General features: G+C 40.0%; 3 protein-coding genes across 6 annotated transcripts; 2 read left to right on the top strand and 1 right to left on the bottom strand.

Moving 5' to 3' along the window:
* Window positions 1-8566: 8566 nt before the first annotated feature.
* Window positions 8567-18659, top strand: LOC103710709 (vesicle-associated protein 1-2-like). Of its 2 annotated transcripts, XR_003386386.3 has the most exons (9): window positions 8601-8793; window positions 8934-9004; window positions 9159-9240; window positions 9372-9487; window positions 9607-9774; window positions 9883-9924; window positions 10172-10267; window positions 17344-17421; window positions 18297-18659. XR_003386386.3 is itself a non-coding variant. In XM_008796582.5 (8 exons), the coding sequence occupies exons 1-8, from the start codon at window positions 8742-8744 to the stop codon at window positions 18399-18401; spliced, it is 714 nt and encodes a 237-aa protein (XP_008794804.1). In that variant the 5' UTR covers window positions 8567-8741; the 3' UTR covers window positions 18402-18659. The 2 variants fall into 2 exon arrangements, 1 of the variants encoding a protein (XP_008794804.1); XM_008796582.5 differs by lacking the exon at window positions 10172-10267 and having other exon boundaries at window positions 8567-8793.
* A 2232-nt stretch (window positions 18660-20891) lies between these two features.
* On the top strand, window positions 20892-35924 carry LOC103710742 (phosphatidate cytidylyltransferase 5, chloroplastic-like). 3 transcript variants are annotated; one of them, XM_008796621.6, is made up of 7 exons: window positions 20892-21335; window positions 21421-21704; window positions 23096-23286; window positions 24159-24283; window positions 25160-25293; window positions 26131-26246; window positions 33704-34331. In XM_008796621.6, the coding sequence occupies exons 1-7, from the start codon at window positions 21075-21077 to the stop codon at window positions 33793-33795; spliced, it is 1203 nt and encodes a 400-aa protein (XP_008794843.3). In that variant the 5' UTR covers window positions 20892-21074; the 3' UTR covers window positions 33796-34331. The 3 variants fall into 3 exon arrangements, with proteins under 3 accessions (XP_008794843.3, XP_088561809.1, XP_088561810.1); XM_088705683.2 differs by lacking the exon at window positions 33704-34331 and adding an exon at window positions 34666-35924 and having other exon boundaries at window positions 20926-21335; XM_088705684.1 differs by lacking the exon at window positions 26131-26246 and having other exon boundaries at window positions 20926-21335.
* Window positions 35925-45821: 9897 nt separating this feature from the next.
* On the bottom strand, window positions 45822-48962 carry LOC103710711 (uncharacterized). Its single transcript, XM_026806097.4, has one exon. It carries the CDS (start codon window positions 48468-48470, stop codon window positions 46170-46172), a length of 2301 nt encoding a protein of 766 aa, XP_026661898.4. The 5' UTR covers window positions 48471-48962; the 3' UTR covers window positions 45822-46169.
* Window positions 48963-65800: the final 16838 nt, after the last annotated feature.

Raw genomic sequence — 65800 nt, 5'->3', positions numbered from 1 at the left:
CAATTTTTCTCCTACTGCCTCTATCAAGGATAAACTATTTTCCATGAAGATAGCATGTCGGCTCACAAACACTTTGTGATTCTCTAGGACGTAAAATTGTATCCAAATAACTCTTTAGGATATTCTATAAAACGAGCACTAATTGTCCTATCCTCTAACTTGTCCGCCTGTTGTCATTTGACTTGGGCCGGACATCCCCAAATCTTGAAATAACCAAGACTCAGCTTCTTACCATGTCATATCTCATATAGTATGGTAGGAACAGACTTAGAGGAAACACTATTCAATATGTAAATAGCTGAAAATAGGGCATCTCCCTAAAGAAACAAGGGTTGATCAGTGAAGCTCATCATGGACCTGACAATATCCAATAGGATCTGATTCCTCCTCTCCGACACTCCGTTAAGCTGAGGTGTACCAGGAGGGATCCATTATGAAACTATACCATTCTCCTTGAGATAATCACGGAACTCTCCACTAAGGTATTCACCTCCTCGATCTGATCGAAGAACCTTAATGAGTTTTTCTGTTTGTTTTTCTACTTCATATCTGAACTCTTTGAACCTTTCAAAAATTTCAGATCTGTGTCTCATACACATATCCATACCGTGAGTAATCATCGGTAAATGAAGTAAAAATTACAACCCCTAGCCTGCACATCGAATGGGCCACACACATAAGTGTGTACTAGGGTAAGTATCGCAGTGGACCTCTCCCATGTCCTAAAAAGGATAATTTGGTCATCTTTCCTTGAAGGCAGAATTCACAAATCGGATATGACTCAAAAGTCAATGAGCTCAGAAGCCCATATTTCTTCAATTTGTTTATTCTGTCTTCTCCTATATGACCAATCCTGAGGTGCCACAAATACTTTAGATTTATCTCATCTCTAGATCCTTTTGGATCCTATGGTACTCACTGTTTGCTCAGATACATTCACAGGTACATCCAAATGTAAGTGATAGAGACGGTCAATTATAAAACCATATGCATCCAATTTATTTCTCAAACAAATTGAACAATAGTCTTATAAAAATCTTTCTGTGCTAAACAAGATACAGAAATCAAATTTCTGTTTGCAACAGGTAACAGTCCCTAAGTATCCTTTTAATAATGAGCATATCTGGCATACCTTCTGAAGGTCTGTCACCCTTCTTACTCTTTATGCTTTCCATGTATGTAGGACAGTTCCTCTTCCAATGGCCGTCTTATGATGCAATGGAAACACTTTTCCTTGCAATCGGCCTTTTTCTTGAAACTTCCTTACTTGGCCTTTTCTCGGTCTTCTGCCTTTTCACAGGTTTCTTCTTCTTCCAAGTAGACTCTCTCTTGGAAGTAGAAACCAACTCGACAGCGAGAACGATGCCCCTTGAACTCTTCAAGGTCCCTAAGGTAGTTACCAATTTATTTAACAATTCTATTTTGGTGCATACAATCTTGTTCATATGGTAATTTACTATAAACTGTTCATATGAAGCTAGAAGGGATTGCGGGATCAAATCCGTTTGCAATTCCTTGTGCATGGTCATGCCGAGCTTCTCAAGCTCCTCTAAGTCCTTTATCATGGTCAAACCATGATCATGGACAGACTGCCCATCACGAATCTTGGCCTTGAAGAGCCTCTTGGACACTTCAAAACATGCTGCGTGACTTTGTTCACCATACAACTCTTGTAGGTGATATAATATATCCCTGGCAATCTTCATGTTCTCATGCTGGCATTAAAATTCATTGGACATGGATGCCTTTGTGCAGCACCTAACTTTATTGTCATTGTTCGTCCACTTAGCATGCGTCTTACGCTGATCAGTGATCGGACAGATTGGTAACACGGGGATTCCATGGTCTAGCACATACCCGAATTTCTCACAATTCAAAACTATTTTAAAAATTTGCTGAGCCAGTCTTTATAATTGGGTTTGGTCAAACGGTTGTTCTATAGGATATGAGTTAAGAGTCTAGAAGCTGAATTTCTAATCCTCAGAGAGTAAAGATTCTAATTAGAATTTTGTACTTGATCTTTATTTATTTTAGGGCCTTTTAAAACAAATATACCTCCCACTATTTCCTCGAATCTCTCACACTCCTCTAGTAGAGAAACGGAAACCTTGCGACTCTAGGTTTCAAGTGGGGTGCTACGGTCCCACCAATTTACATACCACCTCACCTAACAGTTATTGGTGACAAATAAACGATGAGTGTACAACTCTTGTACAATGCTTCTCAAGCAAGTTGCAGCGCTATCCGGTCTCTAAGTAATGAAGACCTCACCTAACAGTTATTGGCCCCATTCCTTAGTTAAGTCGGACCCACCGTATAACCGCAGAAGCAAAGCTGTCATTGGGTCCCTCACCTAACAGTTATTGGGCCCAACCCCATCTTTACCCCTACAACATCTCATGCCTAATAGAGAGGTCCAGTCCCCCGATGCAACTTGCCCACTGTATCCAGCCGAGACAAATCAACGCCGGAAAGACCTTAGCAGCTCTACTACGGTGGAAGACCTATGGACTTAATATTTTTCGAGGAGATTTAATTTAGGTCTCTTTTATTTAATTATCTACATCTCATGCAAATAATTATCTAACCGCTATGCATAAACATAAACATAAACATAAACATCCAGGCATAATAACAAAAATTAAACTGGTGATGATCATGGATCCAGGATGGGGTCATAGTACAAGCACATGCACGTCAATTGGTTAGATCGTCTTCAACTCTTGACTCGATCTTGAGCACCCTTGGTCCAATTGCGATCAACTCCTTGATCCATCTCCAATCAACCCTTGATCTCGATCCGCGCAAATCGTGCTTGTAGAGGCATGCACCGATCAACCATTGACATGCAAACACATCACAGATTACATCCCAGATAACTTTAAAAATAAATAAAATTAAATAATAGTTACAACCCTTTTTCATGAGACACGCAGGTCTCTAATACATCAATATAAGATGCACGCAGGCATCTGAAAATCTGATTTACATGCATCACATAACATCACAGAACATCTCAGACATTGCAGAACATTTCAGCACAATTAAAGGGTCCATCCATGATCATCACCATACGCATCTCATGCATTAAATAAAATTTACAGATCTGAATATTTAACAGATTATGTCATCTTATGAGTTGCTGATCATGCAAGATATGATTCTAAATATTTTTAATCTCATTAATAAATCAATAGAATCATTAATCTAATCGCATAGAAAATCAGCATGCAGAAAAATCAGCAAGCTGAAAATTCTGCATGCAGAAAAAATTCAGCAAGCATAATCTTTAAATTTTCAGATCTATTATGCCTTAATCATTTAATCCTAATCTTAATCTACGCAACCTGGCTCTGATACCACTGTTGGAATCCCTCGCACGCCGCAGAAAATTTCAGAAAAATTCTGCGCGCAGCGGAAGACATGCGCGATGAACGGAATCTCGCGCATGTCTTCCGCTGCGCGCAGAATTTTTCTGAAATTTTCTGCGGCGTGCGAGGGATTCCAACAGTGGTATCAGAGCCAACGCCTCCTCCCTTTTTTTTTTTTTTTGTTGGCGGCTGAAACCCTCAGAAAGGAGGGTGCTGTTCACGGCTCAAAGGAAGAGGAGAGAATCCCACGTTTTTCCAAAGGAGGGGTTGTGCAAGGGGCCCGCATGCCCTCCTTTTGAAATATCTAAGCGTGAGCTCCTAACTTTTAGGAGCTCATGTTTATCCTTTTTTTCTTTTTCTTTCTTTGCATTGCGGCTGAAAAAACCCAAAAGAGGGAGAGGGGTTCACGGCACCAAAAGAAAAAAAAAAAAAAAAAAAAAAAAAACTCTTAAGGTGGCAGCCCCTATCCTTCTTTAATTTGGGTGTGGAGCTCCTAAAATTTAGGAGCTCCAACCTTATCCTATAAGGCAAGAGGAAGGGTGTAGCCCCTCCCTCTTTTTCTTCACGTAATCAGCCTAGGGAGGGGTACGCCCCTCCCTCTTCTCCCTATCACACACACGCCTCACTTAATCCAATTAAGTGGGGCATGGGGGCCATTTACAAGGTGGGTCTAATTCTCTTCCAAAGAGGATTGAGTGAACCCAATCTTTCTTTCCCTTTAAATCCTAATCTAATTAGGATTTCAATTAAACCATGACTCAATTGAACTCTTGAATCCTAATCCAATTAGAAGTCATCTTAATCTATTAGATTAAAATTAATTAGAACTTAAGAACTCCTAATCCAATTAGGACTTATTCAATTTCAGTCATAATCTAATTAGGACTTTAGAAATCCTACTCCAAGTAGGACTTTAATTTAATTTGAAATCCTAATCCAATTAGGACTCTAAGAATCCTACTCCAAGTAGAACTCGTAATTAAGTCCAATTAATTAAATCCAATTAATTAAATTAAATTTCAATCCAATTGCAATTATTTCTTCTTCAACTCACTAACTCTTAGCGGGTTAACCAATTATCAATTAAATTGATTATTTGTTATTCCTAATCACAATTCAACCATCGGATCGGTCAATACCTCTAATGTGTGTGACCCCATAGGTTCTATTCTGTCTGGTAGTGAGATATATTGCGATCTCTATCACAATATCATTGAAAACTCCTTTCAATGGGTTGGAACAATTCCAACTCAACTCACCAGGGACCATCGATCATCAAGATAGTCCCTGTGAGTCTCACCATCCACCAGTGACACCTAGCAGCATGTAGTGGCAACCCAGCAGAATGGAATGATGAACCTCTAGGTGCAGTTATCATATGATACGGTCCTTCTATCGTGGATCCCTACAGAACGGAGGTCATGGATAACTCGTCAAACCCCATCGTCTGTCATATGTCAAGATTTATTCGACTTAAGTTCGAGAATGGAAAACTTCTTTTCCACTGTACATACTACCCCGGCCGAGGATTTACGAACTCAGTCTCATAAATCACATAGGATCTCTCTTAACCTATCAAGATCGATAGATTCCATCTAGATGCACCCCTACTCCTACAATGAACCTATTGCAGCCAATCTGCACCACAAGAACCCAATTGGCTAGGGCTCATGTTTATGTGCTCGTCAAACTACAGCAACCTCACTGTGAATAGCCGAGGCATCGCAGGTCAAAGGACCAGTCATACAACTGCAGCATCAAGTAAGTCACTGACGAGTGGATAGACATCCAAGTGACTACTTGCTATGGTCACGCTCAGTACCCTTGTTCTCTAACAAGCACTTGCACAATTGCTCCAGTGTCGCCACACTGTGGACTCAAGACTCGTCCATCAAAGAAAGCGATATGTGCACTAATCTCAGCGGATCGATCACCGTCCTCGTCATGATCCATCGATCAGGAGCAATTCAGAAATTAATCACCAATGACACATGCCTCAAATTCTCAACTCTTGAGAATATGCGTCATCATCTTATTAATTTCTTGGACGATTCATGGACACATAAGAACATGAATGAAAAGAATGCCCATTCTAATAAATTCATTATTAGGTCAAGTACAAATTTATGTCCCAGAATAAAATAATGCGTTAGCCAAATTGGCTTCTAGGGCATACTTCTAACATATTGGCGGTCTCCGTTCCCGCCCGCTCGCCGCCCTACATCGCCCTAGCCAGAAATCTGTTAATCCCTTCTTTCTCTACGTCGCCATGGCCCTCTTCCTCAGCCCACCGGAATGCCCCAAACCCACAGCGACGCCGACTGGATCCTATTCCAGTCCGCTTGGCCCAAAGCTGGTGGGGCAATCCCCAGCTCGTCGCCCTCTTCACCTCCGCCTTGACCCCCGTTAAGGTCTCCAGTGTCGACTGAGAGATGAGACAAGATCCTCACTCAGCCTTCTAATTCTTCATCTGGGCCGACAAGAAGATCAGCCTCTACCACACTGTTGAGTCATGCTGCTTTGCCACCCATGTCTTTTTTTTTTGGTACAATGGCGGCTCATACCCGATGGGCGTGGATGCGGCCAACAAAATTAGAAAACAAGATACTACATAAGGACTCCGGCACTGAGCCGCAATCTGACCGAATGAAACCTCTAGCATAGTGAGCTGCATAGGAAGCAACTCAATCGGCAGCATTGTTTGCCTCCCTGTAGACATGCATGGCCTGATGGGAGCCGCACTCATCTAGGAATCTATATATGGCATGGAGCAGCGGTCGCTTCTCTCCTATGCATCCTCAACTGTGGATCAACTCGATGACCGTGGCCAAATCTTCCTCCAAAAGAATGTAATCCGCACTCAAAATCCGCCTAGCATAGGATATACCCTCCCATGCTACTCTAAGCTCGGCGCATACCATCGACGAATCAAAAATCCGTCGACCCCCTGCTGCTACTAGGCTGGCGCCATGATCCCTGATGACGAAGCCTATATCTCCGCATCTTCCATCCTTAGTCATACTGTCGTCGAAATTCACCTTAAAGAAGCCAGGGGTAGGGACAACCTATGTCCGCCAGATGCAAACGGTGAGTTCGATGCTCTTTTTGGAGTTTTGATGGATTTGGGCTTGCTCCAGGAAGCCAGCGATTGCTTTCATAGGATGAGAACTTTCCGGATGCTTCCCAAGATGCGATCTTTCACCAATTTGCTGCAAAAGCTGGCAAAATCAGGGAAGCGGGAGCTCTCAAGAAGGGTTTTTGATGATATATTCAGCTCAAATATGTCTCCTACCACCTACCGTGTTTATATTCAGTACTGTGATTGATTTGTTTTGCAAGGAGGGGGGCTTGAAAGCAGCTAAGGCGGTTGTTTTTGAGGATGAACGAGTTGGGCTATTCACCAGATGTGGTCACGTATAACCCTCTCATTCATGGGCACGGGAATCCATGGAGAGTTGGAAGAAGCGGAACGCTTTTTGGGAAGATGGAAGTGACCGGTTGTAAGCCGGATGTGGTGACGTATAAACTGCCCTTGGAAGCTGGGAAAGCTACCAAGGGCATTTGGATGCCTTGGTGAGATGAGGCAGAATGATGTGAAGCTCAGTGTGGTCAGATCAGCACATTAATTGATGCTTTCTGCAAACAAGGCAGGGTGCAGGTGGCTGCTAAGTTTTTATTTTATTATTTAACCGATGATCCGTATAATTTTAATATGAATAGATAAAAAAGATAAAAAAAACAATAAGTACAGTGGACAATCCTTCCATTTCGAACTCAAAAAATATTTTTATAATAATTGGCTGCATATGAAGCCACTCAGTTAGTAACTATATTAGTCTCTTTGTAGATGTGCTTAGCTTGAAAAGCCACATCACCACAAATTATAGTCCTGATGGCTCGAATCAAGAGATGGTACTCATCCATGCCGTCAAGACTTCATTAGACCAAGTCAATAATCCTAGTCGAATCACAAGGCTGTCAAAGTTCTTCATGAACATGAGGGTGAGAGGGCTTATACATGGGAATTGTAAGGCCGGAATCTTAAACCTCGGTGCTGGCTGATCAAATGGTGGAGGAAGGGATGGAGTCCAACGTTGTGACTTGCACCGCTTTGGTGGATTGCCTTTGTCGAACCAGAAGAGGTTTTCGGAGCTATGGAAAGAAACTAGGGTTGCGACCAACCGTTGGTGCACACTGCCCTGATTCATCGGCATTTCTTGAATAGGATCATGGAGAAGGCAATCAATTTACTAATTGAAATGGAGGGAAAGAGGATTCGGTACCGACCATGTTCAGATTCTCAAAATAAACAATAATTTTTTTATCTCCAAAATAGATGACATAATAGCTCTCCAACATTGTACCATTTTAGAAGATGCAAAATATATACCCTTGAGGATCCAAACTAATACGACTCCAATAAACCTCAAAAAAAACTCTAAGTGAGAAACTATTGGTTCAGTAGTACAAGCTGATGCCATACTTGCTTGGCTTTTTCATTAATAGTCTCCACCCAAAGTTCATCCTGGTCATCCTCTCAAATGGTGCATCAGACTGAGCTATGTCATTGGTCTAAGCTATTTTTCTATGCAAACCACCATCAAAGCCTCATTGTTTCCCCACTACATAACCGGCACTTCTCATCTATTTTGTTGATGCAAAGCATCATCAGGTCTCATGACATCCGGCTCTAGTAAAACCTTGAGAGAAGTGTACCTGCTAAGGGTGCACATATTTGTAAAGATTCAAAAAAGTCGGAGCCTTGGTATAGATTGACTCTGTAAGGATTTATGCGGATGTGTGTTTAGTCCCACATCAATTATTTGTTAAGCATATCCATATAGAGCTATCCGAGCGTGGGGCATACGGTCTTCTGATTTAATCGACACCCGCGCATTTCGAACTCGGGATAACTCAGATAGAGTTCAAGCTTTTTTAGCACTAGACTACCATCTTGGTGGCAGCTGGAAACTTTTAGAACTGCCCTATCATGAGCTGAAACTTCCCAAAAATTTTCATTTTGGGATGGCAACAAATCTATGGCAGCTTTGCTGTAACTTGCATCATCGTCACCTGAAACATGACACAAATTCCAAGATACTTTTTCGCGCGCGCGCGATACACGTGACCTTTGCCATCTGGAGACCCGATCTAAAGATAGCAAATAAAAATGGGAGGGGAAAACTCTTGGCGTCGGATTCCATATTTCACCCCCACGGTCCCAGAAAATCCCCACTTCTGCTGTAAACGCGGATTCCCACGTCCCTCCGCTCCTCTTTTCCTCCTGATTCCTTCGCCTTCCTCTCTCTCTCTCTCTCTCTGCCCCTCTGCGGCGCCGAAAACCCAAAGCCAGCGATCGATCTCGAGATCATGAGCGCGGGCGAGCTGCTTGGCGTCGAGCCACTCGAGCTAAAATTCCCATGTAATATCTCTTCTCCTCTTCCCTTACTTATCGATTCATTCTCCAGAATTCTCGTCGATCCAAATATTTTCTAGGGTTTCGGTTATTTCTATGCTTTTTCTTGATTCTTTCGTGTGGTTGGTTTCGTTTGGTTCGGGCAGTCGAATTAAAGAAGCAGATCTCGTGCTCTCTTCAGCTATCCAACAAGACCGATGACTACGTCGCCTTTAAAGTATTCATCTCCAATCTCTGTCCTTGCAATCTATGAGAAATTTTGTAATCTTGAAGGCGGATTTTCCTGAAGCCCTAAAAAAAGGGAAAAAAGTTTCCTTTTGCCTTTTTTCTTTTCTTTTTGTACTTTTTGGGAAATGCTGTTCTTGTTTTAGGTCAAGACTACGAGCCCGAAGAAGTATTGTGTGCGACCGAACACTGGAATAGTCTTTCCTCGACAAACATGCGATGTCATCGGTATAGATTTCATTCAAAATTTGCTAAATTATCTTTTTTCTTGGAGAATTTTCAGTTTTATATATTTAATTGATTGTTGTCATCGTCATCCTTATCATTACTATTATTATTACTTTTTTTTTTTGCTTCAGTTACTATGCAAGCACAGAGGGAGGCTCCTCCTGACATGCAATGTAAGGACAAGTTTCTTGTTCAGAGCGTTGTTGCAAGCCCTGGTGCTGCTGTGAAGGACATTACACCAGAAATGGTGCCCTCTCTCTCTCCTTGTTGTGCACTCTCTGAGACTAATTAATTAGAGACTAGAAATTGTGTGGTTTTTCTGGAATCCAATCTGGTTGTTGATGCATGGAATTTGGTGTTGTTTAGTTCTCTAAAGAGTCTGGTAATATGGTGGACGAGGTCAAATTGCGAGTCGTATACGTGTCACCACCTCAGCCGCCTTCACCAGTCCCTGAGGAATCCGAGGAGGGTTCATCACCTAGGCCTTCCGTATCAGACAATGCTAATATGACAACCAGAGAATATGTTTTTGCCGTGAGTTTTTGGAATCTTTGGGTTATAATTACATTTTGCTTGTTAAAAATTTTGTGCTTGTCTTCATAAAGAAGGGCAGTAATTCACTTGATTGTGTAATGGTTACAGGAATCAAGGGAGCAGATTGAGCCTCAAGAAAAATCTTCAGAGGTAAGATTTTGTAGAGCTTATTCTTAAAATACATATAAATCCATGGGTTTTTTGTTGGATTTTGAATCCTATAGGCCTGTTGGAACTTAGAAATTACTGCTTGTATTGAAACTTTGGACACAAACAAAGCAGGGATAGTTTTGGTCTTATTTGTTGGATTCCATCTGTTAATGTATGTTCTTGTTTTTGTTCTCTTTGGTTCTACTTGCATCCAGTTTAATCTGCATCTTCTTATTGCAACATACAGCTGCAAGGTTTAGAGCTTACGCTTTATCTCACAAACTATTATATGGCTATATGAAAAGATGAATGGAGTTCAATCAATTCATATGAGATAGTAAAGGTACTGTATTTAAAGTTATCTATGGTCATACATGCATATTTACATACACCAAGAATAATTTGGAATAGCGTACTGTTGGTGATGTCGTGTTGCGAACTGCGAAGATATGGATGGGTAGTGTCCTTCAAATGGAAGCCTTTTAGTTTTTTACTTTTATGCAGGTATCCATTTGTTTTGTTATCAGAATTTGAAGTCACTGCCCAATGCAGCAAATGCAGTTTATTTCAATTTATTGCTTAGAGTAGGTTAATAAATTCAAAAGCTGAATCTGTTACCGAGTGATGAAATCAACAGATTAATTAAACTTTCTACTAATCTAAGATCATTGGCTAACAAGTATTATCAACTAGATATATGATTTTTTTTTTTACCTTGAATCTGCAGCTTCAAGTCAACAACTTTTCACAAATAGTTTGTTGACTATTGGTACAAAGAGAAAACATAGCTATATGGCATTACATTCTTGTTCTAGCATGTAGTTATGTTATGTGAAGTGCTGTGTATCTGTTTTTCTGAAGTTGGAAAGTTGGTTTTTTAGTATGTTCGTGGTCTGGTTCTAAGAAAATGGTTGATGAGGATGGAACCAAGATTAAGTTCAATCACTGCATGGATTGAGTTTGATGTTCTCAAGGCCTATGTGGTCTATGTAGTTGATAATTCTTCTAGTTGTTTGGAGATCCATTATGTAGGGAGCTGATCTATTATGTCTAGGATTATTATTCATCGATGAAAATTGATGAGAATAATCTCAAATAAGTGTCGAACTTTGAACTAATGTCAGCGATTGGAAATAAAATCATATAGGCTAGTAAAGCTATAAGCTATATGACAAAAGATCAGAAACAGTAATTATAATAACTCAAGCAGTATCCTTTATGAAGTGGACAAACATGATAAGATTTTGATAAGGAACTAGTTTCATGAAACAGATTGGGAAATAAATGATCTTCTGGTTACCTGACTTTCTTTTGGAGGTTAGTTGATTGATAAGAAATATGAATGATCATCATGAGGATGTTTTGAAGAAACTGTATGACTAAATGTGAGAAAGCCTGTAATAGTGGTTTCAACTGGGAAAAATGAGTAGAAATGAAAACAATTTCTTTCTTTATAAAGGCTGAGAATGGGGGCAAAGGGGAAAAAACAAACCAAAACTTAAAGGTCCCATGTGGCATTGTTAGTATGAATGCAGAAAGGGGAAAGGACTCTATCACTAATTCCATTTTGTGAAGGTAGTGGTTTGAAATATTTGGAGGAAGGACTACATTATTTATCTATACCTTATGATTTGTAAGATATCAGGTTGTATCATAGTATGTCAATGCATTATGCTGTGAACTGGTGTAGGTACATGATGGCATGGGTTCATTTGGTTCTTAACTTGCTTTTTGTTACTTGTTTATTGATTGTACAGCTTGATTTTGCAGGTTGTTCATATTATCTCTTAGTATCTTTTGTGATTATGTGGGTTTCTTTTTTTTGTCTTAAATTTTGAGCCTCTAATTGTTTGTTTTATCAACTATTTTAATGCCAGAAGGATTGCGTGGCCAGAATATTGAGTTTGTCACCAGTTTCCCTGCAGCCGACTTCAAAATATATATATATATATATATATATATATATATATATATATATATATATATATATATAAATTGTTCATAATTGACACACCTTGGGTCACATATTCTTTTTTTTAAAAAAAAATTATCTCTTAGAGGAAGCATGTTTCAATAAAAAGATTAAACAAAACTAAAGAATGAAAAAACTGTATTTCTAAATTAAATCATAGCCATCCATTTATAATAGACCGAGATCAAATTGCTCCATTTAGAGTGTCCAGCAATGTGCTGGCAGTGTTTTGTGCTTCGAAGGAGTCGAAAGCTGAGACAATGGACTCCTTAAATATAAAAAAAGGTGCACAGCCTCCCACCAACTACAGTTTCTCCCGTCCATTTTTTTCCTCATGCGCAGAACATATACTCTGATCTCGTCAAAGACAATGCTACTTCACTAGTAAAAGTAGCATGGATGCAAAGAGTAAAAGGAGTATTCTGTGCTGTTATTTTATTATGCTGGTATGTAGCTGGTGTTCTGCACGATACTATATGCCTTCTTGGCGTAAGTATGATAAATGATACTAAGATTCTTGACCAAATGCATGAACATGAAATGTAGTTATAAGGAGGGAACTCTCACTCTCTCATTAAATACTAGAGGAATCTTGCATGTTAAGATGTTGAAAATGAAGTTAGGCAATTTAAGTCTGTTTGAACTATGTACGCAAATTTCAGAGAATAACGACTATGAGACTAACATGATATCATGAGGCAAGGGATAGTCCTTGCTATCATAGTTATGTAAACTTTGAATATCTACTGTTGCTTGATGTTTCACATTTAGACTGTTCAGGTTGATATACTGGTGATGCTTAAGTCATATCATGCAATATTAGGCTATTAATCATTATTTAGATTTTAAAAGATAGAATCAAGGACTCCTATGACCTTTGTTTCTTTAGCCTGCCTTGCCAATTTGATTACTTGAAATCTTACATAAATTTATATATACAGTTCTGAGCCACATGTACATAAATATTTCTTATAAGAGGATACTTGCACCCATTTTTGTGCCTGATGATTTGGTTTGACTGGGTCATGATTCTGAATGTTGTAACAGAGTGGCATCTATGATGATACCTACGTGTCATTGGGAGGTATCAATTGCATGAAAGTCAAAATTATAGAATAGTTTAATTATATGATGAACACCTTGCTGCTATTAAAGGAAATTGAATAAGAGCTATATTCTCATAATATATGCTTCTATTAGTGATTTCATAACACCTTCAATGTGTGGCACCTCCTATTTCTCCAGCCATTTGTCACTTCCAATATTTCTTATGTCCCTCCTTTTTAATTATCCGTGACCAACTCCTCTGCTTTCTGCCCTCAAATGAATCTTTAATTTTTTTTTTGAAAAAACCTATGGCTGGTTTTTAATATATCAAGTATGGAATCTACCAAAAAATATATCAGTTATTGGAATTATGCTATTCAAATTCTTTATCGTTGCTCCTTTTATGGAGAATGCAGTTTATTTACTGCTGCACTTGAAATTGTTCTTGTTCTTTGGATCCTTGTCACTGGCTCTCCACTGGTTAGTGAATGCTGTTGCCTCTCATGTATATGGGGCTACAAAAAGCAACGGCAAGGACCTGTTGATCCAAATGTGATGGTAGTGCTAATGCAATGAGTTAAAGATTAGGGCTATTTGATGCATGTGTTGAACCAGCCTTTTAAGAATATATATCCAGGACACATTTCATAATGTAGAAATATAGTGTCTTTCTTACTCGTGCATTGAGGTTGTGAGGTTTCAAATTTATCTCACGGATTATGTATATTTTATAGATTAGTTCTTGATCCCAATTGATATTTTAGCTCTCTTTTATAAGATATATCTTGCTTATAGCCCTTCTTCAACTTCTACCTTTACATTCAAGAGATTCAGTATTTGAAGTCTTTAGCACACACATGTTGATGAATAATTAATATGCTACCTACTATGTAAAACTATATCTATAATTTAATATGCCAGAGCTAAGTGTTAGTGGAAGATTCCATCATACAGGTCATCCAAAGCCATAGATTGTCCATTGGATCAAGGACTCAAGAACTGGCGGGATGGCTCACGGGACACCATGATGGGGTACCTTCCCGAGTGTCGGGATAGGACTATCCATGCCATTGTCCCAGCATCCCGATCGGCACGTCTTGGGACATCCTCTATCCCAAAGGTCAGAACGGGGTGGGACATTCGTGTCCTGTTCCATAGAAAAATTAGGATAGCTCCATCCCACGGTATTTAAAATCTTGCATTGGTTTACTGGGTTTGTTTAATTTATATTGCTTATCAAGTACCTAGACTCTCCATGGATGGCTTAAAATCTCACAATCGAACCTGATGTTTGGAAATAATTAGACTTAGATTCCTAAAACCAATTCGATAAGCTCATAGAGTTGGGATTGGATATGGCCAATTCCGAACTACTAAACCCAACAAAAGTTTCTGTAACAAGTTACATGTGTCCTGTTTTTTATTAAAAAAAAGTTATGCACTAAGAGTCTAAGACATTTCATATTGGCTTACCATCTATCAAACAAAGAGAGAGAAAGAGGTAAAACTGAAGGTGAGGTTAGAGAGGTGAAAGAGATGGGGAGTTACTATGATTTGTCAAATGGTAACAGAGCTAGCGGGGGGAGGACGATGGGGAGAGAGAGGAAGGGAGGGAGAAGGAAGGAGCGAAGGAAGGGAGGGAGAAGGAAGGAACAAAGGAAGGGGGAGCCCTTCTTGGAAGGGGGTTGTGGTGGTCATCATTGCCAAATAGTTGAGGGACAAGTTAGGGGGTCAGCTTGGAGATAAGGGAGAATGAAGAAAAGGGGATTTTAGATTTGGGTTTTCCTATCATTTTCTATATCTTTATTTTGTATACAATTTGTTGCTTATAAATCAAAAACATCAAAATTTAAGATCATCAAAAGTCCATGTTGTTGAATGCTGTAGCTTCTGAGAATCATAAAAAAAAGAGCAGAATTTATTATAAATGCGGGCCTTCTATTTATAAATCTGGTAGTTTATGTCCATATGATTGTTTTATATTAAGATAATGCTCGAAAAAAAATATAAGAAATAAATTTCAAAGAAAATAAAAATTTTAGAAGATGTAACTGAGAATTCCTTAAAATCAAATCAAGAATTTTTGATGTGCCGGTACCGGGCCCCATACTGGTTGCTCGATGGCATTGGTCGGTACGGCCCCGCGCCGTGTTGTGCCGTGCCGGTCCTATGCCAACATAGTAGAGGTGGGAGGGAGGGAGAACGGGAGAGGGGAGGAGAGAGAGCGGGGGAGGGAGGAAGAGGGAGAGAAAGGAAGAGAGAGGCCAGCTGGGGCTGGCTGGCGGAAGCTGGAGAGCCTCCGCATGGAGGAGGCCAGGGAGCCGCAGAGGTGGGGCTCCGCCTCCAGTCCTCTGTTTCATTCAAAACAGGGGCTCGGAGGGAGGCCCTTTTATTTTTGCATTTTTTAATAAAAAAATAAGTGAAGTCGGCAATGGGTTTGTCCACTTTAACTTAAAATTCACAAAAATAAAAAGGGTCCCTCTAGGCTTCTGTTTCAAGCAAAACAGGGGATCGGAGGCAGAGTCCCACCTCCGTGCCACCCCGGCCTCCGCCGGCCGTCCCGGCCGGCCTCTCTCCTCCTTCCTCTCCCTCTTCCTCCCTTCCCCCCTCTCTCTCTCTCTCTTTCTCCTTTTTCTTCTCCCCCTCTGGTGATAGGATTTCGGTTTTGCCGGAACTGTTCCGGTCTGCCGCCAGTATGGCTTGGGACACTCCAAACCGGGCAGTTTGGGATGGTTGGCGGGTTCCGCCAACCATGATCTTAACATAACCTGCCAAACAAACGAGGACTGAAGTCAACCCTGTTGGCTTATCAAGTTGGGTTTGGATCACATATGATCCAACCTCAATATTATACCCGTTTGCAATGCTTATCCTATGTATATCAGTTACTAATATTTTCCATATGATCATTTTCCTACTGATGTTTTCAAAAAACTTTGAGTTATGTGTATAATGTGAATATTTTGTGCCTATTGGTGTAAAATATGTGGAAAAATGAAAACTTATAAGAACTTTTTTCTACATGTTGGTGTAAGTTGAACGTCTTAGACAAGCAACATGTAAGTGGCTTTGCCTTTAAGATAAGATGTTGGATGGACATGTGCAAAAAGACTTGATCTGGTTCCATATAACCACTGGTTGCGGCAGTTCTACTCTTACCTGTTCATTTGTAATTCTATAGTATTCTACTGGTACATATATGGAGGTTTCAAGATATCTATGCTCTGTCAAACAAATGCAAGATCAATTTGCGAATAGAATAGGGTAACAAGTAAATGTTCAAATGAGGAAAGGAGAGATAATGGAACATATGGGACATCAAAGACTAGAGGAAAACCTTATGTAAATTGGTAGCAGTGATTTGCTGATGTTGTCTTTTATCTAAGCACGTTCTTCAGTGTTTTTGTAAGTAATTTAATGGTACTGGTGATTTGCTGATGTTTCTGTTTTATCCAAGCATATGTTCTTCAGTGTTTTGGTAAGTAATTTCTTGATATCCAGTCCATGTTTGTCTTGCATGTGCCTCTATCCTGATAGGACAAAACCAGATATTCCCTAAAGGAGTTGCAGGGGAATACCTGAGGGTGAGCCCTAACGCAACGGTAACGTTACTCCATTGTGACCTAGGTGTTACGGCTTTGAAACAGCCTTTTCACGTATGCATGCATGACCGGGGCTGCTGGTGGTAAGGCTGTGTACATTTGAGACACTCCCCAGACTCCGCAATGGTGGAGCCTCATGCATTGCGCTGCTTTTTTTTTTTTTTAGTTGTAGGGGAATACCTGGTTGCCCAATCTATGAACAAAAACAACTTTAAGGGTCAAACTTGATTTTTTTTTCAAAAGAGATATATTGAAGAATATTATATTTTTCTTAATGTAAATGACTCATCAAAATATAATGAAAGAAAAATAACAATAAAATAAAGGAGGTGTCAAACAATAGGCTCAGTTATATTTGTCTTTTGTTAAGAAACATGTGCTGAAGAATAATTGCAAAGGAGACAGTAGAGAGATAGACCACCTCAAGATTACTTATTTATATTAAAACACTTATTTCGCAATGGAACAACTTAGTTTCACGTATGTCTCGTAAAGTCATATAACAAAATGAGCTGCATATTTGCATGATTGCTTCTTGTCTCTTCATTTATTTTTTGCTTTTAGTATCTTTACTCTGTGACATGACATCCAGTTAGAACACATTCTCCCAACCAATTATGATTTGTGTATGACTTGATGACCTTGATCTTCAACGCAATTTAGTTTTCATGCAGTATATACGCAAGACTCGCAATATAATAACATTCTGGCTACTATCTAGTTTAGAGCACGCTCAGTCTTCTGCCCTGTTGTATAAAATTGTAAAATCATTTTTATTTTCTTGTATTTTATTTCCAGGCACCAGCTTTGATTTCAAGGTTGACTGAGGAGAAGAATGCTGCTATTCAACAGAACAATAAACTTCGAAAGGAGTTGGTAAGGAGCTATGTCATGAATTTTACTCTGGAAAACTGTTCTTGTCCTGTTTGATGACTAGACCATTTTTGGCCATATAGTGTGAGGCATGCTAATGAACTGAACTCATAAAGCATAAAATTGAAATCAATTTGACATGCTTATATATATATATATACGACAAAATAAATTAATGCAATTTTTCCTCTGATATTTTAGACAATATGTTTTATTTTGCTGAATACTTATACTGATGCTTCCATTCTGGCGATGGTTTCGAGTTTTCTAGGCTGCTTTCTTATTTGAGTTAACTAATAGCATCAGACATTATATTCTTTTTTATAGGGTCATTATCCACTCTAGTCACCTTCAGCTTTTTAAATCTTGCATCAAGTTAAAATCCATGCCACTAGGTTAGCAAGTTCCTTAAGAGAAACTGATGAAATGGTTATCAACATTACAATCTGCTTGGGAGCTTATAAGTATCAAATTTTAATAGGTAGGTCTCGATATCATTGCTGGACTGGTCTCGATGACCTGCCAAATGTGTCAATTCTTGGATGTCATAATTGAAATCGCAGATTGAAAACATTTTTTTCCTTCTTTGGAATAACCTAAGAATGAATGTCTTCCATGACTCTTCCATATTTGTTGTAAAAGATATTATGGAGATAAGTTAATGACATAAAGGACATAAAGGCAAGAAACAACATACATATTCTATTTTGCATATAGATAAATCTAAGATGGAAGTTGTTCTTGCAAAAGAACTGCAGTTGTATCTGCGCACTACTTTGCATGCCTCTTTTTTTTTTTAAAAAAAAAAATCTTTCTCTTGCCCTAGCTTTACCTGGTTATTTTAAAGTTGTTTTGTGGCTGTTTGTCAACATGTGTAGGAGCTTATGAGGCGCGAAGTCAGCAAACAGCGTGGTGGTTTCTCCTTCATGTTCGTGGTTATTATTGCCGTGCTTGGAATTCTTCTCGGCTATCTTGTGAAATAATTTCTCTAGGGCTTTTATCCTGTTGGCCATTCCTAACTTGGAAGGGAAATGAAATGAGAAGATCTGATTGTGTTCGGTGTTTGTAGAATTTAGAACGCACTGCCGAAAAGTTCATGGTTCAGCAATTCTCTGCTTGTAACTCAGTACATGTAATTCGTGATCTGCCGAGCCATTTCGAGTTACAATCTTTTGTAAGTTATGCTCTTTTTGCCATCTTGATTGGAGTAGCAAGGAATTCAGTGCTTCAAATTTCCAGAACATTATGCATCATCAAATTTCTTTCTTCATGGCGAAGCTGCAATTCCTTCTAGAGTCTACGTTGGATATTGCTATCTGCTTACCATCAAAACCATTCATGCACTCAAGCTGGAGATTCCTGTATTTTGACCTGAGCAACTTACAGACCGCAACTTGACAGTCTTAGTAATGAATAAATTTGATCAGTCTTAGCCCACATTCCAGGTTTTGTCGAAGAGAAATGCCATCATAAAGACATCTTTCACCGAAGGCCTGCCAAACCTCCGGGGAATCTAAGCGAACGGTCAAATTTTGACTCCAAGCGAACGGCAACAAGTAGCAATTCAGAATTTAAAAGGCACATAATATGGGGAATCTAAGCCTCCTATTCCTCTTCACTTGCTTGGCTTTTCCAATTTCTATTTTTTCCAAGAATTTGTTTTTCAAGTTTCTTTAATTCCTTTACTATTTATTCTTCTGATGTTTTGTTTTCCGTGGTTCCTGAGGCTAGGATAATAGAAGCTAGTCAAATTGTCAAATTTTCTATTTTGGTTGCTGAAATGAGGGATTAGCAGCTTGGGATTAGGATTCTTAACATTCAGAGGTTTTTATCTACTCCCTTCCATGGAACAAATGCCACTTACTTTCTTCACCAGCAATAAGGATTAAATGGATGCCTTTCCCTTCATCATTCTTAATTTTCACTCTTTCCTCTTAAGCAATAATGACAAATGTTCAGAAGAACACTACCAAAGAGCAAATAAACCAAGCAACAGTGATTCCAAATTCCCTACAAGTTGTCATCAATTGGAAAACTTTATTTAGAACAATCCCCTCCACCAATATAAACTGACTTCAGACCCCATTTGTTGTTGCAAACTCCACTGACGCTAACACAAAACTCTTAACAACAAGAGAGGAAATACAATGATAAAAAAAAGAGAGCGTATGCAGCACAAGGGGACATGCAATACTTCTACTGTGCTGGATTCTGCTCTTCTTTTAGCTTGCGGGAAACTTCGTCATGGTTCTTTGCCATCAGCATCATCCTTTTGGCAAACCTCTCTTTGGGGCATTCAAAGTTCCGGGCGACGAGTGCTCCGAAAGTGGCTCCTGCCAGGAAGGACAAGCAGTACTTCACAAGAGCCATCCGAGCTGCTACTCCTTGGCCTTCTTGTTCCTTTTGGTTGATGTGGAGCCTGAAGAACCCAAGAGGAGGTTTTTAAAGAGGAGGCAGGAGAGCCGGGATCAAGTAGCCTTTTCTTGATCCCTCCTCCAAGAAACTCAAAGTCAAACTAACTTCAGCTCCAAGTCACTGACTGAAAGATTATGTGGAGGACTTGGTCAACCGAGTTTACATGACAACACATATCTGTCAATCTATTTTTTTTTTTAATTTTAAATCTGTTGAAAAAAAATGCTGCTTGAAAATATGCATAGTACAAAACTTTTTAGGGTTTTTAGAGATTAAACCACGTGCTCTTCTACTTTTAAAATTCACCATAAACTAAGTGTGAGATCACAAATAAAAACCATACAGAATCCACAATGCAAATGCTCTTTGCGCGGTAACAAGATGAAGGAGGGATTTTTATTTTGGTGTTTCTCTCTTTTGAAGCACTTAAAAATGGTGAAATTTTTTATAGTTAGAATTATTTAGAAAGTGAGAAGAAGGAATTATTCGATAGTTTTTTACGTCCTCATAACCACTCTTTCTCATGTTTGAATTTTAGATCGGACTAGCCCATCATGGGCAACCCAACCGGATTCAAAACCTAACAAAATTATTTCCTATTAAAATATTTAAATTGATAGTTTTAAGATGAAAGATAATATTATACTACGGTAGTAATTTTGATATCAATGCTTCAATTCTTTTCATTTTTTTTTATAAAAAATCTCACTATTGGTGAAGATCTTAATACTATTTGTTCTTAATTTTTTTAATTTCGAGCAAAGAGAAATTAAATCCAAGCTCATCAAGAAACCAGATATGCTCTTTCAAAATATTGATTAGTGGTGACTCCAAATATAGCTCTATTTGGTCATCAAAGTATTTATTTTCAAAATTTTATTTGAAATAATTATAATACAAGGAGACTCCCTTGGCTAATTATATTCGGATGAGACTCCAGTCCAGAATCCCTTCCCATTATTTTTTTAAAAATAAAAATAATATATTTAAAACGAGAAACTAATTAGCAGCAGCAGCAGCAGAAAAATATGCGGCCGCCCGTTCCCTTCCGGCGAATAGCTTTGGAAAAAAAAAAAAGAAAAAAAAAGGGAAAAAAAGACAAAGGTAAAAAGAAAAAGAAGAGCGGAACGCCAGAGATAACCGGAGGAGATATCCGCTACCTCGGGCTCTTCTCGAGTACCGTCACCGCCTTCCCGGAATATGCCGCCGGTCTGATTGCCCCCCCACGGGCCACCGCAGCGATGGCTGCCCGCATCGGCCTCGACCGGCGCCCCCTCTTCCCTCTCTCCCACCACTTCCCCTCCCCCTCCCCCTCCCCCTCCCCCAAATCCCTCGCCCTCGCCCTCGCCCTCCCCCGCCCCGTTCCCCCCCTCCCCCTCCGCCTCCGCCTCCGCCTCCACCTCGTCCTCCGCCGCTCCCGCTGCCCACCATTCCACTTAACCGCCGCCTTCGCCCCCTCAGCCGCCGCCGATGGCCCCGCCGACCAAGAAGTCCACCTAAAGGTGCCTCCTCCCCCTCCTCCGAAAACCAGCATCTTTTTTTTTTTTTTAATCCTTTTGGTCTTGATTCGATCGGAGAATGATGTAGGATGTGGAGTCGGCGGTGGTCATCGATCAGCAGCGGCAGAATCAGGTGAGCCAGCTGAGGAAGAGGGTGACTTTTGGGCTGGGGATCGGATTGGGCGCCGGAGGCATCGTCGTGGCTGGGGGATGGCTGTTCACTGTGGCGGTGGCGGCCGCGGTGTTTGCCGGCGCCCGGGAGTACTTTGGGTTGGTCAGGAGTCGGGGGATTGCCGCCGGGATGACGCCGCCTCCCCGATACCTGTCGAGGGTTTGCTTAGTTATCTGTGCTCTCATGCCCATACTGACGCTGTAAGTTTCTTTGTTTAAAATTTTGTAAAGCTTTTGTTTGCAAGGTATGACAGCAGCAGTCGGAGGAATTCGACTGAGTAAACAGATCTATATTACAACTACCTAATATACAACAATTAGGAACATTAAGTTTTTTATAAGGTAGAAGTTAGATATATAAAATGCATGCATGCCATTGAATGGGAAGACATAAAGTTTCCAAATAATCTAACAATTTAATTTAAGACATGCTAATTGATAAAACACTCAAGCAACCATTTTGACCTTGCCATTCATTTGGTGAAACTAAATGTTCATTCCATATAGAATGAAGCATTTGGCGACAACACTTTTTATAGACCATGCTCGTATAACAATTGCAGTTAGAACACCTAATAACAGTTGCAAACATGCCCCATTTCAAATTATTCTAATATTCATTATTCTTTAAAGTTAATATAATTTCCAATATTGTTTTCTTGTCCCATATTTGTCTTGTTTTTGCTTTTTTTCTTATAATTAATTCCTTTTTTCTCCATATTTATTGCCTAGACATTAATTTTCTGATTTTTTTTTTGATTTTTCTTGAAAGTCATTTGGAGTGAAACAAAACAAAATGCTAGAATGGTTTAACCTAATATGTGCACAGCATGTTAGAAAACAGTTATTATAAACCATGCAAAAGAGACTTCAGATGCATGCGCACCAATGATTTGTGTTAGAATATCCATGAGATAAGGATGGGCGTCAAAGATAGAGTGTTGGTTGCACAATGTGTCCATAGAATGGTCGAATCCTAAATTTGCACTCTGTGAAAAGATTAATGTTGTATGCTAGACTAATTCATTGGAGGAAATGACCTATGTCCTAGAAATTATGCATAAAATGACCTGCTGCTTGTTCAAGAATTTGCGGTCTAGCTGGGTTTCAAAGATGATATGCTTTAGCATGCTTCTGCCTACTCTATTTTATATTACAATATGTTCCCCCTCACATGCTGAAAACATCAAGTGGAAAAATATTTCTCAACCACAACTAAGTGAGAATAACTATTGGTTGACAATGCTTTAACTAGAAACTGGTACATGATGGATTGTGGTCCCCTTGGCCATGGAAATGTTTTGGGTTGCATGAATTGATAATTACCCTTCTGCTTTTGTTTATGTACTTGCCCCCTTATTCATCTAAAACAGTATATGAAGGGAGAGAATCAAGAGAGACATTTATTAAAGAAGAGCATGTAGAGGCAGGCGTCATGACCTCATGTGCAATTGCCAGCCGCACTGAGTTGTTTGCTTTATTTAGCATATTTTACCTAGTGATCTTCATGACTTTGGCTGATTTTATTCTGTCTCATAGCTTATTGCATCTCTCCAGGATTGTCTGTCTGATGCTTTCTTATGAATGGCCAGGTATTTTGGTCACATGGATGTGTCTGTAACTTCATCAGCTTTTGTTGTTGCAATGGCGTTGATTTTACAGAGAGGAAATCCCCGTTTCGCCCAACTAAGTAGTGCAGTGTTTGGGCTGTTCTACTGTGGCTATCTTCCCTGTTTCTGGGTTAAACTTCGTTGTGGTTTGTCTGCTCCTGCGCTAAACACCAGTATGTTATCACATTTTTCCTCTAATCAAGTATTCTATCAGGTGACTGCATGCAATAAATTAGAATAACTTGTCTAATACCCTGTTCGTTGGACATGGCATATCTGAATAACCACTGGATCCTTACCTACAAAATAGGAAAAAAATACATGCAATGAATTAGATGGAGAAGATCTTACATTTGCTTGTTAATAGCTATTGGTCAAGTATTTATCCGACAATTCACTATTGTCCATGTGAGCTGCTCTAGTTAAACATGTGCATGTCTCGGGCATTGTTGTTTAATGTGCCTGTATCAGGTTGCACTGTGTCAGGTGAGAATCGGGGAGTAATTGTTGGACTAGATGCAATGTCCCACTAGGACATGAAGTGATCCATAGATAAAACCAGTTTATGGATATGAGTCTACCTCCCAATTGGTTGCAAGTATGCAATGCATTTAGAAGTTAAAAGGAATATTATGGGCATCATATTGGACATGTTTGCGCTATCATTTGTATGCAAAATATCAGAACTTCACACCAACTCTAGTAGCCCCTTAAAACTTAAGGTGGACCCCGAACCAAAAGTCTATCATGAGAAAGACTAGCTGGCAATGGGGTACATTGCTCTCCTATCCATGAGTGTGTGTTTTCGTGTCAAACTTTGACTAATTGGACTTTGGTCCATTCTCAGCTTATTGACAAGGTTACTTGTGAACATATGGTTGTGGGGTTAAACATTGTTGTGACTTATGCAAAGGTGTTTTTATACATTTTTGAACTGCCAGATGCTACCTTTTTCATTCTAATTCTCATTATGTAATGTTATTAAGTTATAGTGATACCATCTTTGTCACACTCTATTAAAGCATTGAAAGATCTACTCTTTCAGAATTTGGAAATTTCTGGCCAGTTCTTCTTGGTGGGCAAGCTCATTGGACAGTTGGACTTGTTGCAACCTTGATTTCTATTAGCAGCATTATTGCGGCAGACACATTTGCTTTTCTAGGTGGAAGGGTAAACTTTTGAATTTTGTGATGTTATAGTCTCCCTATATATGTATGTATGTATGTATGTAAGTTTGTACTGTCAAGCATTTGATATCTCGATTACAGTGCAGTATATCTTGCCATTAGTTTGTCCCCCTGCACTTTCCATTTTTAGTCCTAGTAACTATGATTGCTGTGGTACGTGATGTAAGCAGGTAATGCACTAAAAAAATAGTATTCTAGAAATTGTATTCAAACTAGTTTTCAATTTATATTAAGATTTTGATTGGTGAAAGAATGTGGAGATCAAATGTTGTAGTGACTAGCAATCTGCTGTCTCAAAACACCTTGAGCTGATGGATAGCAGATTATCCTCTTGACAGATATGAAGTAATGTCATTTCTATAGTTTGCTAAAGTCATCCTAATGCTTTTGTTTTGCTTTTTCAATAAATTGACATCACTATCCATAGATGTTTCAAATAAATTGTAAATATGACTCTTATTTGTTAAAAATAGTTGCATGAGAATTATTTCATAAGTATGATCGCTCAAACCTTGTGAATTTATTTCAGAATCTAATATCTCAGACTACCTTATGGTAATTATATTTATGAAGAATTGTAATCTGAAGAAAAATTACAAAAGTAACTGGGACATATTTAAGGACATTCTGATTTGACAAGCCCTTGTTTCTTGAACCTTGAGCATTAAAGTCAATCCAAGCATGCCTTGCATCACAGTCATAACCAAAACCAAGAAACCAATGATCATATCTTAGCCTTTGCCACTTGTTTAGCAGCTTGTGCATTATGTTATCATGTTTGCATGTCACATGCCTGTATGTCAATTCTGGTGCCAAATTTGCAAGAATAATCTTGGAAGCTGTCCTGTTTATCTTGTAGGCATTTGGTCGTACACCACTTACTAATATAAGTCCAAAGAAGACTTTGGAAGGAGCATTAGCTGGACTAAGTGGCTGTGTAATCATTGCAGTACTGCTATCGAAGATTTTATGCTGGCCTACTTCCTTAATAAGGTGCTCATGAAGACATAATTTTTCATTTTTTAATATATATTGGGGTATGATTTTGTTCTATTCTTTTAGTTGTTCACCAAGGATCTTTGCTTATTTGTTGTGGAAAAACCCTTCATTTCCATCAGAAATTTACTGCTGGTCTGATTTGGGCAGATTGTGTGATGTCGTATTCATATTTCAAGTGATCCGCCATTTCAAATCATTTTAATTTTAAAATTGTGATTTTCTCATTATTGCTGGCTACCGGTGTTGCATGGGCATGGATATGAGAATTGGATTTCGACACATATCCAAGTGTCCAACTCAGCAAAAGGGAAAAAAGAGATAAGGGGATGCATAGAATAACATATACATTTAATTAAATTATATATTTGTGCCTTTAAACTTTATCTTTTTAAACATGAAAAAGAAAATATTAAGATCTTCCAATACACATGTTTCTCACTCAAACTTCCCAAGTAACTTAAGGATATTAACAAAATAATATTTTGCAAAGTTGTTTCAATACCTACCTTGTAGAGGAACAACTATTCACTCCTATGATCAAAATAGAGGATCAAACTCATTATTGGAAGAGTTTAACTCACTTATATTTGGAAGAGTTCAACTCTCTTCCAATCTTTAAAAGTAGCTGCCAAAGAAGTTCATAAGTATTATAGTATCCATTATGCATCCGATAGGACCGATACAGATTTTCTAAGCTAGATGCAAGTGTCTGAATAACACCACCGGCTACTTCAATTATGCATTCTTTTGTTTTGTTATGATACAGTTGGAATTTCATATATTGTCGACATATTATTTATCAACATTGCTTGATTGTTGCCTTGGCATCAGTGCTTCTGCTTTTGGAATTCTGAACTTCATGGGATCTCTGTTTGGGGACCTTGTTGAGTCTATGATTAAACGTGATGCTGGTGTTAAAGATTCTGGATCACTCATACCTGGACATGGTAATTTTTTTTGTTAATATGCTTTTTATATATGCAGAACAGTTTTGTAACTTGAGCAACTCAAGCATCCAGTAGTACTAGTGACACATCATTTGATAGCATTTTTCATAGCCATAATGACAAGCCCTGGGCATATGTGGATTTCTTTTCATCTTTATGATTTTTGTTGGTCTAGGTTATATAAAAAAGTGAGTTCGAAAAAATCAGACAGATAGATTATTATGGATGGAAAGTTTTAACTATTTCTTCAAAGCAATAGATATTTTCACTTACATTCATATCGTATGCATGCATGTGTAGGAGACTACGAGACAAATTATGATCAGTTCTAATTTAATCATATCATCTTTGAGTTTATATGAACATTTTACTTAGGGTAATTCAGGATACATTAACTTTGGTTATCATTTGTTGATTGGGTGAAACATATGTGATGAACTGTGAGTGATAGAGATGAGCTGTAACTTCCATTGATTCTCGAACAGGATGTGTATACTTGTCTAGGATTCTATCCTAGAAGCTTCTCAATGGTACCTAAATTCTGGATATCTTTTTTTTATTATTTTTTAATCATAAATGTCCCAGAGGCCTTTAAAGAATTACCAGTGATCATGGAGTCTGTAAATAGTCAGTTAAAAACACACATATTTAAAGGCTTTATTTCCTTTTATGCTTCTTAAAGCAAGAGGTTAGAGAAAAAGTAATTTCAAAATTAAAATAAAAAAATCTAAAAATGAGATTTTAAAGTTCTCAAATGGAAGACAAATGATTGTTGAAGATGAGCTGCTTAGGCCAAAGGTGGATGCTATGCCTGTAAGGCTCAGATGTAGGGGCATTCAGATCGCTGTTGGAACCAAACGACGCACTCGGATATTGAAACTGCAAGCCGTAAACATATCCTGGGACATCAGCTAGCTGCTAGAAGTGCGATCGGATCATATCAAGCTTTGTATGCAATTAATGGTCAAGATTCACTCCACCAAAATCATAAAATCATTTCTTTCATTTTATCTAGCTGTTATTTAGAAAGTTCTAGATGCAGCAGAATTTTAGGTTAATTAGGAGTTCTTTTTGGAGTCAAAACTTTGTTGCAAGTCCCTAGGTTCATAATTGATAGGTTTAGAGTCCTTTTCAAATCTAGAAATTGTAAATCATGTACTTCTCAACTGTTTGGTTGTCAATCCAATTTGGAAGAAGTTCAGGGACATTCTTAAGATTAGAGGAAGGGCTAGCACTCCATCACCCCCTTAGGACCAAGTGGAGATCAAAGAGAATTAACGAGGATTACTGTTCAGTTACTTCAGTATAGGATATTCTTGTGATGGTTATTTGTTGGAGCATGTGGAAAGAGTGGAACTCTAGGGTTTTCTCAAGCAAGCATGTGGATGAGGAGTAGCTATCACATAACATCAAGGATTTATTTGTCTTGGTTAATATGTTGTAAACCCAGTATAGTCTCTCAGGTCAAAGTTGCACTTGATCAGATTTGCAAGGTAAGATTTTTATGGCCTTTCTTTGTAAGTATTTCTTTTAATAAATTACGTCGGGACATGCCTCCCCTTTCAATTAAAAAGAAAGAATTATCAAAACACCCCTTTAATTTAAGCAGTTTCTCTTATTAACCCTCATGTTCTAAAAATTTCAATTTGATCCCTTAAGTTCATTAAGTGATGCAGTGTGGTCCCATAGTCCATCTCCGTTTACCTAATCATACGGGATTGCATCATGTGATGGTCCATGAGACATTTAGAACTGAAATACCGTTGACTTAGCAGCGAAGTTTATTCTCGACTGGTTGAGTTTGGGGGGGGGGGGGGAAGATGGTGGTGCAGGTGAGGATATCGCTCCATGGCTTTGGCCTTCATTGTGGGGAGGCAGCCTTGATGAGGTGGAAGGGCCCATGAGGTTGACGTTCATCATGAAGTGGACCTCCTCCAGCTCCTCAGGAACACCCATGCCCTGGCTGCAGACGAGCACGTTGATGGGTTCGGCCTTCTTGAGCATGCAAGCTACGACGATGGGGTCACGGATGTTGGTGTCGATGTAGTGGCGAGACAGATGGAGGCATGAGATCCTAGAGGTGAAGGGGGTTACGAGCAAGGATGGAGACTTGGGTGCTTTCGATGACAATGTCGTGGCGGGTAAGGGCAGGGCTAATGCCACTGGACCCACTAGTGATTGCCAGGAAGAGGATGTGTGGGCCCTTGATGGGGATCTAGATGGGTTAAGGCCAAACGATGATGGCCACGAAGAGGACGGAGAATTAGACAATGAGAAGGAAGAAGGGGGAAGCCACGGATCGCTCAATCGATCAAAGAAGAGGTGACCTCTTCTACCCCATCAGCCCAAGTCTTCTGCCCCTCACCATCAGCCCTAGGTCTATCATCGCCATCGACAGTAACCTCTTCTACTCGGACATCAAGTAGTGAAGCCTGAGCAGCAATAAAAATGTGGAGCTCTTCCCCTAAGAGGTTAGCTAGGGGTTCAATAGGCGCCATTGCAGGAGTTGCTTCGTTTAACCGACCTTAGCCTTGATGCCGACCTTGCTCGGGCCTAATTCAGATAGATGCTTTGCCTCTACTTCTCCAGGGGCCACTACAACAATGATAGTGCTTCTTGGTTCCTCCATGGGCTTCCTGACACCACTATTGCTATAACGGTGGTTGTCGGAAGTAAAACTGTGGTGGAGCAACAATGCCAAGAGTTGCTGCCGAGGTCTAAAATCTAGAGGCTAGGCAACATTTTTTAACTCATGGCCTCCACCTTCCTCCATGCCCCCACTAGCTTTGTGTCATTATGCTCATGGCCTCTTCATCCTTGCTCACAACCCCTTCGACCTCTAGGATGGAGAGAGGTAGATGGCAATGGTAGGGAGAGGAGACAGAGAGCATGAAGGAAGATGGAGATAGGGTGTCTTATCCTGATTAGAAATTCTGAAATAATGGTGAGGGCAATTATGTCCTTTTAGCGCCTTAATGATAGTGGGTGTTAGGTGGGGCTCAGGACCATATTGCCTCACTTAATGAATTGAAGGGATCTAATTAAAATTTTTTAAATGTAAGAGGTGGTAAGTGAAACTGGTCTTAAGTTGAGCGGTTGTTTGATTATTTTTTCAAAAAAATCATCCTAAATCCCTCTACTAAGGACCCATATCTCCAACGTTACCTACATAGTTGGCATTGCTTAAGAAAATGATAAGTTTCAAACCTTGATAATGGAAAGTTAACTTCCTAACTAGCTTAAAGATTTTAAGAAAATGACTATTTATAAAATTATTTTAAGATGTACATTCTTAATTAATCTCCAAAAAGAATAAAGCCTTGCTCTAGGCATTATTATAGCGATCAAACTTATTGTTGGAGTTAACTATCTGTACAATTTCAGAATACTAAAATTAATATTTTTTTGATATGTATCCAAGTGTCTGGCGTAGGGCTTAAATCGGATTAGATACTAGCATATCTATATCCATATTTGTTTTATTTGACGAATACAGATGTGGATACGGATGTTAGTCGAATGCAAAAATTCATATCCATATTTGTTTTAAATGGATACAGATACAAATTGGATATCAAATATATGGATATAAATACGGATATAATTCGGATAATTAAACTTTATGACTATAGAATCAAAGATATTACTAAGTGCATGATAAATCAAGTAAATAACATGTTAATGTGGTCATTTATTTTTCTTAAAAGTTCATAAGTGTCATATAAAATCAAATAGAGTGAAATAGAATCGGATATTTGGATACGGATCAGATAGTTGTCTATCCATATCTATATTCATATTCATTTTTCTTTGATGGATATGAATATTAGTCGGATGCTCAAATTTCTATCCATATTTGGATAGATTTGGATACAAAACGGATCCGGACGGATATTATCCAATCTACTTTCACCCCTAGTCTGGCGCATATTCGACATGGATCGAGCAGCTTGATGTGAATATCCAGGTAATACATGCACAAATGGATGTATTGTTGTAACATGAAGCCAATCCAATTTTTTGTGAATGAGGATTTTGATAATTATTTTGTACATATTCCCACTTATGGTGGTTGGTGTGCAACAGGAGTTGGAGATTAAGGATTTGATCTTGGCACACAGACAAAACAAGAATTTGATGGTGGTAGATGCATATTTGTGAGGTGATATTGAGGATTTGGTGGTGGATTTTGGTAGAGTTTTTTTAGAAAATCCAAAATTTTTCATTCTTTTTCCATTATTAGTTTCTTTTCAACTTTTTGGCTAATTTGCTCGGGAACATCTTCGTGCTAGGCATGTTTTCTGCACTTTATTTCTAGGTTGGCAGCATCGGTACTGTGACCTGTGTCAGCTAGGTACTGGAATAGTATAGTACTGTATCAACATATGGTATGATGGACTATGCTAGTTAGGTACTGGCACCGCTTGGAGCTCCTTGCTCAACCCCTCTCCTTTCTTTGGCAACCTTGCCCAATTGAAGGTTCTCGTATGTCCTTTTTAGCGCCTTGCTAGTAGTTGGTAGAGAGAGGGGCCGCACTGGGGGGGTGGTGGTGGGGGTGCGGGTGGGGCACTATCAAGAAGGCAGTGGAGGGCTTGGAAGTCGTCTAAGGCGAGGGTAACAATGTTGGGGCGGATGTAGGCGATGGTGGTGGATGGGAGCTTTGTGGGTTGGTGCCGATGCTAAGATGGTTGAGGGCCTGGTAGGTCCTTTCGATGGTGATATTTCCATCACCTATTATGGCTGTAGGGGTTAAAGAAGTTGCAAAGGATAACTAGGGTTGGGTGTTGTTCAAGGCGACTGGTGGGGGCAGCATGGTTGCCATCGAGACTCCATCAATGGAAACGTAGAGAGCGAATTGTTAGGGTTTGGATGGGGGAATAGAATACACAGGACAGGAAAAGTTCAACTTGATTTGGCCTTGGGACTGAATCGGGAGGCTATGTTGTCATGGTTCTTAGCCAAGTTGGTAATGTTGTACCACCCTATTTGGGATGGTGTGCTTTATTATGATGTTTTCAGGTCTGATCAGAAAATTCAGACCTTACAAGTAATGCAGTTTGGCCATTGAAGGACTGGTATACACTAACAGTTCTTGGTAATTATTGCAGGATGGTTGGAAATGTTGTTTGATTGGATTAAGGGGTTAAATGGGGGATAAGTTATTAAACGAGGAAAGGGTAAGGACAAATCACCTCCTTTTCCTTAGGATAGAGATATTTCACCCTTTCCTGCCAAATAAAATCATTCAGGTTACATGAGTTAATTATCCATTGAACACAACAAACTTACCCTAGCTAAAGCTAAATTTTTCAGTAGGATAAGTAGATTACCCCCACCCCCACCCCCAACCCCCACCACAACACACGCATATTAACTAGTTACATGACCTAACATGTTGTAATATTTGATCAAGAACTCAGTCCTACTTTTACTTGAGGTTCTATTTGGTGTTAATAGCATACTAACTAATATCATGAATATTCTCCCAAAAGTTATACAAGAAAATTATGTGATCCTTCTAAACAACCAAAGTTTATCTATATGATGAGCTAGGTCATGTTCCGTTTATGGTAAGACTATGCAGTAGGACTTACTCCGTGCTTTACATAATTCTGTCAGTTCTATTTGAAGTTATTCTATCTTGGCTGTGAGCCTGGGAAATTCCATGCAAGAAAAGTCATATTTGCCATTATAAAAGTGCTTTTGCACATTGTATATCAATCCTGGGTTGCTTCATTGTCATGTGAATGTTTCCACACAAGACTGAGAGTTGAATTCATACTCCTCAGCCTATGTTTAAGTGAGCTGTGACTTTCTATATAAGGTGCTGCATTAGCGACAATGGTGTGACTGGTTATTGACAAATTTTTGTGCTTTTTATTGTCTTCTATGGTGGATGCTTATTTGATGCCAAATCAAGGGCAGTGTTTAACCAGATGGATTAGATTCTTTATGTAGAAATTGAATTGAGAACTGGAGTCTATTGTGTAAGGGAGGGGCCATGATGATTCAGTTGCTGGGATCAATGTAAACTACCGACAGTTTTGATGAGAAAGAATGCTATTCATTAACCATCATTTCAATGGAAAAGCTACGGGATCACATCTCTATTCTAAATCCTTTTCATCGTCGTTCGTTTTTTCTGTCCTAAGTTGTCCTGCATTTCTGACCATTTACCTACTTCTAGGTAGAGGAGAACTGTAAAGGCAGCAACTGTTTTCATGTCATTTCACAGCTATATGATCAACATTCTAGGAAGAAGGTGATAGTATTCTAACCTTTGGAGTAAGGCATGCAACTATAAAGTGGCTTTGACTTTGTAAGGGGTGCAACATATTTGGGCATAGGAGTGGGAAAGCAAGGCTAATAAAAATTTTGAAAGTTGAAGCTCATAGGAAGCATATTAGCATAAACAAATAAAATTTCACATATTTAGTTTTTTCTTCCTTTGGAAAACTAGAATGTGGCACATGTCATACACGTGCTGTTTAATTTTTTTAATAAAAAAATATGAAAATAAATAATAAATGCTAGAAGGATTTGAATCTTTGATCTTGTGGTTAAACATGGGATAGGGAGAGGCTGCTGAGGAAATGCATGGGATGGGAAAAGTGGGATCTAGAAATGTGGCCGATCAGACACACGTCACACACCTCATGCACTGACACTTTAGAAGAGTTGGTGTTAAATAATGGAATATATATGTGATGATCACCGCCCCCTCCCACCGGGAAAAAAAAGAAAAAACAAAGTAAAAGATGTAGCCTCAAAAGGTTGGTGTTGTATATTGAAGTAGAAAGTAGAGGAGCTTGGTTGCAGAGTTGGAAGCATCAGGAACGGGTGCAGATGTGATGACAAAAATTCAAAGGAGGCATGGCCTGAAGCGGAAGTGCTCAGCTAGTATGTTCAAGAGCTAGCTAGTGTTGGTTGGATTAGCTATAAAGTTTTTTCAAAAGCAAAGGACATGAGGAGATAGTCTATCCAAGCTGTGTCACTTCATTTGTTCAAATACTTATATTTGACCATATTACATTTGTTGAGCTACCGTCTTTCCTCAAAATGATTCATTGTGAGGTTGTTTCAGCTCCTTTTTTACTTCTTTATTGTGATAGAATAACCTCATTCAGGACGTACATGCTTGATGGTTTTTCTGCAAGGAGTATATTGAGATAGCCATATAGGATCTCCATTTAAGTGGTAGATTCTACTTACATAAGAGGCTGCAAATCAAGGTTTCCTTTTTCAGCTCTGAGGGTGAGTTGGGAAGCTTGTCAATCTCATTCTGCCCATGTTAACCTCTTGGCATTTGAAACAGTTTGGTGAAAGTTGGGTGCTACTAACTGGATAATTATTATGCGTCTGCATTTTCTCTAAATGGAACAACATATGCACTATGTTTTCACAGTTCTTCAAAATATGTCAAATATTCTTTATGTCAATTGGTTCCAAATGTGCAGGAGGCATACTGGATAGAGTGGACAGCTATGTGTTCACAGGTGCACTATGTTACTCCTTTGTGAAGATTGCCCTACCACTCTTTGGTGTTTGATTTTCATCAAAATCAATTTGTGGGGAGAGTTCAAACGTTCTGCTTGCCCTCTACTTGGAACCGGAACCTGAATCTAACAAATTGACAAAATAGAATAGAGGAAAAGAAGTCTGGGATATGTTGGTGGTGATTGTGAAGAAATCCTTCAATTGGTGGTGTACTGTTTCTGATTCTTTTGAAGGTGAAGGACATGTCAATACCTCAGGAAATCTAGATGAGGTAGTCGCGTCATAGAAATTCTTGGTATCGATCGGAATCTGATATTTGTGCAACAATGCTTTCCAACTTCACTGATTAAAGTGTGAGGCCAGAGACAATGTACATAATTTGGTATTTGAAATTTTTTCCCCTGAAATTGTTATACTTGAAGACTTTTTAATGTAGTGAAGGCCATCTGATAAGAACAGCGAGTGTAGCATCACGAGAGTTACTTTGTTCTATCTGTATACCTATTCTTTTGACTTTGCAATGATATATTTTCATCAAAAAAAGGACTTTGCAATGATATGCTGCAGGGGCCCAAAATGTTTCCTTGATATCCTTCGTTCTTCTTGTGTGTGCATGGGGGCGTGTAACCATTCAGCTCCAAGTCCTATTTACTTGTTTCCTATGATGATCAGTAGATGCACCCAGGGTCATGAACTCTGGGTAAGGTATTATGCTTTTTCAGTCTAGTGCTGCTTTTTCTAATTTTCGCTGGTGAAGCTTCTGCAACCATAGTCACAAACCCTAAAGTCCTACATCACCAAGTTTTGAGAGTATTCTGTGAGCTTTCCTAAGAACATACCACTCCGGTCAAAAATTACTGATTTTTTACTTTCTGCCTACGTTCTTTCCCATTCTTTTTACAATTGAGGATAATTTTGTCAGGTTCTTATTCTCTTCGATGGAAAGTGATACGAGGAGAAGCATTTCTAAATTCTTGGATATGCTCCACTGTAAGGTGACAAATCAGTTGGTTTACGGTCAAAGGGTTCCATGCCAGTGATGCTGTGAATTATTGGATAAGAGTCTTCTGAGGAAAGGATAATGAAAAGCGTCATTATTCTTTCTTTTTCTGATGCTTCACGACACTTCTTTTCCATGTTCAAGTGGGTTAGAAAGATTATTTAGTTTGGATAAACAAATAGCGAAGAAGGTAGTGAAAGATTAAGGAGACATGACAGAACAGAATATGATGACAGGATGTCCTGTTTGTAAGCTGTCTGGTCTTGGTTGAAGACCTCACAAGTTTGTGCATGGTTGACTTCTCTTTTATTTCAGCCTGTGCCTTGGATGACACTAGAAGACTTTAATTATACAGAGGGCAGTTGACTTGCACAGGGACATGAAATTGAAGTAGTTGGCATAGTTGTAAAGAATTGATTGTACTGCAAATCTCAGAGGACATTTTTTTTTGAATTCTTCAGTATGTCTTGCCATGGCTAATGTATTATTGCCTTAAATTTTTTTTCTAAATGATCATAATACCTTCCAGATGGTCTTAGAGCAGACTTTTAAGGACTATGGAAGGTAAACTCAGGTGTGGAAGAAGTATGGCTTATGTGAAGGACATCCAGTAGAAAAGCTCATTTGGGTGTGAAGTTCTCTCATGCAAGGGCACATTTTGAACCACACCCAACTTTTTCTTCTGCAGGTACTGTTGGCATCTCATTATGCCCAACACAACGATGGATGGCAAGTGTGGCTCATGAGGTCCTACTACACTGTTTCATTATAATGGTGAGGGTATTAGCCTTTCACATTGGGCATCTCACTGAATAACTAAAAAACATGAATACAACCTTTGCATGGAGCTTGAATCACAATTACCTGACCATGATTCATCTACATTCAGGTTTATTGAATGCCCGCAGTTGATCGCAGCTAGTATATCTGGACCTACCTAGATCTACTGCCAATCTTAGTAGATCGATTTAAGGGTGAAGTGACTTTAATAAGGTCAGATTTCGAGCTTATTGATGGGGGCTCAACTGGCTCAGACAGGCTTTTGCATCTGCCGGAATCCAATTCAAACCACCCAAGCCACACAGTTAGATCATACATGAATTACCTTTCAAGGAGAATCATCAAGCATAGCGACCACATCATTAATAACAATTGGCTCCTTAATTCTACTTTCCATAAACAAGGAACCTGTTTTTTTATCAACTCTAATATTTCTATTTAAGCTACTTTCTATATTTTAAAATCCTTTTTAACTCATCCTGCATGGTTGGGGTATTTTGCTTGTTACCAATTAAATAGTTACAAGAAGTCTGCAAATCTGTTAATAGATATGTCCCTTGGTTGATTTCAAAAGGAGAAAGCAACTTCGAGAAATTCTATGATGAAAATATGGTTGTAGCAATTTCAAAAACGGAAGCATCTTCGAGAAATTCTATGATGACAATATGGTAGTAGTTATCTAGAGCACGGACCCCATATGTGATGCGGTTTGCATCGTAGGGTACTGTGCAGCACTCGATGACCGCCATATAATAAGATAGCCATATATCATCATCACTCTGCGGTGCAAAGAGCGCACTATAGGGACCTGGGTCTAGTTATATCTTTTTCTAGATTTTGTACATTCTGAAAGAGATATAGCAACTCTTTCGGTATCATTTCTCGGCTCTATCTTACAAAGAGAGGCCCCTTTGCTCTAAATCCAGCCTCCCATAAAAAAGAAAAGAAAAAAGAAAAAGCATGAAGAGGACTTGGGACTAAAATGGGAGCACACAAGGGCCACCCAACATGACAACCGAAAGTGCTGTGAAAGCTCCACGTGGGATTCTCTCCATGGATGGCTCCTAATCCCATTGTCGGCACTGAATGATGGGAGTTTGAAGCATTTGACTTCGAAGCGACAATGAACATGGCCACATAGAGGAGACAAAGGACCAAACACCCAATCCAACTAATGTAAGAAACTATAGAGAAGATAAAAGAAAAGACCTAGGAAAGTGGCGATAGTGCATCTGTGCATGTTAGGGTTAGCCCAACCTTTTCTTTAATCAATTAAAAAAAAATGGAGACATGTTATAGAGGGCAAGAAAAGAAGAAAACCCCTAACATTTGGGCCACTCCATTAATATACCACAATTTGTAGCCGTGGTTGCCCCTTGGAAGGCAATTTTGGCAAGAAATTTTGACATTTATTTTGCAAAAAAAAAAAACTTGGAAAAATATAAAAATTTATAACATATGATTTTTTCCATGAATTTCAAGATCGATTTAATCAATACTATTATCGCATAATATTAACATTTTGACTTCCACATAATAGCCCTGACGGGACAAATAAATATTATAAATTTCAATTAGGAATGTTGAAATAGGCTTGCATGCTTCCCATAAATATAAGTTCGCATTGGTAAAATATAAGTTCCATGAAAATATCACAGGTATAACTAAAAATTAGTTTATACACTTAGAATTACGCTCGAGAAAAACCAAACAACAGTAGGCTTCCTCAGCTGATATAAATAGAATTTTCTCATATAAGAAGAATGGATCTCATCAAATGTAACGCAAGTCTTAAAAACTTACTTTTTGACAATTTTTCTTTCTTCAATTGCATTTGGTTGAAGATATTGAAGGACCATTAAGGTGAGAGTGGAGAACAGTCTTGAAGGTGAAGGACAGGGGAACAACATATAAGGGGAGGTCCCCATGCCTTGTTTCTTTTTGACACACACAAGTGCAGCCTTGTGATTACGGGTTAAGAGAGGAGAATGTGTGGAGAGGAGAGAAAGCGTTGGTTCTACGCGGAGAAATAAAAGCTTATATCGCATGCTACGTATTCAGTCATAGTTTGAATCAATGGTGAAAGAGAAGCAAAGAAGATTGTGGTGGCAAAGCATCTAAAAAGGAGTTGGCAAAAGGGCTCTTTGCAATGACAGCCCCAACCCAACCCAACCTTCTCTTTTCCCTCCTTAGCTTATCTCATCTGATCTGATCTCTTCTCGGCCCTTGGGTTGTGTTCCACTGGATTGGATCTGATTCACTGTCAAGAAGATCAAGATCATGAGTGACCCTGACCAACAAAAAGTTGGTGGACAATTCCCATCATCGCCGTCCATTCAGGTGATTGTCTCAGTCACCTTGTGGCCAATTTGGTGGGCCTTGGATCACCAATCATTTGTTCGAGGGGGCCACGAGAGTTACTTGATCAATTTGGTGTTCTATCATTGGATTAATTATGTCGTTGATTTTGTAGTGCGTCGGTCAAGGACTGATGTGGCAAATCTTGCATTGGAGAGAAATTTCAAACATGAATTCGAGTTCTTTGAGATGAATTGGAGCAATGAGCAGTAGAATAGATTCACAAGTTTAACATCAAACGAATAATTGATAGTGATGAAGGATAAAAACAACGGGTTTTTTTTTTTCACTTCCTTTTTTTTCTTCTCCTTTGGCGCGCCAACGAGCTAAGCTAAACATTGTTGGCTAAGTATAAGCCATTGATGGTATTTTGATGAACAAAATGCTGAAAGTAATTTATGAAGGCTGTGTTGTTTGAGAATTGAGACAAGCCTCTAACAATTATTTCGATAGTGCTGATTTGTGGAAGATGCAAGAAAAACAGACAAAAGGCAAGACCCTACCAAAATTATTCACAATTGTTCTAAAGGAGTGCATGGATTAGTAGAATGGCTTGCAGGATGTGATCAGAATACTCACAATGTAATGGCACTTGCAGATCATATGAATATACTTGTAGCTATCTAAAATTAGTGAGAGAGGGGTAAATTTTTCCTTCTGATGCAATGCAAATTGAAAAATTATGTTCAATTGATGAGCATTAAAGGAATTGAAGTAGAATAAAATTTGATCCCTAAAACATACATACCTGCAGAGCTTCAGATTCAATGCATGGCATTTGCGTCATTCCGAACTAGCAGCCTACTGTCACATCTATTCCTGACATCCAATAGAAACCTATTGTATATTGAGATCACCATGTTCAAGGGTGTCATAATTTCAGCTAAATTTGATACCTCAGTTGCACCAACTAGTTGCCATGGTAAAATTAGTCCTCAGATCTACCAATATATTTGAATGTGTTAGCTGCTTAGCTCTCCATGAGGAAAAAAAAAAAAAAAACTCAAGTCATTATGGCTCATCAATATTATCTTAGTTTAAACCTTTTGCTCATAAATCTTTATCATGAAAAATTTCTTCCTCTTTAATTTTTTTGGGTTGCATTTCTTTTAACAGTCGTCACACATTTACCAAGACCAAGTTACTTTTGCATGAGATCTTCTTCACCTTTACCTAAAAGAGTCAGCATCTTAACTACCCAAAAAGATAAAAGGAGTCAGCTCCTTGGCCTTGTAGCCATTTCATGTAGCTAGGAAAGAAGCCAAAAAGGCCAGCTGACTCCATTGCACTTGTGGGAGATTGGAACCAAATCTTAGACCCTCAGGAGGCTTCTCAATGACTAAAGCCTTCCCTTAAATGCTCATCTCCCACTATACTTCCTTTATGGGACCAAAAGTTTCTTATGATTAATACTTTTACAAGGGAGGCCCACCTTTAGAGCTTCACTTTATCATCAAAAATTGTCAGATCTCCATGCTAACTATTGGCATCATGAAGACCATCCAACGCCGGTCCAATGGTGGCCAAACCTTAGCCCTATAAGTCTCTCTGTCCCCTCTTTGTTTCTCTTTCTAAGAATCTCTATCCTTTTTTTTTTTAAACTTATGCTGAGGTGACTAAAGGCAAGCATGGTAAGATAGTGAAAGGGACAGCCTTCTATTTCGTGATTCCCATTCAAAAGTTTTCCCAAAAGTTTCTTGTTTGATCGGTATTGGATTCTACTTAAAACTTTGATATGTAAACCTTAGGGTTGAGCCAAGTACAAGTACTTCAATCCCGGACCTCTCTCATTTCTCAGCTTTATGCTTGAGAGCAATCATGACCACCCTTTCTTTGATCCTTCCAAAGAGAATGTGGGCAAGGAAAAACTCCATTTGTTATTGTGATAGTTGCTTAGTTTGAGTTCATGGAATTTTTGAAGGTGACGGCAGTACGTGAAATGGGACAAAGATTTTTTTTCTTCAATAAAAAGAAAAAGAACAAAGTTTAATGAATAACGACAGGTTTTGGCACCAAGAGCATTGGTGTTAATAAATTGGTCATTCATATAGCATGTCATTGATTGCCATCTTTCGAATCAAAAAATTAATAAGATATCATCATGGCCATCGGTGTAAGAAGATTAAAGGTTGACTTTGTTTTGTATGATATGAGGATCATATCAAGCCCTAAATGACAGAAAAATATTTTAGAAATTTTGACTCCATCATGCTAGTAGAGCAGGTCTTGCTTACACCTTGGGGCATTGTGTTGCATGCGTAGCTCGGCTTAATATACTCATAAGCTCATCAGAGAGATAAAATATGGTCTTTTGGAAAGAAGAGAGAGGGAAGGGAACATGACTCTTGTTGTTTTGAGAAATTATCCACAACGCTCAGATTTAAAAACTTCAAGTTGATAGGAAGATACTAGGTTGCCATGCCATCAAAATTTAGACATATATGTTAAATTATGTTAACTTCTTGATGCCTATTCTTTTCTTTATCAAGTGCTTTAGCCAACTCGTGAATTACGAGGGGCCACCTGCAATCTCTAGACCTTGAAATACAATCTACGTGGCCGTGAATGGTGGCTAAATGAAGTGGTAACAAGATAAATTTATTTCGACACAATCAGAAGGCTATTAACGATGCTACTTAACGTAGTGGAGGTAGGAAATGACATGGTTAAGGATATTCGCATAGATATCGTCATGGACATACACATGGCATGATGGATGTGGGCATAGAGGTGGGTAATCTTTTAGGGCATGGCAATGGTTGCGATAACTTGTTCGTATAATAGATCATGTATTTATATGTTTTGAGGTAGAGTTGTTTGCCTACTTAGTTCTACTTACCCCATGATCACGTAAATAATATAATGCAGCTTGCTGAAGAATGGAAGAATATGTTTCTAAGCATATCGATATTTAAAATCATTGATTTTCTAAAAATATTGATATTTTAATGAAAAAATTCATGTTTGGCATATTCTTCTATTTTGTCTCGTATTTTTATTAGGCAGTTCAAATCTTGCTAGTAAAATTCTTAGTAGTTTTATTAAAGATCTATATTTAAATACCATCTTCACCATAGTTTAGAGGTTAAGGATATTTAAAGGCATTACATTAAAAAAAAAAGAAAATACAATTGTCTGCAAATTTTCTATACACACAAATGCATCCACCAATATGCCCCCCCATGCATTTGAGTTATACTTTTTATCAGCCAATATGTTGAGCAACTTACTTCACATGGGGGACAAAAAGAAGTCTTATACACTCATGATATCATTAGTTGATATTCTCATCATTTATCGACAAATTCATTGGACAACCATCGCAACCAAAAATTAATATGCTTACCAATAGTGCATGTGATAATATGCTGCCTTCTCATTGACACCGCACTAGTTATTTGCTCATCGGAATGCTTGCCAACACACTTGGCAAAGCTTAGGCAAAGAAAAACTTTTTAGGGTTGTTTTAATCTGGCAAGAAAATGAAGTTTGTTTCGAAGACCTTCTTTGCCTCACATCTCATTGAAAAGCATAATTTGTTTTGTAAACTTGACTCTTCTATAAAAGTCACTTGATATTTGTAAAATTAGCTCCATTAAATTGAAAGAGAGCCCTTTACTCACTATTTTTTCCTAACTCCTAAGAACATTCTGAGCCTTTTGTATAAAAGGATGGTTTCTTCTTCCATCACCAAATAAGTCTCTCCTCTTCACTTTGAGAGCCACTCCATATTTCTTTTCCCTATGTGTATATACCCACAAACTCCTTGGTATGGGCCCCATGCATCTCTGCCCCTTTCATCTCCACCTCCATGTACTATATAGTTTCTGAAAAAATACTAACCAACTCAAAGGATATGTGCCCCTCTTCCTTCTTATATTTATGCATTCTTTTAACTTACAAATAAATATCTTCATCCGAACTCTAAATCAAAGAAAGGAAGAATCACATTATATTAAATCTGAAGTATATTCATCAAAATAACTCCAAACAAATTGATCGTCGATATCACACAAAGAGAAGAGCACTTATTTAAAACCTTAAGTCTTCCATAACAAGTCAAAGATCATGACACCTTCAGGGATTGTATTGGTGGAAACCTTCATAAAAAAAGACCTCCTCCATCAAGAGTTAATTTCCTTTATAAAAGCCCTTTTCCTATGTATAATCTTTGTGAGCCCATAGCAAAGTCGTTGTAATCCTTGAAGGAATCACTAAGAAAAGCTTCACCAGTAGCAAAATCTAGCACAGCTACATCTAGATGAGCCAACTTCAGCAAGAACGCCCTAAAATTAGCTTTAGGCCCCACATATGGTCCACTTTATCAAAGAGTGGATCCAATTGGCTCTCTTTTGGCACTCAATTGTCCCCCCTTGGACCCACATAATCTTTTGCGTTGAAGAGTGTGAGCCATCCAAGTTCCTTGCTGCATTCAAAATGCCCCTCATGTTAACTATTAATATTCCCCAAAGCACTGTCTAATGGTCCTAATGGGAACCATCATAACAAGAGTATACCCCTCAAGCCACCTGAACGAGTCAATTGTCTCTGTAATTATCTTTGCAAGCGAATCAAACTCACCTCACTACTTGGCCAATCCCTAAAACATGGCATGAGCTTAGCTCAAGCTATCCACTCAGCAAATTAGCCCAAGTTGGTCACAAATAGCTCAGTTTATTTACAGCCAAACTTAATACAGATTCTTATAGTATCTGTTATCCTCTAAATGGCATCAAGGCATCCTTCCAAATGTTCGCCGTCTCCTGAATGATATCGAAGGAGAGAAGCAAATGTCGGAAGGCACACAGAAGAAAGAGCAAACATTAGAATGCAAGTGTATATGCTGCCATGGAGTCTGATAAGGTGTATCTTTTTATTATTCTCATATTCAATACAATTGCTAAACCATCTAAGATCTCTTCTTAATTTGCCATTATATCTCGAACTTTTACGCTTTTAGGGTAAGGAATCTTTAATTCCAGGGTGCCTTCTCTAAATAGCAAGGAACAAATTCCAAGGGATCTTGTGACCCTAGGTTTTTCTTTCTATTTGCCTACAGACCATGCAAGGTATCAGTACTGTTTTATAGGTGATGTTTCATGGAAGCTTGAGGAGGTCCTTGGTTCATCCCTGCTTTCCCAAGAAAATGGTCCCTCCCAGACATTTCATTTAGTATACACCATTTGTATTGAGAGACTCCACCATCATCACTCTCTCCCATCCAATGCTGGCTGTGGTCCCATAATTTCATAAGAGGTGGTCTCAATCCTCCCACCAGAAATGGGGGCTGGTGAATACTCATGCAGTAAATATGAATGCTCCTTCCATTGGATTTTGATAAAAATTATAAAACAATAGCTCATCACAATTGTGTGTATTGGTCCTCTTCTTAAAGCCTAAATAATCCAAGAAGCTCTCAAAAAAATGTGAAGGTGAAGGGAGGAGCTATTATGGTGACCATATGGAGTTGATTAAAGAATGGTTTGAAGTGAAGGCAGGGCCACATTTGTTAATAATAAGGAGGGAGGGTAGGAAAGATTGTAATGGGTGGGATTGGCAATTAAAAGTAAACTAAGTGTTGATTTGTCACATTAAGGGGCATGCTGGCATGGAATTTATCTAGGTACCTATGTATCTTATGATAATAGAAAATTTTAAGACTTCCATTCCACCTGCAACATGGGGTTTCTAGTTTTTTTATAATCTTCTATGCTTTCTTTTTCATTAAAAGACAAACAAGCTTCTGAACCACTGAGAGAAGAAATGCATAAACTACTGGTAGGAGGGGCCATCCAGAGGACACTATATGATGAAAGAAAGAATGAAATATTAAGTCTAACATGTGAGGAGAGACACGGACCATGTGATAGATCAATAGACTGAGCTTCAAAATAAGCCCACCAATCATAAATAATTTAGTGGTCTAGGTGTGGGTCTTTTATAACAAGAGCAAATTTGAATGCCGGATCACAACCCTTATATTGGGATAGGACCATCAGCTGAGGTGCCATGCATCACACGCAACCTTGCTTACTGGAACTCATGGTCGTTCCATCGAAATCTGTTGCATTAATCATTTGGATGATGTGCTCCGGAAAACCTCATTCCTCCACCATATTCAATGTACACCAACACTACAAATATTATAAACTTAAAAAAATAAAACATAAAAGAAAATTACAACAAACACATACATGATACCAATAATGACAGAGAAACCTACCTAAATCACAAGAAGATTTGGTGAATGAAGCATGTATAATAAAGAAAGATTGCTTCGCCTCGGCAGGAAACAATTTGATTTTGATGTAAATTACTATCATACTGAGACATGAAAGAAAGGGACAAATGCTTCACATGAAAGTTCAAAATCTCTGAAAGATTGTAGGACCAACTTTAGCCTGCTGAGTATTATACTTCGAACTTAAACAGACCTAAAATCTTTACTGAAGTGCGAGTAGTTTTTTCCAACAATCCTAATTTATCAAGTTTGTTATCTCCAGAGCCATGGTAACCATGATCCACCTTACAACTTTCATGTTAAACTGTACTAAGAATGAGACACCATCTTTATAAATGACCCGCAGCATTTGAAGCAATTTCTGACAACATATTACCAAAGTGGTTCAGATTTTGATGGACCAAACAAGAAAGAGTAATGCATAGTGTAAAATGCAGGACATCGATTTGTTGACCAAAACAAGACGAAGATTTCAATGGTCAAAAGATTTTATCTCCAGTATCACAAAGAAAAATTTTGCTTGATATGAAAACCACATACAGATGCTTCGGTGCACCTAATATATTGTAAGAGAAATTGCAAGGTAGAAGGAAATAAACATCAGGAGAAGAACATGCCTTAAAAATATCCAAGGAGCTTGTGAATTGGAGGACAGGAAATCACACTAAAGATAGATCGGTATAATAAATGTTTCATCTTGGTCCTTTGCCTGATCACCACCCACTTAATAGTCAAGCATAGCCTTACCCCCGTCATCTAAAGGTTGGTATTAAAAGGTCAGTATTGTCATGTAGCAGATTAGAACCAGCAGAAAATGAAACACAGTCACCAACATCAACAGGCATAAACATGATGAAGCAATCATAACACCAAACAAGAATAGCTTTCTCACACAAACAGCATTTTCAGGCAACTTCTAACTCTTTCAGGACCACAACAGCAGCATTCACTTTGAGAATAATTCTAGACACTTGACACAACAACCAAGTGATAAATTCCGTATGCAGCGACAGCACCATTCCATTCTATGTTGGAATTTTTCAGAAAGATTACTTTTCCTTGAGTTCTTCCAAAGGTTTCTGCTCCGAATAATGGAAGAACATAGACCAAAGGAAATACCATTTTATGCTAACAACATTTCAAATTGTCAGGGCAAGGAATGCTATGATAGTCAACCATAAATTTCATCTGCACCGACTCAGCCTAGTTCATGTGCAAGACATAAGAATCCAAAGTTGCTGATTTCACAGAAGCAGTCTCTGCTAGCAAACTGATAGTACTCAGAACGCAAGGGAGAAAAAAAAGGAAAGAATTATGCATATGTTTTGTTTGCATGGTTGTACAGGCATTCGGATAAACAAGGGAAGAATTATGCAAATCCCAATAACATATATATCTAAACACAAAACCACGTATTATAAAATTAATTTTTTCTTAGTGAAAATAATGGTAAATTTGAGAAATATAGGTGGTCCTTTTCTACCATCAGTATGATTTATATCATGAGCCATCGTGATCGTGGAGTAGATACAGATAATGACACAATGATGTAGTTCTCTGTTTACCTACCAATGTAATGCAACAACTATGATTCTAGATGAAACTGAAATGAGCAGTAGAATCACAAAAGAATGCACAGTGAGCGCAGATTATAGAAAGTTATCCCATGCAGCATCCACAATTTGCAAGTTAATTCAAGTTTTTCTACGATGTTAAACTCCTTGGCCAATTGTTATCCTTCCGGTCAAGTGTACATCCACATTAAGCAGAAGCAAGAACTGCTTCTCAGATACATAACACACCATAAACATTACTACGCAAATAACAAGAAGGTGAAACTAAAACTGTACCAGACCACCCAGTCTGTTGAATTGCATCTAAAACCACATGGCAATCGAGTAAAGAGCAATTACAGGAAAGGCAGCACCGAATCCGACAACAAAACAGGTTGCCACCATAGAAGATCCACAAGTTGCAATTGGTCTAGGAGTGAGATATAATGAGACTAATTGGAGTTTGATGACATGCCTGTGAGAAGGGAGCTCCTTCAGCACCTCCAAGCTGACACCGAGACAAGCTCCCCTCGCTGCCAGCAGAGGGAGAGCGACGCCTGGCGCTTCTCCACATGGAATCCCCTCACCTGCACCCTCTTCAGGAGGCACTCGGCCTGCGTCTCGGTAAAGTTGCTGAACTGCACCGGCACGAAGCTGGCCGAGGCGAAGAGTGCCCGCCAGGGGAGCATCTTGTCGGCAGTCCGGTGGCGGCCCAGCACGGCATTCTCAATCCTCGGCTGCACCAGGAAGCGCTCGATCTTGTTGGCCACCTCCAGGTCGGTGCCCGCCGCATCGATGGAGTCCAGGAGGATGGTGCAGGACTGGAAAGCATGCGCGAAGTGGCGGGCGAAGGGCAGGTCGCTGCGGTCGCCGCCGTGGTCGACGGAGATGACAATCTTCGGAGAGAGCTGCCTGACGAGGCGGAGGAGGGTCGGGGCGGGCGGGTGGACAGCGGAGCCGATGGGGAGGTGGACGGCAATGGCTTCGTCGACGCTGCTGGAGGATAGGCTGAGGAGCAGCGAGGGGTCGAAGGGGTCCAGGCTGAGGACATTGAATTCGAAGGGGATGTTGAGGTTGGCGGCGAAGTGGGAGAGGTTCTCGCAGGTGAGGTGGAGCTCGAGGGGGTGGTGGGAGCGGCAGGAGGCGAAAGCTGTGATTTTTAAGAAAGGGGAGGAGGCGCCGGCGGCGGTGCAGCGGCGCTGGGAGAGCTCCTGCATGAAGGCGGACCACTGGCCGCCGACGCCGATGTCGAAGTCAACAACGTGGATTCGGGGGGCGGTGCCGAGCTCCTCGAGGAGGGCCTGGACGGAGGTGAAGTTGGTGAACTGGAGGACAGGGGAGACGTCGGAGAAGGCCTTGACGGTGCCGAGCTTGAGGACGACGTCGAGAGGGGTGGCGAGAGGGTACGGAGGGGGAAGGGGGTGCGGAGCGTCGGTGGAGGTGAGGAGTTGGAGGGCCTCCTTGAAGTAGAAGACGGAGCGGAGGAGGGGCTTCCCCATGGGGGAGGATAGCTGGTGATTGAGCCGCGCCAATATCCCACGGGCGCTAACGGTGTTCCCGGCCTCGACAAGCTCCGCTGCCCTGAAGAGCTGCTCCGCCGCCGCCTCGCCACCGGAGGCCACCTTAGGGTACTGCTGGAGGTACAAAGGAGCGACATTAAGCGGTGGGAAGGCCTGCGGCTGGGGCTGCACGCGTCGGAGGAAGAAGTCGGGGCCGGCTGAGTCGGAGAAGGGGGGCTTCGGGGCCATCTGATCGACGGAGAGGGGGTGGTGGCGCTTTGGCTGGGGCGGGAGAAGGTGGGCCGGCGGCTGGGCGTCGAATTGGGGGAGGGGGAGGAAGAACGCCGGGTTCTGAGGTGCCTGGGATTGCTGGTACTGGCTTACGAGGAGGCTCGGGCCGAAGAGGGGCGGCTTCTCCTCCACGGGCTCCTGGTAGAAGACGCCCGGCGGCAGCGAGAGCGGCAGAGAAAGGCTATTCGCCGGCGCCGGAGGGAAGACAGTAGAGTTCGGCGGGTTCGCGACCCCAAAGGTTGGAGCTTTGACGACGCTGCTGCTCCTGCTGCTACTGGGGCCGAACACACCGGCGGAGGTAACAGAAGATGCCAATGGAGAAGGATTGGAGGCGGAGATCGAGGCCGCCGCTCCCCCGCCGCCGAGACTGCCGATGGGGTCAAGGCGGAAGCCTGGATCGACGGGGCCGAAGGCGCCACCAGCAGTGCCGCCTCCGTCGAGCTCCGGTGGGGGAATCTGGTGGTGCTTGAGCCCGGTGGGGTCGTCAATGTCGCCCATGAGCCACCGGAGGAACGTCTGCTCCTGCCCGGGGGAGGCGGCGGATTCGGAGAACATCACCTCCCAATCCTCCACAGCGCCGAGGCCAACGCCGCCGCACTTATCGCCGCCGCCCTCAAGGGAAGCGGCTGGGAAGGCCTGGAGTTCCGCCGCCCACTCCTCCTTCCGGGCCTCCTCCGCCGAAGGGTTGGCGGCGGAGACGGACGCGGCGGTGGCAGGCCATTTGCGGGGACCGGGGTTTTCAGAGACCGCCGCCACGCCGGCGGTGTCGGAGGAAGCGCCGCCGCCTCCCAGAGAGGAAGACAGGGTGGAGGTGGACGTTGGAGGGCTCGGGCTCCTTCTATTATCCAGAACCGACCGAGGCTCCAACCGCTCCGGCAGTCCCTTCCGCCGCTTATTGTTCCCACAACCGCCGCCGCTGCCCCAAAAGAGGCTCTTTTCCTCTTCCCCTTCTATTAAGACTTCCAAGCCCCCCTCCTCTTGGAGACTAAAGGGCATCCCCCTCATCTAATACCTCTCCCACCACATACAAAGCCCCTCTAGCCCCCAACTCACAACTCCTACCACCTTCTTCTCTCCTCTCTCTCTCTCTCTCTCTCCCTCCCCCTCCCCTTTGAGTTGGTTTTTGAGAATAGTACTTTGGCTTTATATTTTGGGGATTTGTTTTGTTTGTATGTGTCCAACTACAGGAAGGTAATAGTTATTTGTAGTGGGATTAATGCATTCCTACAATCTCACAGGGCACTTCTCCATCTCCTTCTTCTTCTCTCTCCTATATTTTCCTCATCTTCTCTTCCCCTCCTCTCCTCTTCTCTGGTTTCCTTTTGTCCTCTCCTTTCCCCTGGATGGGTTGATGGAGTTGAAGCAACAGAAGAGGTGCAGGCGTGGAAGCAGTACCCTCGTCTCTCTCTCTCTCTCTCTCTCTCTCTGGAGCTATGGATGTATGGATGCGTGCAACATAAAAAAGTAGTAAAGTGCTTCCCTCCCCTCCTCTCCTTCCCTCCCCTCTTCCACTCTCTCTCTACAACGTTGTCACATTTTTTTTATCTATTTTAAATAATTATTTAGTTTTTAGAATCAATAGTTAATCTTCTTTTCTTCCGCGAGTGTATCCATCTTTCTCCAAAGCCTTCTTTTTATAATTATCCATCTTTCCCCTCTTCCACTCTCTCTCTACAACGTTGTCACATTTTTTTTATCTATTTTAAATAATTATTTAGTTTTTAGAATCAATAGTTAATCTTCTTTTCTTCCGCGAGTGTATCCATCTTTCTCCAAAGCCTTCTTTTTTTTCTTCCCCCTTAGTTTTTAACTAATATATATTAAATTAAATTATTTTAATTTTTATTGCACTTCCTTTCTTTTGCTTTCAAATTTTTAATCTATTTTTATGTTTTTCTTTACCTATCTCTCAAGTTTTAGTTAACGTCCAAAAACAAAAGAGAAAGATCCAGCCGAAAAATCATCATCATATTTAGTTTCTTCCTATCCTGACTAAAATACCCCCATCTGTCTCCCATCCCTCACGTGACGACATCCTACTCCGGGGTCATTTTCGACATTTAACACATAAACCGCTTTTACCCAGCTTTTGGAATTAAATGCGCCCGATATTTGGCCGATACGATAATTCCTCCTCATTTTCTACTATTTTTTATATCCGAATGACCAATTTACCCTGTACGACTTGCCCCTCCGTATCAGAGGTATCTTGGTCATTCTCCAATGAAGGGGAGGTACGGGTCTAGCGATTTGACGGCCCTGATCTAAGGATACAGCGGGGACCGAGCTCTTGGGCCTCTAGCTGTTGACCGCCTTTCCAGGTCGTCGTGTAGCGCGCCGATCGAGGCCGTCCGTTCCCTGCGGGCCCAACCAATCTCAGGCTGCTAACGGCCAATGGGGTTCGAGATTGAGAGGGACAGTTCATCGGTCGGACGGAAGGCGCCCCGTCCTCGGGCTTATCTCCCTAACGAACGGCCCTGATCTCCCCGCAGGTACGCCGGGGAGCATGGTGTCCAGCCCCCTATGGGCCCCACGAGCGACAGCGGACAGTCGTCGCTCCGCGGCCTGCTTTTTTTTTTTTCTCCGACCCATTTGACCGAACTGCCCCTACTCGAATATCCTATTTCCATCTTTACTCTAAACGTGGTTAACCTTGTAATTAGACCCTACCACGATTTCCTGGCGCGAACTTTGATGCCGCGAAATCTTGCCATTAATACTACATAATTACCCTGTACTAATGTGAAATTAATTCGAAACTAGTTTCGTTAATTATGAATTAAGTATTAAGTAGTTCGAAATGTTTAAATATAAGCCGCCAGAGTTGGCAGTTAACAACAGTTTATTAACTGTAGAGAGAGAAAGTAATAGTAATTGTTTAAATGTCGAGGTGGAGAAGAAACAAATCTAGCATACACTGAGTTTGATTGGACAAATGCATGCTACCATAAGTAAAAAGAGCCCATAGGTTTAGACATATTCACGAAAATGCCATCGGCAATCTAAAGTAGATTAGCTCCTAATTAAATCCACTGTTTGATCCAGGACCGTTGGATTGGTGGGGCCATGGAGACCACAGCATCTGATGCAAATTGATTAGTGGTAATCTTGGTGTTAGATTAGATACAGTGTCCTTAGGTTAAGGTTTGATGGGGCCCGCAGGGGCAATTATGAGAGGGGACACCGGGGACTTTTGAGTGATGGGTCTTGTCAATGGTGTGGGGTTTGTCTCTGGGGGCTCAACCCTGTGGGCTTTTTGAACCGGATGGGTCTCATGTCTCTAATCCCAAGCCTTCGGCTTTTGAAATTGATTGCTCCTTTCGACTGTTAGCCTGGTTTCTCTGCCGCATTGTCTTGCATCTAGAAGATAAGAAATCAAACCGAAATTACTAATAATAACGCTGGGTAAGGTTAGAGTAAAACACTATATAATTAGAAAAGATTTAAATGTACTTACAAAACGCTTAAGAATATGTAACCTTGAAAGAAAGTTTATTGTCTATGTAATTGATGTTAAGGTAGCACGTAAATTTTGAGGGCATTGATATTAATTGTAAGGATCTGTGTGGACGTATGTTTATTCTCACATCGGTTATTCACTAGTTAGATTTTGAATACTTATACTGGATTAAGAAACTTAAATAATATTTTTCGACTAAATTTTTTGGATAAGATGCTGAGTTGTTATAGTTATATTAACTCAGTGAAATTGAATTATGATTTCAACTAAAATCGAAGATGAATTTTTTGAGCTGAATCAATGAGTTTTGATTTAAGTGATATGGCTCGCATATAATGAAGAATTTATTTAGTACCTAAGTCTTGGTGGCAGATTCTTTTTTTTTTCCTTTCTTTTTTTTTGGCTATGTAGATTTCATCACTCTCTACACCTTGTTATTCTTTTGCTTGTTTTTTGAGCCTTGGATATAATTCTGTCCAAGTGATGAACTTCAGCACTTCTTTGTCATTATTTTTCTGCAATCATCTCTGTTTGGCTTCTCTTTTGCACACCAAATCATGGATAAACTTGATGGAATTTAGTCTTTTGTTGCATCTCGTTGGCCCCCGTACATCTCGTGAATGGTTGTTGGAGGCCTACAACAATTTTATTAGCTTCCTAATCCATTAATTTTGTTTTGAAAGTTTGGAGTGGTTCTCTTTCTCTCTGCACACCACATACAGTGGCAGGGAGGAAGACAAAGGAGGTGGCACAAAACAAAGGAAAGAGAAGGGGCACGTTGGGCATGAACCAGCCAAACATGGGGGTGTTCCCTTGCCCATGCCAAAAGAGAGGATTGGGGGTTTTGTGTGTTGAAGGGAAAGGGGGACAAGCTCAGGGCCGGTGGAATTGTTTAGGGAAACCATGATTTGGATTTATCAGAAAGTTTGGCTTTGTTTATCCCAACCACCATGTGATGGCTAACCAGCCCTCCCTCTCCCATCTCATGAACTGGAAAGTGACCCACATCCCCCCCATCTCTCCAATGTAATCTTTCTGAATACATGAAATCCCTCCCATCTCTGTAACGTAATCTTCTCGAATAGATGAAATTTTTAGTTGGATCAGATCCACCACGGACCAACAAGCACAAACACTTACGTATTGCTCTCTTTTTCTACCCGTTCCTTTTTTTGTTGGTCTTTGTGCATGTTGGTTCGTTGTTAGATTGGTCCACCATTGAGCTGGTGGACCTAGTCCAACCAATAATTTCTCCTCGGAAAGAGACCTATTTTGTTTTTCTTTCTCAACTTTCTTTCGTATTGTCTAAACTTTGTTGGCTCGAAAGGGAGGATTTTTTCCTCTCATCCAAGGACTTCCCTACAACCCCAAGCAACATAGATTCAAAAAAGATGGCAATCTCCTCTTGCCTATCTTTGTTTGTATCCAATTAATGGTTCCCCACACCAGAGATGGGGGGAGGGGGAAAAGAAACATAATAGGACTTGAGTCCTTCTCATGCAGGAAATATCTTCCTAGTTTGCTTATTTGTGGAAGCAATTAATGATTCCTAGTGCATAATCAAATTAAGACATGGTATGACCATACATACATACATATGTATATGTACATAGGTAAGGTATATATACATATGCGAGGGAAGCAAATATATGTATAGTTCATCAGAAATTAAAACTGGGGGTGCATTCTGATACCGGTTTTCAGCTCAAGATTCCAAGGAGGTGCATGAACTGTAGTCTAATATATGTGCATTTTTTGTTACTATCTAATTACAAATGGATGCAAGTGGATCAGCTACATGTACATCCAAGAAGGCTAGGTTGTAATGCTAGGAAGAATGACGACCGATCAAGACAACATCTACCGAATAAAAGTTTAATGACTAATCGATCATATCAATCACCCTCCCAATACAACATAGGTTAGACCTAGTCGAGCCTAACTAAAGACACGTATCGAGCCTTTAATTACCGGCCTGCCAAGTATATAATTTTTACAGACCTTACGCATTGTTTGAAAAATTATATACTTAAACAAGAAGTGAAGGTAAGAGTGATGCATGATTAAAGATGATATCCCAAATCCGATCGAAAAGGGAGATATTAACCATGATAGTTTCTAAATAATTGTGAAGGATGTTTCATGAAGCCTACTCAAGTAGATGAGATAAAGCATGTCGGTTATGATCTTAATCCATTATGCAGTGGTGCTTGTGGGAGAACTTTGCTGCCCTCCTATCATGATCATACTTCTCAATGTCGACCCACCTATCAATTACGATAGGGACACCGGCATTGAACCCCTCCACCCCCAAGCTTTCACTCGAGTTCATAATTAACAATGACCTGCAATAGATCACTGAGTCATAAAATATTGCCAGAACTATTAGCCAAATCGACGCATAATTAAACTGACATGAAAATATAATATGTTAATGACCGCCGACATCTTAATAGGAAGATGTATAGATAGCAAACTTTCAACGAATCCATCATTTACAACTACTCCAAACAGAATAATCAAACTTAAAATAGTTTTACAGCAAATGTGAAGTAGATATCAGAATGCTTGCCTGGGGACAGTTTTTCTTGAAAAAACAACATACTTTAATTGTCACCTTCTATATTCAATAGAGGAAACATGACACCTATGTGTATAGGAAATACACATGTGATTTCTAAGCTAAACTTCTATTGTATACATGAAGCATTTTTAGTTAGAATATAATATCATTTGGCAAGCAACTTGGAGCTATAAGCTCACCATTTTTTTTCTCTTCTTTTCTTTGTTAGAGGGGCATTGAGATGTTGTCGGTGCTTTTAATTTTAGATCTCATATAAGTGGTTAAAGGGGTAGTAGTAGGTATAATTCTCGAATATCTAAGCTTAAACTTGTTGATGCTTCCCTCACATTTTTTTTCTTCAGATATTCTTCCTTTTCGGCAGAAGCTAAGGCCAACCACTCTTAATATTTGATTACCAAATATATAGTATTATGTTTTTTCCTGCTCAATATATTAAGTTTGTATGGAGTGACAAAGGAATGCGTTTTAATCTCCATGAGCTCATTACTAATTCCTTGTCATTAGATCTAATTATACTTGAAAACTATTAAAATAAAATTACTTTGCAATGTATTCATGGCACAGGTACATCTCATTTTGTATTTGTTTGTAGAGGTCTCTGTATGTCACCATATCAATCCTATGATACAAGCATTGGCACAGGCTAGGAAGCCTAGTATTAAGCAAGAAATTAAATTAATCATGGAAGTAAGAAAGCAGATATAATTTTGTAAATCTAAAGATAAAAACCATCTAGGGATAAACAGTAGCTTATCTTGCTGCTAAAGGCCCTCGCTGTCGCCGGAAATCCACCAAAGCTCCATTGAAATGACCACAAGCCATCGAAATCCACTAGGAAACCGCCATTGTTCCTCGGAATCCACCAGAGTTTGTGTAAATCCACCATAAAAAGAAAATTTCGAGAGCAACCATGTGTTCATATGTAGTCTAGAGACAATAACTTTCATCAATGGATGAAAACTAAGAACATGTAGGGTATTTATAGGCTCTAGAACCTCTTACATTATTAAGGACGATTGGGTGCCATAGAGTTCAATTAGGACTTGAATAACTTGCAAACTAAGTATCTGGTACAAATTCTCTACCTTAGAAGCCTTCTAGATGCCAAATATAATCTAACATCTGATTTTGGTCTGACGGCATATTAACTATCGTTGAAAACCTTCTAGTTTAATTAGGACTTGAATTGTGATGGTTTTGGGGCTTTGGATTCCTATATATGACGACGACGACGATACCTTGCCATCAAAAAATGTGGCCCTGGATTGTGCTGATATTGCTTCAGTGTTTTATTAATATTTTTCTCATCCAAGCTCCAGCTAAAGTGATATAAGTGGTGCTGAAAAACTTATTCAATAATATCAGACATAATGAAAGTTTTGATCAAGGTGAAATTATCATTTGGAATAACTAATACATACTTTAATGAAGGAAACTACCATGTCACCATATGTAGTATGAGCACTCACTCTTCCCCTAATAAAGTAACTCCTAAAGGATTGGTGAGATACTATGCGTAAGCTAAACATGCATTGGAGAAAAGTGTAGTGAAACATAGAGATAGAAGAATCATTGTTTTCTATCACAGTTGCAGTGTTAGTTCCCCTGTTACAATGCTTATTCATTACTCCATGCTTACTATATGACAAGGCAGACCTCAACATTTGAAATTGAAGAATTTCTTAGAGTTCTTTTAACCATTGGAGAGTACTTTCAAATTTTAATATCATATTGTATACAATCATTTAAGGTGACTTCTCTGCTAGACTGCTCTGATGAAGGTCTTAGCGAATTATGCATGAACTTCCTCTTGACCTTCCATGGATTCTAAACTCTTCTGATGCAACATCAAAAACTCTAATCTTGCTCTACTCTTCTTTGTCGATCTTGAGTTCGAGCATTCTGCTAGAAGAGCTTGCTTAGGTATAATTATTACCCATTTACATTTGGTGCTGCATTATGATAAGATATTCTTGTCCTAAGCAAGAACCAGATTTAACAAGTCAGCAAATTTTTAACAACACTTATAAATATTTGTGTTGATGTTGCACCAAATGGGTAAACAAGTCCAATTTGCTGAGAACAAAATATTTGTGTTTGGAAAAAACTACCATTGGTAGTCCATATGCATTTCCAATATTCATGGAGCCCTCAAATGGAACAGCAGTTTAATTCAAGACAGTAACATATTAGAAAGAGATTCATGTCTGTGGATTTGACGGAACCTATTTAGTCTATCTATATGATAACAATGACCATAATGCTGCGGTGGTTTCGATTCACTACCAGAAATTTAAATTAGTAGACCTTTCAATTATCAATAAAGACACGAATAAACAACTCCATTCCAAAGGAAAACATGAAAAACTGATGGCCTATGATGCATGTTAAATTACGAACTTCCCGACACCTGTTTCGCAAGAAAACTACATTATTCCATATACCTTACAAATCAACAATATTCATATCTAAAAACACATACAATCATAGACACTATACTTGCATGCGTTTATATGGTTATCACTAATCTCATATGAAGAGCTAAAAGTGAGAATTGTGCAGAATATCTCGGGATGTTTGATGTCGCAGTCCCCCGGAAAACACCCTTTACAAATGCCTTGAGCCCTAATACAAGTCTTAGCAAACATAAATAAAGAACTAATGAGAATTCTATATTTTGAATAAGTTGCCACAAAAATCCTAAATAGCTAGGAAGAAATTATCTTCATTTGAAGTAACTCAAATTGTTTGCCAAAATCTGAGACATACTGAAACATAAATCTTGGCGCTGGCAACCTAAGTGTCGCAGATCAGATCATGATTGGAGAAAACTTCATCATGAGCAAATTGGACACAATCAACCAGAATTGCTGATCTTGTTCTGAGTTTAACCAAAACAAACTCAGTTCACTCAGAATGGGCAAATTACAGCTTGAAAACCTAATCAAAAGCAAGTAAACATGCAAACCAGATAAATATGCTCCGATCATTTTTATTACACTGTGCTACCTGCTTGCCAGATCAGTTTCTGCATCTCAACAAACTACTAGGGATATTCTGCTCATAATAGTTGTTGTATTCTTGTAAGAGATATCTCAATATGCTCTCTTTATACCGAATCATATTTTATGATTCTAAGGTGATTCAACAAGCGAAGAATTTTTAAGTTAATTATGGTTAGGGTTCTGTTTCCTTTATGTCTTCATAGTCTGAACTTGGCTTCCTTCTTTTTTATCTAGAAATTGAAAAACTTATTTATTTCATTCATTTGAAGTGTTTCCCTTTACTTAATCATTTTATTTTCTAGATCTCTTCATCATCTGACAAGAAAAAACGACATGCTTTAGTTAATAGCAGTTGACTCTCCTATTCCATGCATGTGGGTTCACTGTCTTAGTCAATTTATATAGAAATCTTGAAAGATAAACAGTGTACACTTTACTCAACTGAACTCCCCCCTATCTATCTTGAAAGAAAAGTTCTTCAGTCATCGGTATTCGAGAACAGATCATTTAACTCCTACAAACATGATCATTTACTTAAGGAACTTTCTACAAAAAAATAATAAAAAAAAAAACCTTAAGGAACCTATCCCTCTGTTGATAATCTTATTAATCATGGATGTGACTGTTTACATGCCTGACAATTGCAATACATGTACTTGGTTCCACCTGACTTGACTGTTGGGCAATTTGTCTATGTTGTTTGCAAGAGAACCAAGTTAAGTGCAGAGAAGGCTACCTTCATATTCTTAGACAATGTGTTTCCATCTCCAGGTGATTCTGCATACATAGTAGCAACATGAAAATTATATCAGTTCAATGTTCACACTAAGCAGCAAACCTGGTGTTTGTTTTGAATGTTCTAGGATCCATAATGTCGACGATTTATGAAGAGAACTTGAGAAGAAAGATGAAGATGGGTTTCTCTATGTCACATACAGTGGAGAGAACACATTTGGGCTTGAGATAGCGCCCTTGACAAGAATTATTAAAAGGAAAAAAGGAAATGGTGCTCTAAACTTCATTCTAGCTGAATGAGCCTTTGATTTGTTCCCATGATCTCAGTTGTTTTTTCTTTATCCACTCACAGTATTTAATGCATGCCCACAAAAGACTGACTAACCAGTTATAAATTGCATGGTGCATAGTATAGATTGGCTTTCACAGGATTGAAACTGTACAAGTCATCCGATTGATGATTTATATAATCTACTCCAATTTAAATTTTTATTTGTGTTTTCTTTTCTTTTCTTTTCTTTTGCCTTAAAAAAATTATCCTGTGCTCCTTGAAAGTTCTATGGGGAGGGCATAATTGATGCAACCTTGAATTACATCATATTTTTTTCCTCTCTTTCCCATGGACAAATGCTGATTGAAATTGATGGTTTAAATTTTACTAAAAACAAAGCATGCATAAACTCCAATTATAAAACTCTTGAGAAGAGGATTTAGCCTCTCTCATCAGCAGCTGAGGCATTATTCTCATCCTTGGAACCCACTGAGAACCTGGCAAGTTTGCCAAAACACAAATGTTCCAGGTCTGGTTCTAAGTTTGTGCCAAGTCAGCTGTGTATAACACATGCTTTGAACTGTTGCTATCACTCACAAGGGCCATGGCCACTTAAAAGAATGACATTGTCGAAGCTAAGCTGCAAACATCCAGATATAAAGCAAAGTCTAGAAGAACTTTCATAGCTCTTCAATTTATTCAGAAATCAGAATGAAGACACCTAATCAGTTTTATAGTTTCGAGTTCTCCCGAAGCTGCCATATTATTCTCATTTATTCCTAAATGTCACAACCTTAGAATCTGCAGTCTAGAGACCATCTTGGTGATCTCCTGAGTCAAAAGGTAAAACCATATATCTATACACTCGAGCGGGATATCTTCCTTTTTCTAGTTTTCCACTTCCTTTGGTCTCGGCCATCTTGGCTTAAGGTCAAGCCTGATATCCGTAAATTCTCTATGCACATACCTTTTTCTAATAAAACCATAAGAACCATGCCGGCGTGTGTTTAGTTTCAAATCAGTTATTCATCGAATAGATTTTGGATACTTATATAAAACCAAAAAATACAAAAGATACCTTCGACTAGTCATTTTGGATGAGGTCTTGAGTTGTGACAAATTGTATCAAAGTAAATTCGATCCATAACTTATGTGGACTAGGAGACATTGTAGTACGAATTTATTAAGGCTGACCACGGGCCAATTGTGGTGCTTGTAATTAGATTTGAATGAATTTGAACCGTTAGCTTAACGAGGACGTCAGGGCTCAAACGAAGAGAGTATGTGAGAACCCATGTGAGCGTATGTTTAGTTCCACATCGATTATTCGCTGGATAGATTTCACGGATAGGTAACCTTCCCTTTCATTAAAAAAAAAAGTCAGCGGTACTATTGTAAGGTTATCCAATCTCAGCTATTTTTGTTCTTCTTAACCCTCTTGTAAATGTTCTATAGTTCTGCAAACTCTTGGGTCCAACCTAAAGTTCATTTTTTTATTTCACTTTCCCCAATCAAGCATGAGAGCAACCTGCAAATAAACTATTGTTTTGGTTGATCACATTATATAACGAGAAGCGAAAATTTTAGGTACGAACGCGGCAAGGAATGTCTATTTAGGTTGGTATTTTAACGCAAAACAATACCCCAGCATATTGCTCGCCACCTGCCACAGTGTCCAAGACAAGGCTAAGCTTCAGACAGCCCATGAACAACGCCAAATTGGGTACCAGATTTGTCCTAAAAAAATGTCACCAAATCACGATCATAGCAGCCTCTTACTTGCGTTTCCCAATTCTTTTAAGATTCTATAATCTCAAAATTTTCAGTCTCTTAAACTAGTTTCAAGTTTATTAGCTCTTAACTCTTCTCTTCTTTTCCAGTGCAATCATAAGTGCCCAAAATATCATGGAATCTTGCATGTCCTTTGAAACTCCTACCTAGTTTGATATGATATACATATATAGATTTTCTAATGGATAGGTCTCACAGATTTCAACATAGATTGTTTGAAAATTAGTGAAGCACATGAGTTTTTTGTAACTGATATATGATTTGCTATTGTTGTAAGGATCGGACGGGAGCGTTTGTTTAGTCCCATATCAATTATTTGCTGAGTAGGTCTTAAATATTTATATAGAATTAAAAAATTTAAATAATATTTTTATACATCACAGAGCTACATGTATCACAGCAGTCACGCTCCCAGGGTCAATTGATGAAGTCCTCTCAGGTTTACTTCTACATGGGGTCCCATTTCTGAGTCTACAGTGTCTGGACTCTACAGCGAAGCTAAAGCTCCCGAGGGGCAACGCCGGCCCGGCAACGGACCGCGCGACGCGGACCGGTCAACGCGCTTGGGGAGCAGCGGTCTTACCAAGACCGCGGACCGAGTCAAATCCCGAGAAGGCCTCGAAAGACCCGCTCGGTGTACGGTACCTGCAGATAAAATCCAGGCGCTTCGGCGTCGTGGTGGGACCACGAGACACCTGCTCCGGTCTTTGCTGGACCAACCTCTCAGAGATTCCCACGTGGCAAAGCGGTCCCGTTGATGGTGCGCTCCCATCTCGCGGCACGGCTCGTGTGTCCCGGCCTCAAGACGGCGGAGACGGGGAGCCGGTCACCGTCCACGGGGCCATGGATGCTGATGTCCCCCTCCTGGATGGGCCCCACGTGGCATTCCTGTCGTCTCCGCGTTCTCTCGTGGGTCCACGAACTACGTGCGGTGTTTATTAAGACGTACATTCAATGTTGGCAGGCTTGAATATTGCACCCTTGACTCGAAAATTAATCACAAAATATGAAATATAAATAAGTCAAAAATCAGTCAATAAGGCATATAGAGGTTCTAGATCATGATTTTTTGTTGCCTTTTACTTATAAATTTGTGGTTTTTAATATCTAGTTGTTTTTGTTGAAATGAGATTTTCAAAATAAAAAAAAGGTAAGGCAATGAGAAAAGAATAATGATTTAAAAAATTAACTTTAAAAAAATCTCAAATTCATAGTTTTAAAAACTTTTAATAAATTACCTACAACTTCATATTCTATAGTTTACACAAAATAAGTTCAAGAGAAAGTTTACCAAAAAAAATCATCTATGTAACTTAAGTACAAAGAAATTATAATAATAGTTACATGATGTGCTACCATATGGTATTGGAATACAACATTTTTAGTTCAATTAATGTTGTTCATTCCACAGCCTCTCTCATTACATATTTGATTTTAACTTTAAATTTGTTGCATTTATATATTGTGCAAAACAAAGTCAGGATGATTTATCATATTTAAATATTTGCTATGATTAGATTATGAAATTATATAAATAGTAATTATTTATATAATGAGAAATGATAATCATAGTCTTAGCTTTCATTAATTTTATATTTGGTCAAAAGTAGCCATGGTCATCAACTAGGTCGAATAACCCTCTTCCTAAAAGAGGTCTTGGGTTCAAGTTTTTGATAGTACATCTTTAGATGTTTGAATACAGGTAACATCTTTTTTGGTGAGTTTTCTCTCCTACTCCTCTCTCTCTCTCTCTCTCTCTCTCTCTCAAAAAGTAAAGAAAAGAAAAGGAAATGCATGATCTCTCTAGTTTTTGACTTAATTTCTCAGTTCTCTTCCAGAATACAACATATTGTAGAATGGTTACCACATAATTGATTGTAATCACAAACTTCAATCTTTTTTAACTCTTTTCTTTTGTTAAAAAATGAGAAATTGACCATTATGTTTCATTTCACTAGGGAATGAAATCAACAAACAGTCAAAAAATAACCATAGAGAGATCCACTGGACTTCAAAAAACTAACGATTTTTACAGCATATATACCATAATAAATTCTCATGCCCAGTATAATCTGTACTTTGCTTTACATGGAATCGCCTAATATATATGGATTTTTTTACAATTAGAATATGAGACTTGATCCCTTTTTATAGGCTTAGGTTACTTGATATCCATAAGAGATCAGGAAGAGGATTTCCCTTTTGTTATAACTATGATGTCTGGTTTAAAAGTTAGTATTTGAGATTTAATTTCATACCACAAAGCACTTCCTCGAATGATATCACACCTTACTGAAGTGGCAAGAGGATCGGGGTTCATTTCTAGTCGAAGTCAGATACCAAGAGTACGATGAGTATAGGATGGAAAAGGTAGGGATGCGGCTCATCACTTCGAGGGTTTTTGATGCCGGACCAAATCTGGAGGAAAACTTCAGTGGGATTTTAAATCAGAACAGGAGAAGAGGGAGAAGAGGGAGAGGAGGAGGAGGAGAAGAGGGAGAAGAGAAGAAGAGAGGAGGAGAATAGGTGGGGAGAAAATTTCTTAATTCTTCATTAAACCCTCATCATGAAAATAGTTCCCTATATATAGGGCCCAAATACACAACTTGCATAAACCCCCCCTTACACAGAAATAAATCCTAATGAACCCACAAATAACACAAATAAGCCCTAAAATGCAAATAAGCCCAGAAATAAAATAAACAACAAATAAACCCTAGAATGCAAATAAGCCCAGAAATAAAATAATAAAATAAATATGTAAATAAACGGGTCTGGCTCAATCCGGGGGCTCAGGATCATCTGGATGAAGGGCTCTGATGTCCCCATCAACTCCTTCCGGGTGAGAAAAACTCGACCCCGTCGAGTACAGGTCTGGCCGGCTGTCGTACTGCTCTAGAAGATCGGGGTCAATGCGCTGCAACTGTGCTTTGGAAATCCACGTCACATCAGACTTTGGTCGACCTTTCCACCGAACAAGGTAACGTTGGTAACCACCGTTCCTGCTTGAAATAACCTGCTCATCCAATATATGTTCTATTTGTTCTCTGCGTGCATGAAATTTGGGAGGTGGTGGCTCAACAGCAGGTAATAGGGCAGGGTGTCCAACATGGGCAGGTATATCAATAAAGGGGTCAGAAGGCAGGAATATTATCTTTTTGTATGGGACTAAATCTTCAATATTAAATGTCGCACTAATCCCATAGTCATCAGGAAGATCCACAACATATGCATTCGAACTGGTTTTCTTTAAGATTTTGAACTGTTCTGCACTACAAATTTGCAATTTCTTAAACGTTTCCGAAGAAAGTCGTTCAAACCTAATTCTTATCATGACGTAATCTTTTTCACTTAACTCCTTATAACGCCTATGTAAATCAGCAAAGAATTTATATTTTAAGTTATTAAAGTGACTACAATTGCTGATTTCTTGATGCAATGAATGTGGATGTGATGCAAATGATTGTGTAGACTCAAAGACTCTATACTGATGAGACATGAAAAACAGGTCTATGGGTTGCCTAGGTTTGTGATCATGCACCAATTCGAATGGACGATTACATGCAAACTCAACTGTTGGTAACATTAAATCCAGGTCCTAGCATATGCATTCGGTCTGAGCCTATGATGTGGAAGGTTGGACAGGGATGCTCTGGGAACTAGATCGATTGCGCGTTGGATATCACGCATTGGAAAAAGTGCATCCGGAAGATCATCAGGGAGTGCATCATGAAACTCCTCTAGAAGAGAAACTACTACCGGGGAATGTTCAAGGTTGGACTCTGCATGGGTATCTTTAGCTACAAGTGCCAATTCAGGTGACTTGCTCTCAATATCTGTCACTACCTCTTCCACAGTAGTGATGTGAAGTGGCTTAGTTGTACTTAGATCAATAGTCTCCTTTTGGGAATCATTTTGGACAAAGTCTAATTCTGTAGGTTCGTCTTCAAAGTCTTCTTCATAGTCTTCTATATTTGGTTCATAGACTTCTTCGACATATTCGGCCTCTTGGTTCCTAACTTCTGGTTCAGTAATCGGGTAGATCTTAGTGGAACATTGGGGCGCTATATAGCCGAATTGTTGACATCTAGAGTATTGGGTTTGGTGCCTAGGAGAGTGGGGAAGGACTACAGGTGGTGCGACCAAACCGATTTTAGGTTGGACTGTAACAGGGGTTGGCGATTTAGGGGTCCTAGAATGTTGCACGAGCTCACGGATCTCTTGTTGGAATTCTTTGTATCCAGCCCGTATGGCAATGATCTGTTCCTTGATAGACCTCAAAATGTCGGAATTCATGGTAGCTACAGGGGTTTTAGGTTGACTGAGATAATACTCCATATCACTACAGGTTGGCATGCAATGAGGACACTGGGTGATGATATGAAATGCAGTGTCACTAATGAAACCCTAATAACTATGATGTAAGACCAAATTTGATGCAGGACAACCTACTAATGCAATCTATTATGATTTCAGAAATCAGCAAGTCTTCACAAAAATAACTTAAAATTTAAATGTTGCTGATTTTTACTTCGGTTATTCAGAATTAAGGATTAAGATTATTCAATTTAAGAAATTAGATTGCAATCAAATAGTACAGTTGTTCTGATCCTAAATCAATCTGATCGAAGAATGTTGAGAAGCATCCAGTTGTTAGGGTGTGCTAATTTAATATTTAGATTTTTAAAGGGCAAATAGGATGGGTTTGAAAGTAGGGATTCTATGTTCTGAATTTTGACAGCAAAAGTAAGTTTTCAAAATGTGGCTATCATGCAAGAGAACTAGAACATAATTAAATGAACAAGCTCAAGAAAAAGTGGAAACCTATCACCTGTCGAAAAGTAGACGACCAGAGTCGTTCGCCCGTGGCTTCTCAAGCAATGGAGACGTCGTTGGATGCAGCGCAGAAACTCAGTGGTGTTGATTGCTGAACTTAGACTGTTGCATGATTGAAGTGGACGCCGAGGAGAGATGACCGGCTAGCGGTTGAAGTTGTGGAGAGGAGATGCTACTGGCGCACAAGTTGATAAAGAGCCTACTGAAGTTTGATGTGGGGACTGGTTGACCTTGGGTCCTCTGGAAGGGACTTCAGGGCGAGCTTGTTGCGGCCCGCGGGTAGAGGGGACTGGGAGTTGGGCCCGAAGGGGCCTGCGGCTTGATGGTCCCGAGGGCCTTGTCTGCGGGTCAAGGAGGGGGAAAGGGGTTCCAATGGGGTGAATGGGGATTTGGGTTTTAGGGAGGGGCGATGGGCGGTGAGGAGGATGGAGGAGCGCGTTGCAGCGGCGACGGTGGCGGATGGCGTAGTGGCGGCGAAGGGAGGGCGGAAGCTTCGGCGGCGTTGATGGTGAAGGCCGAGGGCGGTGGCCGCAGTCGGGGAAGCGCTGCGGTGGAGGTCTCGAACGATGGCGGAAGGCGGACGGCTTGGCGGCGAACGATGAGGCGGCAAACCGCGGCGGAAGATGGAAGCGCCGACGTCGGAAACGGCACTGTGGTGGAGGCGGAAGCGGCGTGCGGTCAGGGGCGGAAGCGGCGTGCGGTCAGGGGAAGAGGGCGCGGCGGAGGGTTCGGCGGGGAGCTCAGGGCGGAGCGGCACCGGCGGACTAGGCAGAGACCTCGGTGGCGACGGGAGGCGGCTCGGGCTCGGGCGGCGCGGCTGGAACCGAGCGGCAGAGTGGCGGTGGCGCGACGGCGGAGGAGCGACGACTGCCACGGCTCGGGGAAGACGAAGAGGTAACTCTTCTTTTTTTTTTTTTTGTTACTCTTTTTTTTTTCTTTTTTTTTTCTTTTTTTGTTTCTTTTTTTGTTTCTTTTTTTTTTCTTTTTTTTTTTTTTTTTTTTTGACTTACTGGATGTGGACCCGGGCTATCGGGTTTTGGGGTAATGGGTTTAGAACTTACCCGTTACCACCCGTCTTCAACCTCTCGACGGTTCGGGAAGACGCCGATCTTCGAGGCGGCGGCTGCGGGCTCGGGGCAGGTAACACGATGGCTGCTCCGTGACCTGCGGCGGCGGCGAGATCACGGCCACGACTTCGTGGGCTGAAGCGAAGCTCTGCGGCGCCGGACGGCGGCCGGCGAGGGATGGCCGGTCACGGTGGCAGCCGAAGGCGGCTTCCGGCGGTGCAGGCGGAAGCGGGGTGGCGCTGCAGGCGGTCTGTTCGTCGGCGGAATTCGGTTCGAGGTGGTGGCCGCAGGTGGCCTGCGGCGGCGAGCGGGAGTGATGGTGGTCGCGGCTGTGACGGGCGGTGAAGGATCCCGCCGCAGAGGTTTTCCCTCTTTTTTTTTTTTTTTTTCGAATCTGACAGAGGGAAAGAAGAAGGAACCGAGAAGCCCAGTGAACCAGGAGTGGTTCCCCTCTGTTCCTTCTTGTGAGACTTGAGAGAGCGGAAGATCTCTTTTCTGGTGAGCGGAACTGACAGAGGGAGTGGTCCTGTTCTTGCTGTTGGTGGGAACCGAGGGAAAGGAAGATTGTGGTTGGATCGGGGCTTTG

Source organism: Phoenix dactylifera, chromosome 10 (assembly GCF_051530095.1).
Source record: "Phoenix dactylifera cultivar Ajwa chromosome 10, Ajwa_hap1_PhDact_Kaust_v1.1, whole genome shotgun sequence".
NCBI classification, from domain to species: Eukaryota; Viridiplantae; Streptophyta; class Magnoliopsida; order Arecales; family Arecaceae; genus Phoenix; species Phoenix dactylifera.
The sequence above is the reverse complement of the archived record's forward strand: the minus strand, read 5'-3'. Positions and strand labels throughout refer to the sequence as shown.

What these genes read in the sequence shown, in the direction of transcription:
- LOC103710709 (XM_008796582.5), top strand. Translation starts at nt 8,742, where the DNA reads ATGAGCGCGGGCGAGCTGCTTGGCGTCGAGCCACTCGAGCTAAAATTC. An exon ending in CCAGAGAATATGTTTTTGCC is followed by an intron (nt 9,775 to 9,882) that starts GTGAGTTTTTGG and finishes TAATGGTTACAG; the next exon opens with GAATCAAGGGAGCAGATTGA. An exon ending in ATAAACTTCGAAAGGAGTTG is followed by an intron (nt 17,422 to 18,296) that starts GTAAGGAGCTAT and finishes CAACATGTGTAG; the next exon opens with GAGCTTATGAGGCGCGAAGT.
- LOC103710711 (XM_026806097.4), bottom strand. Translation starts at nt 48,470, where the DNA reads ATGAGGGGGATGCCCTTTAGTCTCCAAGAGGAGGGGGGCTTGGAAGTC.
- LOC103710742 (XM_008796621.6), top strand. Translation starts at nt 21,075, where the DNA reads ATGGCTGCCCGCATCGGCCTCGACCGGCGCCCCCTCTTCCCTCTCTCC. An exon ending in CTCATGCCCATACTGACGCT is followed by an intron (nt 21,705 to 23,095) that starts GTAAGTTTCTTT and finishes ATGAATGGCCAG; the next exon opens with GTATTTTGGTCACATGGATG. An exon ending in TTGCTTTTCTAGGTGGAAGG is followed by an intron (nt 24,284 to 25,159) that starts GTAAACTTTTGA and finishes TTTATCTTGTAG; the next exon opens with GCATTTGGTCGTACACCACT.